The sequence below is a fragment of the Mangifera indica genome, chromosome 7, assembly GCF_011075055.1.
Source record: "Mangifera indica cultivar Alphonso chromosome 7, CATAS_Mindica_2.1, whole genome shotgun sequence".
In the NCBI taxonomy this organism is placed as follows: Eukaryota; Viridiplantae; Streptophyta; class Magnoliopsida; order Sapindales; family Anacardiaceae; genus Mangifera; species Mangifera indica.
Genome location: NC_058143.1, coordinates 5,427,826 through 5,499,914, shown reverse-complemented (window position 1 = coordinate 5,499,914; position 72,089 = coordinate 5,427,826). Strand labels below are relative to the sequence as shown.

At 31.5% G+C, this 72,089-nt stretch overlaps 5 protein-coding genes across 11 annotated transcripts; 2 read left to right on the top strand and 3 right to left on the bottom strand.

Annotated features, from left to right (window-relative positions):
• The first annotated feature begins 16,242 nt into the window (after positions 1-16,242).
• LOC123220404 (probable methyltransferase PMT19) lies at positions 16,243-20,215 on the top strand. Its single transcript, XM_044642620.1, has 6 exons — positions 16,243-17,077; positions 17,454-17,664; positions 17,951-18,248; positions 18,518-18,907; positions 19,355-19,432; positions 19,839-20,215. Exons 1-6 carry the CDS (start codon positions 16,442-16,444, stop codon positions 20,035-20,037), a joined length of 1,812 nt encoding a protein of 603 aa, XP_044498555.1. The 5' UTR covers positions 16,243-16,441; the 3' UTR covers positions 20,038-20,215.
• Positions 20,216-25,818: 5,603 nt separating this feature from the next.
• On the bottom strand, positions 25,819-28,515 carry LOC123220314 (thioredoxin-like fold domain-containing protein MRL7L, chloroplastic). 3 transcript variants are annotated; one of them, XM_044642447.1, is made up of 6 exons: positions 28,394-28,515; positions 27,616-27,822; positions 26,959-27,497; positions 26,477-26,558; positions 26,290-26,401; positions 25,819-26,192 (listed from the first exon to the last, which is right to left on the bottom strand). In XM_044642447.1, exons 2-6 carry the CDS (start codon positions 27,787-27,789, stop codon positions 26,047-26,049), a joined length of 1,053 nt encoding a protein of 350 aa, XP_044498382.1. In that variant the 5' UTR covers positions 27,790-27,822; positions 28,394-28,515; the 3' UTR covers positions 25,819-26,046. The 3 variants fall into 3 exon arrangements, with proteins under 3 accessions (XP_044498382.1, XP_044498381.1, XP_044498383.1); XM_044642446.1 differs by having other exon boundaries at positions 27,616-27,802; XM_044642448.1 differs by lacking the exon at positions 28,394-28,515 and having other exon boundaries at positions 26,959-27,502; positions 27,616-27,756.
• Positions 28,516-29,674: 1,159 nt separating this feature from the next.
• On the bottom strand, positions 29,675-35,119 carry LOC123220508 (putative disease resistance protein At3g14460). Of its 3 annotated transcripts, XM_044642750.1 has the most exons (4): positions 30,793-35,119; positions 30,634-30,696; positions 30,281-30,561; positions 29,675-30,157 (listed from the first exon to the last, which is right to left on the bottom strand). In XM_044642750.1, exon 1 carries the CDS (start codon positions 35,057-35,059, stop codon positions 30,812-30,814), a length of 4,248 nt encoding a protein of 1,415 aa, XP_044498685.1. In that variant the 5' UTR covers positions 35,060-35,119; the 3' UTR covers positions 29,675-30,157; positions 30,281-30,561; positions 30,634-30,696; positions 30,793-30,811. The 3 variants fall into 3 exon arrangements, with proteins under 3 accessions (XP_044498685.1, XP_044498684.1, XP_044498686.1); XM_044642749.1 differs by having other exon boundaries at positions 30,281-30,696; XM_044642751.1 differs by having other exon boundaries at positions 29,675-30,117; positions 30,281-30,696.
• An 11,076-nt stretch (positions 35,120-46,195) lies between these two features.
• LOC123221405 (zinc finger BED domain-containing protein RICESLEEPER 2-like) lies at positions 46,196-53,059 on the bottom strand. The gene is made up of 6 exons (XM_044644260.1): positions 53,055-53,059; positions 48,238-48,577; positions 47,517-47,915; positions 46,772-47,433; positions 46,527-46,705; positions 46,196-46,425 (listed from the first exon to the last, which is right to left on the bottom strand). The coding sequence occupies exons 1-6, from the start codon at positions 53,057-53,059 to the stop codon at positions 46,196-46,198; spliced, it is 1,815 nt and encodes a 604-aa protein (XP_044500195.1).
• Positions 53,060-53,889: 830 nt separating this feature from the next.
• Positions 53,890-60,075, top strand: LOC123220162 (pentatricopeptide repeat-containing protein At1g06710, mitochondrial-like). Of its 3 annotated transcripts, XM_044642194.1 has the most exons (6): positions 53,890-56,732; positions 56,823-56,884; positions 57,195-57,653; positions 58,142-58,257; positions 58,762-58,981; positions 59,574-60,075. In XM_044642194.1, exons 1-3 carry the CDS (start codon positions 53,921-53,923, stop codon positions 57,234-57,236), a joined length of 2,916 nt encoding a protein of 971 aa, XP_044498129.1. In that variant the 5' UTR covers positions 53,890-53,920; the 3' UTR covers positions 57,237-57,653; positions 58,142-58,257; positions 58,762-58,981; positions 59,574-60,075. The 3 variants fall into 3 exon arrangements, with proteins under 3 accessions (XP_044498129.1, XP_044498128.1, XP_044498126.1); XM_044642193.1 differs by having other exon boundaries at positions 53,890-56,884; positions 58,881-58,981; XM_044642191.1 differs by having other exon boundaries at positions 53,890-56,884.
• Positions 60,076-72,089: the final 12,014 nt, after the last annotated feature.

Here is a 72,089-nt window from a genome sequence, read left to right as displayed (position 1 = left end):
TATATATAAAGAATAATGCTATGTACGTATTTTTTAGTACATAATAGAGTATACAGATAATGTGTTATTATGTGATCGGATATTATTTTATTTTTAATTCAGAATCACTCAATCACATAATAACAAATAATCTATATATTTAATTTTATACTTCAAAATATATACATATAGGTTTATTGATCTGTAAATCATGATTCAATATATGTATAATATATGTAGAGGTGTTCAAAATCAAGTAACTGAATCAATTCAAAGGATTTGTAAATATTCGAAATAAATTTTTGAACCAAAACTGAATGGATAACCAAACTAAATTTTTTGCTATCCAATTTCTAAATTCTATATAAAATTTTGTTCTGAAAATTTTTAATAAATTAAATTATTTCCTCAAATTTGTTTTCAAATTAAAACTTCTAATAAATTTAAATTGTTTCACAGAATTGCATTATTTAATAAATTAAAATTTTGTTTTAAAATTTGTATTATGGACACTTCAAGAACTTACCACGATACAATAATAAATTGATAGTTGATAGTGTGTAATAGTTATGTCTAGATACATCAATTGGGTCGGGCCAAATGGAGGCCCGATCTGAAGCACGAAAAAAAGCCCCAAACACGATAAAGTCTGACCCGGCACTACAGAGTGTCGGGCCAAGTCCATAGGCCTATTAAGCCAGGCTTTAATATTAAACTTATAAACTAGCCTGGCCCGACCTAACACTGTGCAGAAATTTGCCTCTGCCAAATGGTAGAAGCTACTTTTGCCACTTGGCAGAAGATTCTTCTGCCAAATGGTAGATTGGCCTCTGCTTAATTTTTTTATTTTTTAATTAATTTATTTTTTAAAATAAATTTATTCTATTTTCCATCATTTTTACTTTTATTTACAAATATTTTAATCTCTCAATCTTAATTATTTCATTATATTTTCAATCTCATTTTCTCTCATTAACTCCCTTTCAAAAAATATCTAAATTCGTAAATAATAATTTTTTATATTTATAATTTCATTTTTATTTTAATTTTGTCATTACAAAATATTATAAGATATCTAAATTCACAAATAATAATTCTTTATCTTTGAAGAATTCAAAGATTTAGATATAGAAGATGAGTAGATAAATGTTATATAGTAGATATATTTTATTTATGTTTTGTAATTTATATCGTATGTAAATTAATTTATTTGTATTATGTTATCAATTTATAATATTTTTCATCATATAACCACGGTATTCTTCCGCCACAAGTGAAGGATTATAAATAAACTATTCGGGTACTGTCCTCGGTTTTAATAATTGAAAAATAATTTGTATTTAAAAATTTTAATTAAAATTTTTTTAAAAATATTGATTAAATGGGTTGGGTCTGCCCGAACCCAATTAAGGCACGTTATTATATGGGTCGGGCCTTGGGCTTTTATATTTTAATGGGTCAACCCGACCCGAAGGCCCATTACTATTTGGACCTCAAACTCGGCCCGACCCATTGACATCTTTAGTTATGTCATACTTCTCATGTTGTAAAATTTGTAGTACTTCTCAAATTCTTACTATAATACAATAATTTAAAATTTATTTTAAAAAATTAGTTCTAATAAATCATGAATACTTTTTAGATTGATTAAAAAGAAAAACTAACTACAAATTGCAAGGGAATAAAGCCAATTTTTAGATTTTAATAAATAAAAAACCAAATCAAAATTCCAGTTTTCATAATATTCTAACCAAGTAACCAAATCAGCATTGTGATTGCCCAATTTTTTAAATCGGTTTATGGTTCGGATACTAGTTTAGTTCGATTTTTGAATAATTGTGAACATCTCTATATATATGCTTTTGAAATGGTAGATTGTGACAAAAGTATTAAATGTGTATCATTGATTGTGAAGACTTTATAAGCACATATAGTGATCATTATAAAAAAGTCCATAGCCCTAATATTTTTTTGACTAAGGGTACAAATAATACATTAAGTCTATCATCATATTGAACAACTTTGTTAAAACACTGACAAATATCGCATATTAAGATTGTTAAGTGATAACTTAGTACAACACATGAGTTTTTGTTGATTGCAAGCTTATTAGACAAACTCATTAGAAGATTTCATACAAATAATAACTTTCGGCCAAAAGACTTATTCCCACCCAAGGTATAGTGAATTCCCAAATTACCACCCACTAACTTTCAAAAACTCAAACACACACACACACCCATAGTTTGGAAAACTAACACCCACCCTCCAAAATTAAGATAAGATTAAGGGTAAAATCGTCATTTAACAATAATATTTAACATTTATATCATTTTACGCCCTTAATTTGAAAAAATAACAATTTCGTCTAAAATTAAGTTTTAAAAAGTGACACTTTCCCCCTACCTAGGGTTTCCAATTTCCTTTACAAAATTTCGGCTAACGATGGCCGATCTCTCTCCCTTCCGGTGTCGTCACTCCCTCTGATGTTCAATATTGGACTGATGACATCTGGATTCGATGAAATCTAGATAAAAAGTTTTGAAGAGTCGAAACTTTTCATCTGGATCTTTGTTGTCCGATGAAGTTGGTTTCGTCTGGACGATGATGATGGTCCAGATGAGGAGATCAATCTCTTCTGGACCGTTGTCATCGTCCAGATGAAGCCAACTTCGTCTAGACGATGAAGATCCAGACTGAGAGTTTTGACTTTTTGTTTGAATTTCATCTGGATTCCGTTGAATCTAGACATATTCAGTTCTATGTTTAATTTGATATGTGTCGAATCCAGACACATATCAAAAAATCATCTTACTTTATTTTTTTTGTTTAATTTGTTTGAAAATAGGTTATGTGTTTTATTAGTTTCTTATTTAATTTAAAAAAAAAAAACATATTCAATTCAAATCATCAGTTTTAAAAAATAGATGAACCCATGGTTTTAAAAATCAAATTAGACTGGTTAATTTAATTGGTTGAATTGAGACCCGTCAACTAAAACAGTTTCGATTTGCTTAAAAACTGTTTTTAGACTAAAACTACCTTGGACTAGACTGAATCATTTGAACTGACCAGTTAGATTGAGGTAACTACCAGATTTGATTTGGCTAACATAAAAAATTAATTTTTTTTTAAATTCATGATTGAAACTTGAATCGAAGACCTCATAAAATCAATTTTAAATATATGTATCATCAAATTAAATTTATTTCAATATTAAAATATTTAAATAATATATTTAATAATGAATTATACTAAATTAAAAAACAAAAACTACTCTTTATCCAATTCTTTTTATACATTTATCTTATACTATATATCAAAGTTTAATAATAAATCTTTAATATTGTTATTGTAATTATAAGATTCTAAATTGTATACGTAAGTTAACGATGAGAAATTTTAACATCAAACACTTTAATGTTTTTCGTGATTGTTTTTTTTTTTAATATTAAGATTTTATAATATGGTTAAAAGGCTGTCATATAAACAGTATTGAAACAATGAGAATAATACAAGGAATAAAAATAACCTTTTTTATTTTTTTAAAATATAAAAGATGGTGCACTCGAAATGGAAATATTCTCACCCTTCTAAATATATCCTTAAATTATTGATACTGACGTGGCAATTTTTTATTGGGCTGCATTCAAGTCATAACTACAATGCAAAAGTTATTCGCAGAAAATAATAAAAATATTTTATAAAATAATTAGTAGGTCCCAACGAGAAGGGATTGAGCTTTCTGATGAAAAATGCCCACTTTACAAAAGAAACAATTAAAATTATTTTAGCAAAAAGAAAAGAAAGGACAGTGACAGAAAACTCCTGCAGAAGGGTGAACCGTGAGCTGGGTCTTATTCAGTGCAGCGCTATGAGTTTGAAATGAAGCGAAAATTATTCATTGCGATGGTGGTGGTGTTGGTGGTGGAGCAGCCAGCAAGGCATGGTTGGCTGAAAGTGGTGGCCAATAGATCAGCAGCGCTATGAGTTTTATCGTTTATGTCATGGGATCCATCCACATATGACCATGTTGCCTCTAGTGCTCTATCACCTAACAAACAAAACAAAACAAACCACCATTGACGCTGCCATAATTTATTTTACATATAGTTTATTATGGTAATGATGTAAAAAACTAACTGCCCAGAAACCCAGTTGAAAAAACAGAAAAAGGTTCAAAACCCGGTTTGCAAAGCAAAAATTTGCGAGCTATGGAGGGAATAAATAGCAAAAATACGCTTAACCCAGATAAAGTTTTGAACTGCAATAAGTAATGAATTGACTAAAAAAGAATAAAGGAAAGGGTTGGTGGACGTGAAGGGACACTGTACAGAGAGTTTTTTTTTTTTTTTTGGTTGGACTTCTAAGATTCAAGTGAATGTGAACCGTTGAAATTCAGAGAAGTCGATGCCAAAGTTCTGCTTTTGTATTTGCCTTTTTTAACTTCATCTGGAGGGCTGGCTTACCGATCAGTGATTACTACAACAAATATTTAAATGTTGATTATTATTTTTTAAGTTACAAAGGTTTCAATCATGTGCGGTCAAGCTCATTATTTAGTGTAAAAATAAAAAAAGAAAATTTTAATTTTGTGTTTCTCTACATTTAAAAAAAATAAATAATATTTAAAAACAATAAAAATTTGTTATATTTATTTCTTAATATACTATATTATATTATATAGTATAATAGAGAATAAAAATATAGACAATATCTTCTTTTTATTTTATATATATATATATATATATATATATATATATATATATATATTTATATATTTATATATTTATATATTTATATATATTAATGTTAATGACAAATGAATTAATATTAAAATAATAAAGTTATACGTATATATTTTTTATACATAATTTATATGCATAAATGATATATAATTATATGATTGGATGATTTTGAATTAAAAATGAAGTAATATCTAATCATATAATAATACATCATCTGTGTATCAAAATTGTATATATAAAACATTACTTTTATTAAAAAAAAATTAAGTAATATTATAGTTCTAATAAATCATGAATACTTTACAGATTTAAAGAAAAACTAAGTACAAATTGCAAGGGAATAGAGCAACCCACAAGACAATAATTGAGATTTTTTTAAAGGTACGTTTGATTTGAGTAATATTTTATTATCAAAATTAAAAAATTATATTATCTATAAGATTATTATATATAAATTATTATTATACATGATAAATTTTGATAAATTTTGATAGGTTAAAGGTAATAAAAAGAATATTAATATATTATTTTATTTAAATGTTCTTAATATAATTATTCTAAAATATTTTTATTTTATTTGTTATATTAATTAAAATTAAGGTTATTTTTTAAAAAATAGATATAATTATAATTATAATAAAATTAAGATTATTTTAATAATATTATAATACTTGAAGTAAAAGTGGGGATAATATTATCACTTATATTATTTATAATATCATCATTAGTAATATGACATTACCAAAAATTTTTATTAACTATAAACCAAATATAATAATATAAATAATAAAAAATAAATTATCAAAAACTTTTTATCTAACCCCTACCAAATGCCCCATAAATTTCACGCCCAAAAAACCAAGCTTTTCCTTAAAACAAGCTTTTCCTTCTATGTTAATTGACTTTTGTGTGGTGATTTAGTAAATGTTTAACAAAAAATAATTTTTTATTATTTATATAATTAAAAAAAATAGTATAATTCGAGTAACCCATTTTTAGATTTTAATAAACCAAAACCAAATCAAAATTCCAATTTTTATAATATTTTAACTAGATAACCAGACTAACATTGCGATTATCCAATTTTTTAGATCAATTTATGGTTCACATACTAATTCATTCCGATTTTTGAATAATTGTGAACATTTCTAGATGTATACTTTTAAAATGGTAGATTGTAACAAAAGTTTCAAATGTGTATCATCGATTGTGAAGACGTTATAAGCACATATGGTGATCATTATAAAAAGGTCTATAGCCCTATTTTTTTTTTTTTTGACCAAGAGCACAAATAATACATTAAATTTATCATCATATAAAACAACATTATCAAAAGACTATAACAAATATCATCTCTTAAGATTGTTTAGTGATAACTTGAAGGAACACATGAATTTTTATTGATTGCAAGTTTGTTAGACAAACTTATTAGAAGATTTCATACAGATGGTAACTTTAATGTCTATAAAATATATAATTTAAATAAATGATAATGATGTGATCCCTAAACTTGAGATACTAGAGCACGTTGTGCGTCAATTGACTTAATTTGATACTAATTTAACGTAATCTCTTTTAGGGTTCTTAGTGTGGTAGTAATAAGTTATATCAAGAAGCATAACAGGGTTATGGCAGATCAACATAGAATTCACCACTTTCAGGTATAACATAATTATTTTACATATAGTTTATTATGACAGTGTATTACAAGTTTGTGACCATAACATGAATGAATTCTAACTCAATTTTATTTGCATTTAGTCGTTGCTTGATTAACCAAACGACAATATCAAGGGTTAATCTAAGAGAGACATTATCTGTGTGTCTTATCCTTAAAGAGATACAGATAGTAAAAAGATTTGAATTGCATAGTAAACATAATGGGTGTTTAAAATTAGTTAAGTGAACCGGTTTGATAATATTCCGAACTAAACCAAATTTTTTATTAAAAGAAAATCATAAGAAAGGAAAACAAACTGATTTAAAGACTAATCGTTTTTTAACCACATATCAAAATATCATCTTACTTTATTATTTTTTTTGTTTAATTTGTTTGAAAAGAGGTTTGGCGTTTTATTAGTTTCTTATTTAATTGAACCACATATCATATTCAGTTTAGGTAATCAATTTAAAAAAATAGACAAACCGTGGTTTTGAAAATCGAATTGGATTGGTCGGTCTGATTGGTTGAATTGAGACTCGTCAACTAAAACAATTTCGATTTGCTTAAAAACTCTTTTTGGACTAAAACTACTTTGGACCAAATTGAATCAACCGTTGGATCAAATGAAAAACTGAATTTGAGTCGATCAATATAAAAAATTAATTTCTTTTTAAATTCATGATTGAAACTTGAATCCAAGACCTTATAAAATTAATTTTGAATATATATACCATCAAATTAAATTTATTTTAATATCGAAATATTTCAAATGATATATTTAATAATAAATTGTACAAAAAGAATACTCTTTCTCCAATTCTTTTTATACATTTATCTTATATTATATTAGATATCAAAGTTCAATAGTAAATCTTCAATATTGTTAATGTAGCTATAAATCTAAATTGTATACATAAGTTAATAAAGATAGATCTTACCACCAAACAATTTAATGTTAATAGTGACTTTTTTTCTTTTTAATTTTAAGATTTTATAATATAGTTAAAAGTACGATTGTATTTGAGTCGAATCGAGCTCGAGTTTAGCTCAACTTATTAATAATAGAGCTCGAGCTTGAGCTCTAGCTCATTGAACTCGTTATGCTTAAGCTTGAATTAGATTCGAGTTCAATTCGATTTGTTTTGAATTAGAATTTTTAATTAATTTATTATTAAAACGACGTTGTTTTAATACACATTGATTAAAACGATGTCGTTTTGTATCAAAATTTTTAATTTATAAATTTTGACAAATAAGCTTGAGTTCAGTTTGAGCTCAAAAATATTGACTCAAATTAGTTTAGGACTAACTCATTTTAAACTTATTCGAATTAAACTCAAATTCAAAATTAAATAGATTTGACTCGAATCTTACTCTAATTAAAATGTAGTCATATAAACGTTGTTGAAACAATGAGAATATAACGAATAAAAATAATTTTTTTTTTTTAAATATAAAAGATGGTGCACTCAAAATGGAAATGGAAATATTCTCACCCTTTTAAATGTATCCTTAAATTATTTATGCTGATGTGGCAGTTTATTATTGGGTTGTATTCTAATCATATTACACTGCAAAAATTATTCCCAGAAAATAATATAAATATTTTATAAAATAATTAGTAGGTCCCAACGAGACGGGATTGAGCTTTCCGATGCAAGAATCCTTTGATTAGTATTTATTCGGTGAGAAAATAAAATTAAAATTAAAAAAAAAAACCCACTTTAGATTGGGAAGCAAAATCATAAATTGTAGATAGTATTTTGTTTAGAATAAAATTATATGTATAAATATTTAATACATAATAGTCTAATTGGATTGTTCTAACAAATAAATTATAATCCGATATAATTTACCCATTTCATCTTGGATAATTCAATCTTGAAAATCTCATTATTTCTCTTCCTATTCTCGCATCCCCGCTCTTCCAAAATTCTTTCAAGTTTAAAAAATAATAATTTTTAAATTTTTTTTTTTTTACAATGATTTACTATTTTTGACTATTAACTAACCTCTCTTTTATTTTATCTCTTTTTTTAATTATTAATTGATAAAAATTGTTTAAAAATTTAGATGATTTTTATCTAAAAATTCAAACCAATTTTATTTGGGCACGTTATCAACAAGATAAAAGTCATCTTACAATGATTTGACTATTAAGCAATAATATAAGGAAAGGATATTAAGTTTTGCGCTTTTTAAGTCAAATTTCTTTTTAACACTAAAAGTTTGAGGGAGAAAAATAGATGAAAGTGGGCCGGTGTGAGTGGAGACTCTAAATTATTAGACCATTAAAGCAAAAAGCTGAGTGGAAAAAAAAGTCCTTCTCCAATGTCTGACTTCCCATTTACGTTTTCTTTTTGGATCAACATTTGATGGCTTTGGTTTCAATTGATTAAGATTTTGAAAGGTTCCCTTTTATAACTTTTGCTAATGCTGTCATTCTTAGTTGACCATTATTTTATCATTTTGTTTCTTTCTTACCAAGGAAAATACGATGATATTTTAACTTTACCATAAAATCATAAGTATATATATTTAATACATAAATTAGATATACAGATAAAATATTATCATATAATCATATAATTTAAAATTATTTAATTACATGATAATATATCATCTATCTATTTAATTGAATATTTAAAATTAAATATATATATTTTTGTTGTCATATAATTAAGATAACTATGTATGACATAATTTAAAATACAATATCTTGAACTATGAGAGTTCTTTATAATTTTATCAAAAAAAAAAATTATGTTAGAAATTTATATATATTTTTCTTGTTTGTACTTTAAATGTGTGTTAATAAAAATAAAAACTATAAGTATTTAGATTTTTTACAAGAAATAGTAAGTACAATATTTTTTGAAATGAATCAGACGTTAATATAAAAAATGATAGTTTGGTTCAATCAGTGATTGGACTGTTTGATTGGAGGTCAAACAAGTTAAATGTTTAAGAATAATATTGAAAATAATTTTGTGTAATTTATGATTAAATATATAATAAAAAATATCTTAATATTATCATTGTCATAGCTTGATGTTACAATTGTTTAAAATTAATAGATATTGAGCTTCAATAATGAAGTTTAAAAATATATATTTTTATACTAATAAGATCAATCCCAACTTTTACCTACTCCAACCGTTTGAATTATCCATTATAATTTGATCTATCTTCAGAAAAAAAAAACAATTTTTTATATTAATTAGATCAACCTCAATTTTTATCTAATTTAAGCATTCAACTTACTTAATATAATTCGATCTAACTTTAAAAACAGTTTTCGAGTGAAGTGAAAGTTTTCGCCAGACAAGTGATGACCCATTCCAGTTTTTAAAATTATAAATAAAAACATTTAAATCCATAAATAAAATCACTATCTTGCACTAAGTGACGCCATATAAGGTGTTAAGAACTTTGGGCTTATATTTCCTTCGTTTTGGGCTATAAAATATAAATTCCATTTTCGATATACATTACAGACATAGATTGATACACTTTTTAGAAAAATAATAATAATATAGTAAGGGTAAATGTGAAAAAATTTAAATTTTTAAAGGTATTTATGATATTTTTTAAAATGATAATGTGTTAATTATATTTTTTATTATTTTATTTCTTTAAAATTATATCATACGATATGATAAGATACTCGATATATGATACATAAAAATTAAGTTTCCAAAAATGTTTGTGTTATATTTTTTTATTATTTTATTATCTAATTCATACCTATACTTAGGTATAAATATACCTAGTCATATATATATATATATAATTATCTAATTAAATGTGATTAAATTATTTTAAATTAAAAATAAAAAATAATATTATTTATTTAATTTTAAATATATATTATAATTTTATAATTCATACCTATACTTATGGGTAATGAGGTTTTGTAGGCACGTCGAGACAACACACCTAACATAAATTTCACATATTTTTCTTTCTCTTAACATGAAAGAACTTAAATCCACCTTAAAATTAAAGAATTTATTGTATTGAAAACTAACTTAAAAAATATGAATACTAAATATTTTGTTATAGATATGTATTTCATGTTCAATGCTAAAATTCTTTAAATTTATAGAAAATATTTTTATAATTTGAGGTAATTTTTTGTTTTTCCATGAAATATTTATGTATTTAAAGAGAAAATATTGAAAATTATAAAATAAATACATTAAAATAATAAAATTAAAAAAAAACTGTAAAAAATTAATATTAACAGATAACCATACCAGTAGATAGAAATAATTACTTGTATAACATAATCATCACCTATTTTATCCACACTCATATCGATCCAATTTGCACCTGGCCAAACCCGGTCATTTACCCGGGTTAACCGCAACTTCTTTTTCCACCACCCGCTCAAACCCTTAGCTTTTATCTTTTTTGGGTAAGTGACCCTTGGTCATTGTTATTTCTTTGCTTCAATTCTTTTTATTTGCCATTACTTTGGCTGCTCTCCTGTTCTATTACTAATTGCTTCTAGTGGAGGATGATAGGCAAGCCTCTTCTTCTGGTGCGATTCTTATGATATTTTTGTGGTGTGATCCAACGACAATCGCATTAAAACAAATTTTTCAACTGGTTTGTTGTTTTAATTGAGTGTTGGAATGAATTTTCTTCAAGTTTTTTGTTTTCAACTTGTGCAGTTCCTATCATTGGCATCAGTTTGTTTTAATTAACATAGATTTTTTTTTGTTTTAATTGTTTGGTTGACTGAATGTTCAATCTGGGTTGTAATGGGTTGGAGTGGGGTTCTGGAGTTGTTAATAGTGGTAAGGTGTGGTGGTGATAAAATCACGAGATTGACGACAAGTTTATATTGTTATCGACAACGATAGATATAAATCAAAACGAATAAAGGAATCTCTATCATATATGTTTATAATATCTTTTTAGTGTCTATTTTCATCTTTTTCTTAATAAGTATATTTTTGTCCTTTCATTGATTAAAAAAGTATTTTCATCTTTTTTTTTTAATTTTGTTGTACAATGTAATTGAATTTACTAACAGAACCTTATGAAATGTGATATTTTATCATTTTTCAACTTTAATAACGTTAATTGATAATTTCATAAAGTTTGGATGGGAACTTGTCACTCTTCTTTCAAAAACTTCTTAAAAAAACGTAAAAACACTGTTATAAAATTGTCAATAACTCCCCGTACCAAGCACATGAATTTCATTCAAGGCAATTTTATAAACAATTATATGTTTTTGACAACCCTATTTATATTTGTATTAGTAATTTTTTAATTATTTTTAATTGAATTTAGTATAAATCAGGATTAAAAATTATTTAAGAAAATTTTAAGAACAAATTATTATTTAGTTTGATTGCATTTTTTGTCTTTCCAATAAATTTATGAAAATGTCAACATATTTTATTAAAAATTTTAACAGATAGGTGGGAAATTGGCTTTTCAATTTAAAAGGTGGAAATATGTAATTTCATCAAACCTTGCGTGGGAAATAATACTTGTCCTTTTAAATTTAATAATTTCTTAATTTTCCTGCTTTAACTTTTGAATCAGGGTTTGAGGAAAATATTCTATGATAATATATTGGCCAAATGACTATTTCCCACTCATGTTTTGATAAAGTGCTGATTCAAACTTTTCAGTTTTGAAAACTATTTTTCAACCCTATTAGTTTTAATACTTAAAAAGATATTTATATTATTTTATCAAAATAATATAATAAAGGTGTAATAATTACATTTTGTTGATGAAGTTTAAAATATTACAATAATAACCCTGTTCAACTGAATTGTGAATAGTATTATAGGGGTGCAAATAACATTTTCTAAAACTTACTAGGGGTAAATATATATTTTCTCCTATCTTGCTTCAATCATAGCCCCAATGGTTTGTAATTTGACATTTACTTTGTTGTGTTTTATTCAGTTTTTTTGGGATGTATATATCATTTTTGAAACAACTAAAGGGTATATTAAAATTTTAAAAATTTCAATAACGTCCTCAAAGTTTGTTGAATTTTTAAAACCTCCTAAAACTCATAACACTGTTAACATTTTAAAAAATTACAGTTTGCCCAAAACATATGATTATACAACACTTTTATCTAGATATGATAGTGGGTTGTGCTAGGCCAGCTCCTACACAACCCATCATGCCTAAGGGTCGAGCCATGCCTTGGCGAGCTTAGCGGGTTGGCTGACCCACTAACATGTTAAGGTCTATGGCATGATTTAGGGCTTTTGAGAGTTGACCCGCAAAATTATTAATATATTTTATATTTTTTAATTATTTTTATATTATTTTTTAACGGGTCGTGTTAGGCTGGTCTTGCCATAAAGTGTAACACTCACAGATAAGCCCAAGGGCAAGTCAATCTTTTATCTTTGCATTAAATTTTAATTAATGATTAGTTGTCAGTGGGGTGTAGAATATACAATTGTGCATTGACAACAAATTTGAAAATTGAGATAAGATAAGGTTCATGGCAAAACCAAAAATTGTCTTAGTTGGATGACACCATACACGCTCATGTATAGTAAATGCATGCCCATGCATTGTGTTTGACAAATAAAATTAAAAAAAGCATTTAACCTAATGTTTGGGATTTTTTTCACTCATAGCCGCACAAATACAAGAGAGAGAGGAGAGAAAGTGAGACTCTTTGGACATTCGAGGAAAGCTGTTGATCACTAAAAGGCCACATCCACTAAAGAGTAGCTTGTTCATTGAAAGACAAGTAAATGGTGTTCTTTTAGCTATGTAACATTCGCTTAGGGATGAGTTTATGCACTTTGAATGTGAATTGCTATGTCTGGATATGCTAAGGGAATTTTGATGTTAAGTTGATGTTGGTATGTGTATGAAAATGGCTAAAATTGATATGTGAATTTAGTGTTAGTTAGGCTGAGAGCATATTTGATGATGATGATGGCTATGATTTGATATGTTGAGTATATTTATGCGTTTGCAATTATGAAAAAGTTGGTTTAAGATGTATAGAAACATGTTTTGAAACCTATGTACGTGTTTGGATTACCAAAAGTTGGCTAAAATTCATAGAAACCATTAGGGTGTGATTTTTAGATCGCAATACACGACTGTGTAGGTCAACCCACATAACCATGTATCCCTTGTGTGAAAAAGGAAATTAAGTCGACAACACATTTGTCTTGAGGAGAAACACACACGTTTATGTGTGGCTTCCCCTAAAGTGGACGCTAAGTTAGAAATCAAACACACCCATGTAAGGATGTTATTAGGACCACAGAGGTGCAACTAGCATGACACACTAGTGTATGTGTAATTAGAGGAACATAAAGGTGCAAGATAGAGACACACTTGTGTATAGCCTAAGAAGAGGAAAATACCATTTTACCCCTAGGATAAGTGCAAGAAAAGGAAGAAAAAAGATAGAGAATAGAAAGACGTTAGCAAGACAAAATAAGATAGTTAATTATAGAAAATATGTCTGACTGGGTGAAAGATCACACAAACCTTGATCGAATCAAATTCAGGTAAAAAATCACTTGAGTTAAGGAAAGTGATATATACATAGATAATCAATTGTTATGTGCATAAGTGGTGATATGTGAAAGCAATAAAGTTATATAAGAGATAAATACCCATGAGATGTATCATGCATTCACTGCCAAAGTGTAATAGCCATATAGTATAATTCAGGTGTGCATGGTAAGAGATAGTGACACTTTAGTTAGTTTTTCACGTAATCAGTGGGATGCATCATATATGTGTACGTGGTAGAGGTCATCTGAGAATAGTTTTTGACCGTATCGAGATTCACTAATAGAGCGTCAACTTTAATTTTATGCTTTGTGTAGGGTGTCAAGAAGTCATTTACTTATTGAATATTTTTCACTCATGCATTCATTTTTGGTTGTTTTACAAGTAGATGTGAGTAGCAAGACATGTAGGGGGAGCTAGTAATCCAACCAAGCAGTTGCATGATGACGAGGGGCACAATCATCATTTTTAGATTTTTTGTTATTATAGCATTTATGTTTTTAGTTTTTACACTTTATGAATGTTCAATTTATTTCAAGCACCTAGTTTGTAATAATGAAGGATTTTTTTTTTGCATTTAAAGTATTTATTTCAATTCCATCTTTCTACATGCATTTAAGTTACATATTTATTATCATGCTTTTGAAAAAGTCAAGTTGTCTGGTTAAAAAGTCAAGTTGTGCACATTTATTTGAGTCATATTTTGTAAAAAAATATGTATTTAGAAAGGAATGTTATACAAGACTCTCGACATAGCTTGCGCAATAAAATTTTGAAGGCAAAGTGTTATTTAGGTGGAGAGTTTTTTTAATGTTATACAAAATTTAACAGATTTTTTAACAAATTTGATTGACGGGTGGGAAAATGGTTTTTTTTTTTTTAACCTATAGAGTGAAAACAAACATTTTATCAAACCTTGGGTGGAAAGACGTTATTTGACCTAATATATTTTGAGGGTTAGTTTGATCCGGATAAATTGTTAAATTGTTGTTAGTCATTCGATCAAGTCCCATAATTGATGTTGACATGATTTTTATAAATTATTTTTAGTCTAAGCAATTCTAAGAGTGAGGAAGCATATATATTTTTTTTTAAATGAGAAAATTGGAATTTTCTTTTGAATTTAATTAATCATACTAAATTAATAAAATTTTAAATTGAATAATTAGTCTTATAATTATTTTATCATATAAATTAAAAATTTGATATTAATATATCGCCTATGCTCATATTTCTGCAACCCAATATTTATCGGTAAATCACAATTCAAGATTCTGCTTGGTGATTTTTTTTATTTTTATTTAATAAAATATTATATTTTAATCTTGTATTATATTAAGGCCAAAGGTTTTATTCCCTCTCAAATTTTGATGCGTTTTTTAAGTTATATTTATGGTCTAAAAAATTTAAAGTTTCACTCATGAGTTAATTACTATTAAAATTTTCTAGATAAAATTGTTATTTTATTAATAATATTAAAAAATATATAATTTATTATGTTTTCTTTCAAAAGCTTTAAAAACTAACAATTTTATTTTTATCAAAAGTTTTCTAATTTTAAAAAATAATATTTTTTTCCCTTAAAATCTAGAATTTATTTTCCAGGTGCTTTCTGGGTCATTGACGATGAGGCTTCAACCTATCATCTTTGACCACCAAATTTTCACTCTTTGGTGCAAGAAGACCAGACGAAGACACATCTTTGTTGATTTTAGACAAATCGACAAAGACTTATCGATTCGTTTGAATCGATGAAGTTTTATCAATTCTAGACAAATTCATTGATTCTAGATAAATTGATGAAGATGTTTCAAGAGAATCGACGGAGTTGACAAAGAGTCATCTTCGTCGCATCTCCTAGAAGCGTTAGAGAGGTGAAAGGTGATTGAAAATTCATAGGTTGAAGCATTATCTTTGATAACTAGAAAACATTTGAAAAATAATTCATAAGTTTTAGAGAGAATAAATATTACTTTCAAAATTTAGATTACTTTAATTAGAAATATAATTATTAATTTTAAATTTTAAAAAATATAATAAATTTTATATATTTTTATATTATTAATAAAATAATAATTTTATTTTTACTTTTAATAAAATATTTTAATACTAATTTATTTATAAATAAGATTTGAGATTTTTTAAACTTCCAAATATTAACTTTGGCATCACATCACAAACCAGGTGAAAATAAGTCATTTGGCCTTGCATTAATTGTGCTGATATCTCAGTCTATCATTGCCCCCCGACAGGTCCGTTAGAAGGAGGAAATCTTTGAGTCAACTCGATATTTTGATTTAACCGAGTCTGAAAGAGATAGAGAGAGAGAGAGAGAGAGAGAGAGAGAGACCCTCATCACCAAAGATATTTTTTCAGATCTAATCCTCATACTTTTAGCTTCCCTGGATCATCCTCGGAACTAAACTGAACGGCTCTTTAATATGGTGCTGACTTCATTCACAGTTTCAACATCACTGGACCTCCAAAATTTTACATAACCACAAGACGCAAACACCAAATGGCAACACTTCTTGTTAAGCTCTTTCTCACCACCATTCTTGTCTCTCTTTCCTACTTTCTTGGCTCTTACTTACACGGCTTCTCTCTCTCTGCACCTGTGCTTCCCCTTCAAGTTCAACCCCTTCTCTCACACTGTTTGCAGCTTAACTCCACAACCCACTTCCCTATTTCTCCTCCTCTTCACTTTGAGCCACTCCACACTCTCCCTCTTCCTCCACAATCCTCACAAAAGCTTCCATTTTTATTCAAGTTTTGTCCCAGCAACTTTACCAATTACCTGCCTTGCCATGACCCTTCACTTGAAAAGAACTTCACTGTTGAAAGGTTCTTTCACAGAGAGAGGCATTGCCCTGTGGGGAGAGTCAAGTGTTTGGTTCCAAAGCCTGTCGGTTATAGGAGGCCTTTTGGGTGGCCAAAGAGCAAAGACTATGCTTGGCACAAGAATGTGCCTTTCAAGAAGCTGACCGTGTCTAAGAAATCTCAGAATTGGGTTCGATTGGAAGGTGAGCGTTTTGTTTTTCCTGGTGGTGGGACTTCTTTTCCAATGGGAGCAAAGGGTTATGTTGATTTGATCAAGAAGTTTGTGCCTTTGAAATCTGGAAAGATAAGAACTGTTCTTGATGTTGGATGTGGGGTAAGCTTGATAGATATTCAAAATTTGTTTTTGCTGATTTGATCGGTAAAAAATTTCGATTATTTACTTGATTATCACTTTATTTGTAGGGTAAATTTAGTAATAATGGTGCAAGTTTGGATAATGAATTAGAATTACTCTGCTTGTTTTAAAATTTTCTTTACTAAAGAATTAGACAGAAAGGTTTTAAGACTGCAGAAAAAAGGTAGAAGAGTCTGTTGCTATTTAAATTGTTTTCCCAGTATAGAATTGGGGCTTTTGGTGCAGTGAAACTAATTCTGGGTTTAGTTCAATGTCTCTTACTAAAATCATTTTCTGTTAATTTGCAATCTACAAAGCATCAGTATCAGTGAATGCTGCAAACATTTCTCCTCAGGTTGCAAGCTTTGGAGCTGCTTTAATGAATTATGACATCTTGACAATGTCAATTGCTCCTAGGGATATACACGAAGCTCAAGTACAGTTTGCACTGGAAAGAGGACTTCCAGCGATGCTTGGTATATTAGGCACATATCGGCTTCCATATCCATCAAGATCTTTCGATATGGCACATTGCTCTCGGTGCCTTGTGCCGTGGGCCAATTATGGTACTCTTGCTTGAATCTTCAGATAAGGATGCCTGATTTCTCCATGTTTTCCTCAATGGTTTATGAAGTCTAATGGTGCTTCTAAAATTTAGCTATCAGTAAGATCAGATAATTTCATTGCAAAGTGATCTTGGGAATCCAAAATTGTTTGTATAATTAGCAGACTAGAACCAAAATCAAGTGTGAAATAAAATTATTTTCATGCATGTAGTGTAAGAAGCTATTATCTCTCTTTTCATTCGTTTTCTGTTCTTATCTTTTGTTAATTCCAAGTTCATGTGTTTAGATGGGCTTTACCTGATGGAGATAGACCGAGTTTTACGTCCGGGAGGCTATTGGGTGTTATCTGGGCCACCTATCAGTTGGAAGACTAACTATAAAGGTTGGGAGAGAGATGCTAAGGACTTGGAGAATGAGCAGATCAATTTGGAAGATCTCGCAAAAAAACTGTGCTGGAAAAAAATTGGCGAGAGAGGACCGATTGCTGTGTGGCAAAAGCCTACTAATCATGTGCACTGCATCCGGAAGTCAAAGGCTCAGAAATCAGCACAATTTTGTGTTACAACTGATCCTGATTATGTTTGGTTAGTACCTTCATTCCATTTATTCTGGTTAACAAGGAAAGTGATAAGGTTAATTATGTTGAAATTCGCTATTAGGTTGAACCAATCATTGCACATTCCTAATTATTATCTCTGACAGTGTAATATTACATTTTCTTTAAGAGAGATGATAGCAGAAAAGTTATGCAGATGCAATATGACCGTATAATTTTCATATGCAATTGTAACTTTCTAACTCTTCCTAATAACTATGCTCTGTCTATCTGTGTTGTTTATGAATTCTTCAAAAGGTACAAGAAGATGGTTCCCTGCATTACTCCTCTTCCAGATGTGAAAGATATCCACAATATATCTGGAGGCGTTCTTGAAAGTTGGCCTAAAAGGTTGAACAGGGCTCCGCCTCGAATTAGAAGTGGGATTATTAGAGGCCTAACAGTTAAGGATTTTGATAAAGATAACCAGTTATGGAAAAAGAGAATTTCCTACTATGAGATCATACTTAAGTCTCTCAGTTCCGGTAAAACTAGAAACATAATGGACATGAATGCTGGTTCAGGGGGCTTTGCAGCTGCACTGGTCAGGTATCCGGTTTGGGTAATGAATGTGGTTCCCTATGATGCAAAACAAAATACGCTTGGAGTTTTGTATGAGCGTGGCCTCATCGGAACTTACATGGATTGGTAAGACTAACATACCGTCTTCTGCTTCCTATTTTTCTTCCCAAACCTACTTTGGGTAATGATGTTCTTGAGTCAGTTACTAAAGTTTAGCTAGAAGCCTGGTAACATTATTATTTGGCTACTCGTAACTAATAGCTGCAGAACTTGTTTGGATACTCTATTATCAATTATCTTTTGAGATAGGAGTGTCGCTTGTATGGTTTCTAATCAAATACGTTTCTTCAACTAAAACATAGTTATCCATTCCATAACTCTAACCTGAAATCCACATATTGTTTGTTTCTCTGGTTTTCATGGTTCCTATGCCACCATATGTCCTCATTGCTTTATATTTTTGAAGACTGAGTGTTGCCATCACCGAGAATTGAAGTGCATTTTACATTGTCTGCTACTTGTAAATTAATTTGAAGAGAATTTAACAGATGATTCGACTTTGCTTGGTCACAGGTGCGAGGCCTTTTCAACATATCCTAGAACATATGATTTGATACATGCCTATGGTATATTTAGCTTGTATATGCACAAGTAAGTATTCCAAATTATCTCTGATATTGATTTGAGGAAAAGCTAAGAGCAAACGAAAGCAGTTGTCCTACAAAGTAACAATTTCTAAAGTTTTTTTGGTGCATCTAGCCATTTTAGCAGAAAATATTTATTATTGCTTTCTCTGTGATACATGCTGCAGGATATTTTGATGATTTTTTTTTTTCTATCGGCAAACTATTTAACTTTGATATCTTTCAATCATACTTTCGAGGTTGTGGTCAAAGAAATTTTCCCTAAGCCTTGAGCTAGAATGACACAACTGAGTAAACCCTTTTACTATGTCTGAAGTCAGAATGTGTTCAAAGCCTGCTGCATTGCATGTATGACATGGATGGATGCAAGCAAACTTTCATGCATATTTCTTAGCTGAGCTAATTTTGTGCAGGTGTGACATTGTTGATATTCTTCTTGAGATTTATCGAATTCTTCGCCCGGAAGGAGCTGTAATAATAAGAGATCATGTGGATGTCATTGTGAAAGTGAAAGACATCACAGACAGAATGAGATTAAATAGCAAGATTTTACACAGTGAAAATGGACCCTTCAATCCTGAGAAGATATTGTTGGTTGACAATTCCGAATAAGGTAATACACTTGCTGCTAACCCTTTTTCACCATGTAAAAGTATCATTGCACCAGGAAAATAATAATATTTGATGAGCAAATGTACTATATATGATTTATGTATTATTGAAGAAGGGATTATAGTAATATATGATGAGAAAATGTATGATTAATTATATTTAAACCAATGTTTTTAAACGTGGATCAAGTGTTGACCTAATCAAAAGGTTAGTTCATAAGTCGATCAGTTTGACCGAATCGATCAGTTAAGAGGTCGGTTTGATCGATGATGAGATCGTGACATAATTAAATTTTAAAATAAGTTTTAGTCATATGATGTCAGTATAATGTTATCATGATGGTTGTATCGGGTCGATTTAGTGGTTGAATCACAATTCAATGCTATTTACCTGGATCAACTCTAGAGCAATTTGGTTCAATGACAGAAATAGGTTTTACACTAACTCGTACCATATTTGACACTAACTCTCAATCAAATTTGATAGTCTGATCTAGATTTTAAATTAACGATTTATATTTAATAATAGCTCATGTTGAAGTGGTTTTGTACTGTTGAGTTTGTATAATTTTGATTTTTTTTATTTGCTTAAACAAAGTTAATTTAAAATATTTAAAACATATATTATATATTAAATATTATTTAGTAAATGCTAATTTCTTTTTAAAATATTTGAATATCATTTATTAGTAATTTTACAACTTGCCTATGCTCAAAGTTTGGACATTGTTGGGTGAGGCCTCTTTTCTAAGAAAAGCTGGGTCGAGGCCCATAAAACAGAGGAATACTAAGTAAACCCACATGGCCTTTCAAATGGCCCACTATCAGCTAGTAAGGCTTATAAAACATTAAATGAACATTTTTAAAAGTGATAGATTTATTGTTGCTTTAAAAGCTTATTTGGGCTAAACTAGATAGTTCGTATTATCAAATCGTATTAGTATTATATTAGTTTATGTTTTGTGTTAGAGATTTTTAATTTTATCTGACCGAAATTAGAATCGTGTCGAAATTTTTTAATCATAGTTCAACCCGTTAATATTCGAGCTAACTCAACCTAATTCAAATTAACCTAAAATTATTCATCGTTTTTACTCTCCAAAATGTTTTTATCGTTTTAATTTTTTCACAAAATCAAATTTTTACTACTTAATAATAAAATAAAATATTTAAATAAAAAAATAATATGAGTAATTATAATTATACAAAGATACAATTATATACAATTTGTAAATATTTTAAAGTTTTACTATAAAGATATAACATATACTTATAATATCAGTAAGACTTTTAAAACACGACTATAATTTCATTAATCAAATCAAATTTTTACTATTTAATAATAAAATAAAATATTGAAATAAACAATAATATGAGTAATTATATTATTGTAAAGATACAACTATATATAATTTATAATTTATAATTTATAAAGAATTATAAATTATAAAGTATAAATTATATATAGTTGTATCTTTATAATTATATAAAGATACAACTATATAATTTATAAATATTTCAACTGTTGTTGATATTATTTTTTAGCATTTTTATAATTTATCCATAATAAATTCTATTAAAACAATATTTCTCTAATACATTCAAGTTAATTCAAGTTGTATTGAGTTACTTTTGTATGAATTCTAATACTATTTGATTTAATTTTGAGTCATGTTAATTAATCTGAAATAAATTTCGTATAAAAAAAACTCAACTCTAACTTGATATTTTTTGTGTCAGGTTAATAGGTTGTGTTAAAAATTGACAGCTCTAATTGGGTTGCAAATAGAGTTTGTTTTGAGATTTTATTGAGAAGGTTTGGTCTCAAACAAGCAAGTTGGGCGACACTTAGTTATTACAAATATTAATACTATTGGAGTAATTCTATATGCATCCAGTTTTAAATATTTAATTATATATCTATATAATATATCATTATGTGGTTGAATATAATTTTATTCTTAATTCGAAAATCATCTAATGCTATAGAAAAATTTCATCTTAAAAAGTCAAAAATCTGTCTTTAAAAATAAAAAATTCGTCCTTAAAAACCAAATATTTCATCCATAAATTGAATATTTCTTATAGTATAACCACATAATAATAAATTATATAATATCTAGTTAGATAGTTAAAATTGGGTACATATAATATTATTGAATACTATTATTATCTCGTAGACCCTAATTTTTTTGAAGTTGTTTAAGTCATTTTTTTGTTATTTGGTAATATGTTACTTTTATGTAAAAATATTTTCATTAGTGTGGTTCATGTATAATTAATATAAAGTATAAGTTTGATAATAAGTTATGAGCCTATGTACTTCAACAATATTCAAGCCTCTGTACTTCAACAATCAAACCAAAAGCTTTTATCAAATAATCGATTAAGTTAGGTATGTTTTAATTTAATTAACATGTGATAATTGTGAATTCAAAATTCTTTGGAATAGAATTAGGGCAAGTTTAAAGTCAGTTAAATTCAAGAACATGTTTATACAAATTTAGAGATTTACAATGATTTGATGCATATTAAGAAATAGATAATGTTTTGCATCTTTATATGAATTTGTATATGAATGGTTCTTGAATTACATTATTTGATATTATTGTGATTGATTGCTTACCCTAATTTTGATAATACAAACTTTTAAGTTTGACAAATCAATTGTAGATGCGTTCATCTAGTCGTATCCCTCTTGGTAGAAGCTGAATATAGAGCCTATGACAAGTGCATGTTGCGAATTATCTTGGCTACCCTCATTGTTAAAGGAACAACTATAGTATCTAAAATCGACATTGTTATATTGCGATTATCAAAACAGTTTTACACATAACAACTAATCTCGTTTTTCATGAAACAACCTGATATATAAAGATGAATTGTCATTTTATTCGCAACAAAATACAAGACGGTTCAATTGTAACTAGATATGTTACTTTTGCAAATCAACTTATAGATGTGTTTATCAAGTTGTTGAGAGAAAGAGCTTTCTCAACTATTATATGCAAGTGGGGAGTTTCTAACATTTATTAACTTGAGGTGGAGTGTTGAGACAGACAACAATATGATCATATTCATGGGATATATATGTCTTGTATTAGCGGTAGATTATTAAATTTAAGATTTAAATTACTAGCTATTATACTTATATTACTTAAAATGGATTAGCATGACTATAGGATATTTCTTGTATAAAGTTGTATCTTCAAGTTCAATAAAATTCATCAAGTAGGACAATATTTTTTCCTTTTTCTTCATCCATTACGAAAGAAATTTCGAAGATCATAGTCTAACAAATATAGCTTAATATGTTAACTTAGCAATAACAATGGCAACCATATTGTTTTATTACGTTGTTTGCTTTTGCCTCCCTTGCATTGATCTTGACAGAATGTGTTGCACGTTTCATTAGTACGTTCTACTATCAAGTAAATGCTCCGTGCAACATATTGACGCATCAACTTCGTTGCAACCTATTAGACCCGCAATAAACTATGTTAGAAAATGTCTATTGTTAAAGACATCCGATAAAATATGAGTAATGTAATGTATACCCTATTTTAAATATTTAATTAGATACTCAAATGATGTGCAGTGGTGGATTCAAAAATAATATTGAGGGGGTTAAGCTTGAATAAAATTAAAATATGGGAGAGTTAATGAAAAAATAGTAAAATTTTCACTTGTTAACGATTGAAAATTCAAATACCCACTTGTTTGTTAAATTTCACTATTACTATTAGAGGTAAAATTGTCATTTACTAAAATATTTAAAAAAACAAAAAATTTATCATATTTTCTCCTTAAGTTTAAAAATCTAACAAATTTACCCGCGCCCAGGTTTGAAAAATCAACATTTCCCTCCTAGGGTTTCCTAGTACACTCTGACAGTTGGAGACGACAACGCTGTCCCTCCCTCTCAGCTTCTCTCTCAGTCGCTCTCTATTTTTGACTATCATCGATAGTCCTCTTCCTCACCAACAAGCGCACAAAGAGATCTTAGTCTCTTTGTCACACAACAAAACAACAAAGAGACTGAGATTTCTTCATCGCATGACGACATGATAAAGAGACTAAGATCTTTTCATCCTCTCCCTCACCGGCTAGTGCACGAAGAGATCTCAATCTCTTTGTTACACAACAAAGAGACAAAGATTTATTCGTTGCACAATAACACAACAAAGAGACCGAGGTCTCTTCATCGTATGCGAAGAGATCTCGATCTCTTCATCATGCATCGACTAGTGAGAGAGAGGATGACCGACGGTTGATGACGACCAATCATTGCCAGAGAGGAGAGGAAAAAACCCTTGAGGTGAAATATTGATTTTTCAAACCTTGGGTGGGGGAAGAGGGGGAAAATTATTATTTTTTAAACTAAGGGGGAGAATGTGATAAATTTATAGTTTTTTAAATATTTTCATTTTATTTCCCACCCATGGTTTGATACAAACTCAACTTCCCACCTAAGATTTCTTCATCGCATGAAAACATGATGAAGAGATCGAGATCTCTTGGTCGTGCGACAAAGAGATCTCAGTCTCTTCATTGTGTGTTGGCTGGTGAGGGAGAGGACAAGCTATAATGAGGGAGAGGATGACCGACGATTGGTGACAATCAATTATTGTCAGAGAGGAGAGGAAAAAACTCTAGGGGTAAAATGTTGATTTTTCAAACGTTGGGTGGGGGAAGAAAAAGAAAATTGTTAGTTTTTAAACTTTGAGAGAAAATGTGATAAATTTATAGTTTTTTAAATATTTTAATTAAATAATAATTTTATCCCTAACAATAATAATAAAATTTAACAGAATGGTGGATATTTGAATTTTCAATAGTTAACAAATGGAAAGTTGAGTTTGCTTCAAACCTTGGGTGGAAAATAGTCATTTGGCCTAAAATTTAAAAGAAGTCAAATATAATTTTACGGGTTATATCTAAAAAATTTTCAAAATCAATGGAAGTGAACTAAAAATTAGGGAGGGTCACATAAAAGGTTGAAGGATCTATTGGAAAGTTTTTCAAAGTCAAGGGGGGTTAGCTGACCTCTCTTGACCTTAGTTGGGTCCGCCATTGATAATGTGTCATATGATAGATTATTATTTATGTATTTAACATAATACTTAAAATTGGATGTAGATAATTTTATTAAAAATAAAAAATAAAAATTTAGAAAAAGTGTTACATGAAAGTTGGCATGTATTTGATATAAATTAAGATGAGCCTTTTCATTTTATTTACCAATTGTGAGCAAGAGGGATACAAGGAGAACAAATGGGAGAACTATGATTGAGTGAGAATAAAATTAATTTTACATATTGTTTATATAGTGAGACATAATTTAGGCTGAGGCCCCAAGACTGACTCAGCCTAACCAGACATGTGAACTCAGTGGGCTGCGCCCAGGTCGACCCAGCCGACTGCCACCTCTACAAAGGAGAGAATCTGAAAAAGGTTCAAGGCCAGACCACTGGATTATTGTTTCACAAACTTGGGGTTTCATCTGCCGCCATGGTAAAAATTGGAATGGCAGGACTTGTATTAATGAGATAAAGATACCAAGGTCAGCTCGGCCACTCTTACCTAAAAGGCCAAAATTGATGCCGACAAACCAGTTTCGTAATGTTTGATGTTGAAAATGATATGATAATCACTAGAGGAAGTAAGATATGGGTCAATAGAGAAAGAGAGAAACATAGGGGGAGCTTTAATGTCATGCATTTGAGACAATTTCATTTAGTTCTTTGTAAGAACTGTTATAATCAAGAAGAGAAACCCCAAATTTTCAAGCAAAGCATCAAAAACATACATTGCTAATTTCATTTGTTTCCAGTGTGCAAAAATATAGGATGCGAAGACAAGGCTGTCGACATAGTTGCTTCTGAAACCAGTGATAAAGAAATAACTAAACGTTCCAAGAGCACCTACACTAGCTTATGTATAAGCTATAAATCAGAATTAGTTATCATACAAGGTATTTCCATATGAGACTTATTCTAAAGAACAACTCCTATAGCTTCAGCTCTGTTGGACGGTTGATGATGACAGATGGGATCATTTCTTGGCTACTTCCCATGTCTTTCAAACAGTCAGGCTTGGCAGCTCCATAATAAAAGAAAGCCATCATTTTTGACAACTCATCTGCAGTTCGAATTGCTGAAAAACCAGTAAAAAGGAAGTTTAGATTGTAAGTATTATTTATGACTACCTAGAGAAAATTATAGGCTTTTTTTAATTTAAAAAGAGAAAAAACCTTTTTCTCGGTACAAGATCTTTCCAGCTTTAGTGAATATAACCTCCGGGAAGATGGACACTTGTAAAGCAGAAACCAACTCCTGCTCGGCATTACCATCAACTGCTACACACTGTTTGATATAATAATGTTACGGCAGAGAACGCCAACAAATGAAGATAAATAAAGTAGTTTTGCTATTGCTCACTCTTGGTGAAGGTAGGTGACAATTCCAGATGATGTGCACAGCTTTCTCTATTTCATCCCGAATTTTTTCGTTATCCTTTGGTCTGAAGAGAATCAAATCAATTTCCGAATGACAACATAACATACCATCAACACAGTAGAGATGCAAAAAATTAAACAGATTTGTACAACTATTTCCATCAAAAAACCATGAGCATAGTAGAGCCGAAAAGGTATTCAAATTTGAACAACTAGACCATCAAATTACCTCATGGTCTTTTTTTTTTTAAATTTTTTATTGAAATGATAGGGGATGAGTCATAACCCAAATCTATTTTTTGTTCCCCTACTCTATCCCCAAGGATCTAACTTGGGTGGCCAGCCAAAAGAAATGGGCTCGTAAACCAGTGGAGCGATCCCCTGGGGGAAATTAAATCACGGTCTAATGTTTAAGTAACTTAAATGAGTTTAAAAAGTAAAGCTAAAAAATAAGCAAAAACTAACCTTTTATACCGATTATGTACAAGAACAATTAAAGGACTAATGTCTTTGAACACAGCCTCTTCCCACTCTGCAGTCTTGATATCTTTGATTGGGCGGATATAATTATCATCTTGCCATACTATTTCATTCTCGCTATCATAATTCTCATCATCATTATCCTTCTTTACATTCTTGATGGTAATCTTGTCAAAAAATTGACCAAAATTGAAACCCCACCCATCAGCATCTTCTGGCCAATCAGGATCATCCTCTTCCACAACAAGGGGGTAATCAGCCAGCAGCTTCTGCATCTTCTTCTTCCGTTCAATAGGGTCTATCTCCTCCTTAACATCAGGACACCGATCAATGACTTCTCTGATTTTTCTCCTCCATTCAAGTCTCTCTTCAAGATCCATAAATGGACCATCATCCACATTATTTTTCATGAAGGAATCATCATCATCATCATCTGCATCACTTGATTCTTCTCCTCCTCCTCCTTTCTTTCCAAGCTTTTCCATCAAAGATCTCACTGCTATACTTCTTCTTAAACTAGCTGCCTGCCCTTTTAAAAAATTAAATTCCACCATAATTTACATAAATATCAACATATATTCACACAGATAAAGACAAAATATATAAGGGATGCTCAACATGAATTGGTGAAAATCAACATACCCTTAAAGGCAATTTAAGAGAGTTTGATATAAGATCAGTACACTCCATCTTTGGTGAAGAAACCTCAGCGCCGCTTCGGGATTGAATTTTAACAACAAATGAAGAAGTTCTGAATGTATTTTCCTTTAGAGGTGGATATGAACACTTGAAACTTAATGTTTGCTGTAGCGCCATGCTCTAAACTGTCCTGTTGATTCCAAAATAACACTACAAAACATCAAATAAACACACAGAGAATATATATATGCAACAAAATACTTTTAAAAAGATAATAAATCAAAGAAAAATAAAAATATACGATCTATTTTTCAACAGAAACCTGTCATCCGAAAAAACGGGGTTAATTTAAGGTTCAATTATAGTTTCCACTAAAGTGAAAACAAGAAACCTATCTAGAAAATAGAACCCAATTATAATTTATTCCATATCTAAAACTCAATAATGAAACAGAGAATCCCAAACATTTTCATGCATGACAAATGGAAATCCAAATCATCTGAGAAATTGGGATTACTTTCAAGTGAAAAGACTTCAACTTTCCCACAAACACACCTCAAGAAACAATTTTGAGCAAGTTAAAATAACCGTACATTCAGAAAAATTCATTATCGCAAAAGGGTATTGAAATAACCAAGAACAAATGAACTTTGTTATAATACTCAACTGCAAAAAAGTCCAATGCTCTGTTGAGTGGTTTCAAGCAATTACAAGCAATAAGCAACTGAGAAACACTAAAAAAAACAATTTAAATGAAACGATAAGAAGAGAAATGACTCACCGAGCTCCTCTTCTTCCTCTTGAGTCGCTGAAAACCCTGACTAAACCCAGAACTCAGCTGCTCCTTTCATGGATAAGGCAAATGTATCCATTCATTTATACCAAATAATCATTTAACGCAACCCGCACTATGTACTCCCTAAGGTTTAATATAAATACTCTTGTAGTTTCCAAAATAACAGAAAACCCCCCGCGAAGCACTAGAATTTTACAATTTTATAAATCTTTTATCGTAGATTTTGACACCTAAAGCATAGAAATAAAGAAGTTTTTTTTTTTTTTTTTTTCAAATTTTAGAAACATTAAGGGGATCAATGTACAACATGAAATGTCAATTATGAAAACACTGGGTGGAACATAGTGGTTGTACCTGCTAATATTTATAGTTTGGGCAAATCATTATTTCTCACACAAGTTTTAGCTCAATCTTAATAATACACCCATAACAAATGAAAAACTTAAACACTCACCTATATTGAAATTATCATTAAATTTTTTGTTAAATATAAAGATAAAATCGTTATTTAATAATATTAAAAATTATAATTTTATTTTTTTTCTTCTCAAGTTTTAAAAATTTATATTTAACCCCATGTCTGAACTTTGAAAAATGTATTTTTTCTCCAAATCCCTAAATTTTTTCTTCATCCTTCTCTCTGGCGATCAGCGATTGACGGGAGCATTATTATATGACGAGCGTCGTCCAGATCTAGACCATTGTAGTCATCCTTGGACGACGGTCATCGTTCAGAGGTTATCTTTTGGACGGCTTTATCCTGTTTCTCTGCCGTTGGTCCACCGTTCTCCAAAGAAAATGACCAGATTTCAGGTTTGGAATTAGGGGAAAAAATAAATTTTTTAAAACTTAATAGGGAGAAATGTTAATTTTTTAAACCAAGAGGGGAATGAGATATAATTTTAATTATTTTAATACTATTGATAAAATAACGATTTTATCTCTTAACTCTAACAGAAAATTTGTAGGTATATCTTAACAGATTAAAACTTGGATAGGTATTTGAGTTTTTCATTTGCTATAGGTATATATTTACCATTTTACCAAAACTTAGGTGGGAAATTCTCCTTTCCCCTTATAGTTTTCTTTTGTGTCTAATTTTGTCGTAATTCAAAGTATATATATTTGATTAGGTAATTTTAAAATAAAAGAAAAATAAAAAAATACATCACCTAATAATAAACTATAGCCTTAGTTTGTGCTGATAAATTTAAACAATTTATTTGTATACCTAATTTTTTTCCATGATTTTTGCTGACAAGTCACTTATGTTATCAAATAATAACACTATGTGTAATATCCAAAATATCTAAAATACAGTTTAAATAGAAAAATCCCAAGCCATACAATGACCATTGCAAAAACAAACAAAATATTTATTTTACTTGTGGACTGAACTGGCTACTGGCAATCCATTAGAACCAACCGGTCGATCTGATTGTTAAAACTATGATCAAAAGTTTAATCAATCAACACTGAGAAAAAGACTGTCATCAAAGTCTTGCGATAGATACACCATGTAGAAGCAAAATTAGCAGAGCTGGGTCCTTGAAGATCTACTGACAAGGAATCATGTTGCTTGTTAAATTTTATGATTCTGAAGCAGGATTAATGGAGCTTCCGGAAGACAAACTGAATCATTTCTTGCTGTGAGGGTAGCAATAACTAGGAGATATCAAGCAACAGCTCTCCATCTGAAATGATACTTCCTGGAAAAGATAAAGCTTCTTTGTTCATGGTTTGGAGCAACTGAAAAAGAAAGAAAAAATATATTTAAATGGCAGCTGAAATTTATGTAGAACAGTTGGTACATGATTTACAGTTGCATCTCACGTAAAGACTTGAAGTGGGCAGGCAGGTCATGTAATTTACCTCATCTAGTTTCCTCAGGAGATTTTGTGAAATCTATTGATATGAATATTGGAGAACTACATCTTGAAAGCCAGCTGTTGATTGGAGAGCAAAAAGCCATATAAATCCCATGGTAGAAGCCTATACTTTCTAATATATGATCGAAGTCTCAAATCTTATATTTAGGATCCTAACATCTATCCTCAAAGGTTGCACCAATTTGTTGTCACTCAAGCAAGCCTTCTCTGGGAAAGAATTGATCCAGGGACACATCCTGATCTATTGAATTTCAAGGTCAGATTCTGCAGAAATGAAGTGATCTTGTGATGTTTACATGAAGTGTTAAATTCAACTAGAATTGAGTTGACAGGTACCCTAATGAACCTCCACTGTGAGAATTATCTTGAGAGCTCAGAATTTCATACCAGGCAAAAGATCTGCTAAGTGAAAGTAAAAATAAGTTGGTAAAATTTGAAGCAGAGGATCAGAAAATGCTGTATTAGATAAAAATTTGGATTAAAAAAATTACAAACCTCGAATGAAATGAGATGATTAAGCACTTTCTGCCTCCTTTGAATTGAAGATGAATTTGTAATCTATTTTAACCTTCGGAACATGAGCAATTTTTGACCAATATTTTCTCTGACTCCTTTTCCACTGCTTTTTAAGCAATGGACAATCTCCAATACGTAAGGACACAAGTGAGGATGGCAACCTTTTCAGGGACTTGAGATTTGGGCATTTTGAGATTGCCAAATCTTCAACACTGCATAGGGCTGGAATGGATTGGATCTTTGGGCATTCTGAAATGAACAAGCATCTAAGAGAGGTGAGGCTACTGAGATTGTGAATAGATTCTAGCCTTGGGCATCTCTCAAAGGTGAATTTTGTAAGAGAGGTGAGGCTGCACAAATCTGGAAGAGATTTCAGCTCTGGGACATTATAGATTGTGAAATCTTCAAGAGAGATGAGGCTTTGAAAGATCAGGGAAGATAGATGTTCCAATTTGAGGCAATCCCCAATGGATAGAGAAATTAGAGAGGAAAGCATCAACATCCCCTTGTCCTCTTGTAAAATTGACACAGCATCTTCACATTGATAAATATAAACTCTTCTAAGGTTCTGCAAATCCCACTCTATCATTGGCTTCTCAAATTTCATATCTCCAACAAGGCTGAGTTCTATTAGGCTTGTGGGAACTTCTTCTCCAACCAACAATTTTGGACATCCATGCAGCCAAATATTCTCCAGACAGGGAATATAGTGTAGACCTGAAGGTAAGGATTCAAGGTTTTCACAGTACCTTAAATTAATTTTTCGGAGACTCTTGCTATTATCGAAAGATTCAACGATGGATTTTAGCCCTGAACAGAATTGAATAGAGAGTGAAGAAAGTGCCTTAGGCAAGTACAAACTCCTAGATGACAATGTTTTGAGCTTATGGCAGCCAGAAATTTCAAGTTCCTTGAGTGTCTCAGGTAATTGACTTTCTGAAGATGTGCATATGAGAAAATTGCATGAATGAATGGACAAGTACTCAACAAAGGAACTGCCTAAATCCTTCAAAAATTCCAATTTCTTACAAAATCTTACCTCAAGCCTTCTTAAAGAAGAAGGTAGAGTACCACTTTCAATGAATGTTAGAGAGTCACATTCTGTAATTACCAATCTTTCCAAATTCTTCTGCTTCAACCCTTCTGCTAATGATTTTAGAGCCTGGCATTTTCTAATCTCAAGAGAACTTAGATTTGGAAGAAAATTGGTGTTTTCAAGAAAAACAAGATCTCTTGTACAATTTTCTATAGATAGCTTACTGAGGAAGGTGAGTCCATGCAAACCTTGTAGCGGCTTCTCAACATAAGCCAAACTTTGCCATGAATCTATGATCTCTGGGCATTCAACAATATCCAAATACTCTACTCTCTGGGATCCTTGTTTTAATTTAACTTCAATCTCATGAATATTTGAAAGACTCCAAGAATTCAGCGACTTAAAATCAATCATATTGTTATTGCGCACTTGTCCATGGCAGCCATCAAACTCTAATTTGCAAAACATTGGCAAACTTGATAATGAAACCACCAACTTTGCACACTCCCTAATAACCAATTTCATCAATGAAGGAAGATGGTTAGGAAAGTTTCTCCTAAGTTGGGGACATTTTATAATGGAAAGCTTGAGAAGCTGAGCGAGTCCTTTAACATCTTCATTTCCCTTCCAAGTGTCCCAGTTCTCCCATTCTTGCAAATTCTCAAAACGAAGAACCTTTAATGACTTCAAAGGCATTGTGAAACAAATTCTTCTCAAACTTTTCATGTCTTTGATGGTCAAGTCTTCAAGTGTGCTCAACATTTCAAGGGAAGGCAAGGATGTGCATTTGTTACAGTTTTCTAATCGTAGGACTACCACATTAGAGAGTGATTGAGAATCTCCAAACCAGGATGGGAAATTTTCACCACCGTAGCCTTTGATTGTGAGTTCTTCTAAATTGCTTGGAGGCCTTAACTTCTCAAGTGTATGCATTTCTACATCATGTTTCCTTGAGTCATTAAGTACTTGATCTCCCCATTCTAGCAACAACACTTTTAAATGGTTCTTATTGCTTAGTATTTGCCCTCTTATTTGTTTTGGATCAGTCACATTTTCTAATACTGTAATGTGAAGCTCTCGAAGAATACTTAAATACATCAAATCATTCAAATTGGAATCCATGCCCTTGCCCACAATAAAATTAGTCAATATTTGAAGATTTTTCAACTCTTTCATTCCATACGACATCTCCTTCAATAAATTTTGACCACTTATATCAAAATGACATAGATTGGTCAAATATCTCAAATTAGAAGGTAACTCCATGAGACAATAACAATCTTTTAATAACAAAGTCTGCAAGTTGTATAATGAACTTGTTGACTCGGGCAAACTTCTAATCATCGTGTAAGAAAAGTTAAGATACCTTAGATGTATTAAACCTCCAATTGAATCATGTAAATGAGTAATATAGTATCTTTCTAAAGATAATACTCTCAATTTTTTGAACTTGGGCAACAAGTCAAAAACAACCATTGCAGTTATGTAGCAGTCACTAGACCGTGCATAATTAGGCCTCATGAATACCGGCAAAAATGTTCGTAGCCCTTTTACTTTTTCTAATTCTATAAATTTATTTCTACTATCATATTCATAAGGAATATAAGCAAAATGTCGAAGCCTTTCAAATTTTTCTGGTAGCTTCACAATGGCCTGCTCAGATCTGAAACCGATTTCTTTGAAAACGGATTGAGCTAGATCATGGATAAGGTCATGCATCACATATTTACGACAATTGTCACTTGATTTCTCAAAAAATGAGCTTGAACATAAATCATCAAAGTACCGACCTGCCAGTGCCATGTCCAGCTGCTTATAAGATGGTTGAGCAATGCATTCTGCCATCCATAAAAATGCAAGTTCCTTCTTCTCGAATTCATAGTCTTTAGGAAAAAGTCCGCAATACCCAAAACATCTTTTCAGATGGCAAGGAAGATGGTGATAACTTAGCCTTAATGCTGGGAGAACATCACTTTCAGTAGAGGTATTCCATACTTTGCTGTTTAATATATTTTGCCAGGCATCAATCCGTTGAGATCTTAGAAGACTACCAAGAGTCTTTGCTGCCAAAGGTAAGCCTCTGCACCTTTCAATAACTCTTTTACGAATCGAATCTGTAATTCTTTGAGCATCACCTGCTGTTCCATTTTCAAATGCATGCTCTTGAAACAACTGCCAACAGTGGTCATTAGATACAGGCTTTAAACGATGAGTAAAATGGGATCTTATTGCAGATGCAACATTTTCAAGGCGTGTGGTGACAATTGCTGTGCTTCCTGCTGCACCATTCATGAAGGGAGACATGAGGATTTCCCATTCAGCGTATATATCATTCCATACATCGTCTAAGACCAGTAAGAACCTTTTCTGAGTAACTGTCTCACGCAGTTTAATTTGCACTTCATTTAAATTATTGGGAATAAAAGACGTGGAGTCTATGGACTGAAGAAGTGCCTTTGAGATTGTGAGAACATCAAAGTTATCAGAAACGCAGACCCAAGCTTTTTTCTCAAACTTCAAATCTTCCATCTCTTGTAAGTGATTGTATATTTTCCGGGCAATGGTTGTTTTGCCGATCCCTCCCATTCCCACAATGGATATCACTCGAAAGTTGGCACCAGTTTGTTGATGGGTTTTCACCATATCAACTAGTTTGGCTTCATCTTCATCTCTGCCATACACAAATTTTTCAGGTTGCACACTTGAACTTAGATCTGGTCTTTTGTGTGCAGTAGGAGTACTTGATGTCCCTCCCAAAGTTACTTGCAATCCAAGTTGAATTCTTTGGTTTCTGAGTTTTTCTAAGCTGCTGCTGATGTCTTTGATTTGTGATCCCATGCGGACACCGAACAAGGGACTAGTGAGAGAAGCAGGGAGGTAGCTGGATACGTTGCTAGATCTCGCCTGGTGTTTTGGCTTCAGTTTGCGTCGCAGAGCTTCGTAGGCAAACTGATCCAGTATGTCTACTGCATCATAAGCCCAGTCTTGAAGATCGTCAAGCCACCTTTTCACAGCCCTTTCTGACAGTTGCTTTGCTTCTGCATCATATAGCACTTGTTGAATCATCTCCAACTTAGTTTTCAGATTTTCTAGCTCTGAATCTACTCCTCCAACGAGTTGCCGTGCAAAGTCTCGCACATCCTTCAACCCCAATATCTCAAACAATCCATTAAAGAGTTCGGAGACAACAGGCTCAACCAAAAATGACATGTTTTTGGTCGTTCAGAATGAAGAAAGAAAGGAATTATCCCAAAAATATCACTGAGTACAAGGCAAGCAAAGAGAAACTGGCTGCTTTTATCCAAAAGTACGACTGAAATTTGACCTTATATTAATATTGGACCATGTTTGTTTAAATTTGAAGCCACATGCAAACTTCGGAACGAAAAAACAGAACTTATTTAAAATTTAGTGAGTGTGTATTCATATTAATTTAGTAAGTGCGCATTCAAAATGTTACAATGCTTGTTTGGGTTTATCAACTTCCATTGACTTTAATATGTGGTACTCAAATTGTTCATTATCTTGTGTATTACAAAATTATAATTTTTATTATATTATACTAATCTTTTATTCATTCTAAAATATATATATATATATATATATATATATATATATATATATATATATATATATATATTTTTTTTACGATATATTATATGCATCATATGATACTAAAACTAAGAAGTTTGAATGCATGGAGGTCACTCAAATGACATTTAAAATTTTGCAATAAAGAATTAATATTTTTTTGGATGGTAGAAATGATAGAATTGGTATGGAAATTAAAGGCAGGAAACAAATTTGCAAACCAGAAATGTGGATGAAATAATTAAATGGTTGGATAATTAATTTGAGGATGACAATATGGAAAATTTAAGCCTGTCACTTACGACCTGCAAGAAATTTCTTTTATGTGTGTACCAAAATTCATAAACTCTCTGGTTGACGCAAACATCCATGTGACATTTTGTATGTATGTAGATATTTGCCGGGGTAAGATAATGCCTAACAAATGATAAGTATGAGAAACCTTATCTTCATGGATAATACGCATAATTTTATATATAAATAATTATATATTTTTGTATAATTAAATAATTTAAAATAAAATAATATTTAATTATATGATAATATATGTATATATATATATATTTATTTATACATATTAATTATGAATATAGTTTTATTAGATAAGTATATTATTATATGAGAAATATTATATGTATAAATAATATATATAATTTTATGCATAAATAATAATATATTATTATGTGATTTGATAGTTTTAAATTTAAAATAAAATAATACTCAATTATTTAATGATATGTCATTATTTATGTATAAAATTATATATATTAATTATACACATAGTTTAATTAGATAAGCATATTGCCTCATGCTGGTCGCTTGCTAGTGTTTTTGTGTGGCTCCTTACTAATACCTATAATTAATCAGTATTTCTTTTCTTGGTACACAAAAAAATGAGAGGAAAGCAACGTGCGTGCGCGTGCGCGCGCGCACACACACACACACACGAGAGAGAGTGAATCACTGGAATTTTCATAATGATAGAGAGTGTTTGAATATTTTCTAAAATGATAATACGATAATTAAAATTTTTTATTAATATTTTTAAAAAGATATATTTTATAATATGATATAATATACGATATATGATATAGAAAATTATGTTTTTTTATATATATGATAAGATACATAATTCAACTATCATACTCTCATTGTCTATCTTAACATTTAAGTAAAGTTTTTATAATTTTATAAACATTAAAGGACTCCATCTATAGTATTTATTTTTCCATTTTTAGTTTAATAAAAAAAATTAAAAAATTATTTGAAGATTATGATAAATGAAATTCCTAAAATCAAGTGCATCTTCTTCAATTAAGCTTTTAATTCCTAAAATCAAGTTTTGTCATTATCTTTAATTAAGATTACTCATCACCTTTTTATTTTTGTATTATCCTAATATGTAGTGAATTAGTTTCCTAATTTTCAGATTTCTATTATTAAGAATTGTCTAGGATCAAAGTTGTATAATATCTAATTTTTTTTGTTATGCCTAATGTAAAATGAGTCATAATTATTATGTTCTACAATTCTTCTTCTCTTTTAATTTCATTATGGTATTAGAGCTTGTAATCTCACAACTGTAAAACCTTATTCTCCTCTTTTTTTTTTTCTTTATTATCTCCTTTACACCTGCATCACCAATCATGGCTAATAAAAAGAACCAACTTACAATCCTTAATACACATGAACCCACCAGACCTCTTACTGATATCAACATCAATAACTCTATCAAACTCACCTCCACCAATTATCTCTCCTGGAAAATTCAGATGAAAGCACTTCTAATTGGTTATGACCTTTTCAAATTCATTGATGGCTCTCACCTTGCTCCTTCGGCCATAATCACTATGAATGATGTGACCACTCCAAATCTAGAATTCCAAACATGGCTATGTCAAGATAAATTGATTTTTAGAGCTTTTGTTGGCTCCCTCACCTTATCTCTCATACCACTTATTTGTCAATCACAAGCCTCATGTGATACTTGGTAATTTCTTGCCAACTATGTTAGGCCTTCTAGTAGGCCCATTAAGCAAATAAAAAAACAACTAAAACAAGTCATTAAAGGCATTTAAACAATTTTTGCAATTCATTAAAATTCGCACCGATGAACTTATGACCCTAGGCAAACCTATGGATCATAAGGATCTCATTGAGAAAATTCTCCATGGTCTTGATGACGATTACAAGCCTATCATCTAGTTGGAATAGGATGTGAGAACTTGTTCCATTAAATCCAACACATAATCTAGTTGGTTGCAAGTGGATTTTTTTTGCACTAAGTATTTATCTAATAGTTCTGTTGACAGGTATAAGACTTGTCTAGTTGCAAAGGGGTTTCATCAGCGCCTTGGAATTGATTATCATGACATTTTCAGTCTAGTAGTCAAGCCCACCGCTGTTTGACTCGTTCTTAGCCTTACTATAAGGTGTGGGTAGTCTTTTCAACAACTTGATGTCAACAATGTCTTTCTCTAGGTTACTTTCTATGAGGATGTATATATGACTCAATCACTAGGTTTTATTGATCATGATCATCGTTATTATATTTGCAAACTTTGTAAAGTTATTTATGGTCTTAAACAAGCTTTTTGAGCTTGGTATCATGAGTTGCATCAATTTCTTGTCACCTCTGGCCTTACTAACTTTCATGCAAAAACCCCTCTGTTCATTTTCAATAATGATGGGATTATGATTTATCTTTTGGTTTATATCAATGTCATTATTATTATAGGTGACAATGATGAGACTATGCAAAATTTCATCAAACTCCTTGCCCATCGATTCTTTATCAAAGATCTCGGACCATTAACTTACTTTCTCATAGTTGAAGTGGTTCCTTATTCTTAAGACCTGTTTTTGTCTCAATGTGTATACATAAATGACCTCTTTGCTTAAACATGCATGAATAATGTCGAGTCTGTTGTTACACTCCTTGTCACTGCTCCTACACTTAAACTTCACTCTGGCATAATGCTCTTTGATCCTTCTGAGTATTACACCATTATTGGTAGCCTCCATTATTTGTCCCTTACACGCCCTAATATTGCTTATATGGTAAACAAGCTCTCTCAATGTATGCATCAACCTACCAGTGACCACTAGACAACTATTAAGCGCCTATTATGTTATCTTTGTAGAACCTTGGATCATGAGGTTGTTCTCTATTGCCACTCATCCTTGTCTCTCCATGCATTCTCAAATGCATGGAGCTCTAAAAAACGGCAAACCATGGCCCGTTCCTCTACTTAGGTTGAATATTGATTAGTTGCAACCATTACAATTGAGTTTAATTGGATTTGTTATCTTTTAAATAAACTTGGTGTTTCTCTTCCAAAACATTTAGTGATTTATTGTGATAATAGCAATGTTATGAATCTATGTGCTAATCCAGTCTTTCATTCTTTTATGAAACATGTGGTTTTGAATTATTATTTCATTCATGAATAAGTTCAAAGTGGTGCTCTTCGAGTAACTCATGTTTCTTTTGTAAATCAATTAGTGGATGTTCTCACCAAATCGCTTCTGCATACATAATTTTAGTTTATTACGAACAAGATTGGACTCTCCTTTCGGAGCTCCATCTTGCAGGTGCATGATAAAGAAAATTCCTAAAATCATGGTCATTTTATTCAATAAAGCTTTCAATTCTTAAAATCAAACTTTGTCATTACTTATAATTAATATTACTGATTACCTTTTATTCTTGTATTATCCTAATATATGGTCAATTAGGGTTCTAATTTTCATATTTCTATTATTAAAATTTGACTAGGATCAAAGTTGTACAATAGATATGCATATTTTTTGTTATACCTAATGTAAACTGAATCATAATTCTTATCTTCTGCAATCCTTCTTCTATTTTAATTTCATTAGATTATCAATTATTTATTTTCTAGGGAACATTTTTCAAAATAAAAATGTATTTCTTAAGAAATTCATAGTTTCTTTTTAGGAAAAGATTGTGCGACTTCTTAAAAATAAATTTACATAATTCTTTTGAATTGCATATACATTATATAGACCAGGCATATGGAATTGTGCATAGATTGAATATTGTTGATGAAAAGTTGTATAATATATATTATTATAATATACTATAAAATAAAATTCTAATCTTAGAAAAATGTAATGAATGAAGTACAACATTACATTTAATATAAGGAAAAAATAAGATAAAATGAATTAGAATCGAATTAGGATCATACCAACATAATATATTCCATATAATAAAAAGCAAAGGCAAAATATAATTTTTTTTAAATATTTTTATTTATAATTATAAATATAATAGAGATTAAACAACCCAGTAATAATTCAATTATTGGAAAGGCCTAAGGGGTCGTTTGATTCACAGTATTAAAAATTATTTTGATAATATATTTTTTTTATTATTAATATTATTTTGTTTAGTTTAACAATAATAAATTATTCTAATAATGTGTGATTACCAATGACAATGTGGTAATTTGATTATCACCTCCATATTAAGTATTAAAATATTATCCAAGTAATTCTAATTTTATTAATATTCTATCTTTGCTTATTTTTTTTTAGGATAAAAATACTTTTATTTTTAATTAATATAATAAATAATATAAAAAATAATTAAGAATAATTCTACCTAAGAATATTTAAAAAAAATTATATTTTAATATTCTTTTAGTTTATTATATATACTAATTTTTGTCAAACATATATAATTTATACTTAGTAACCTTTTTTTTTTTTTATTGTAATGAAAGATGGTCTAAACTAAATGTACTATAATTATGTGTATTTGTAATCTTTGGGGTTTGGCTTGGTCATATATATATATATATATATATATATATATATATATATATATATATATATAACAATACGTAAATTTGATTTAACTCTCCCTCAAACTTCAATCATATATGAGAAGAAAACAATGGCTCAAATCAAAGTTCTCGCGTCTGTTCTTGTATCCCTTATGCTGACAATAGGTAAATCAATGAAAAGGCTTATCTTATATTATATCAATTTCATGTCAACTTTCAGTTAACACGTTTCGAAGTTTTTTTTTTTTTTTCAATAAAATTATCTATACTCAATTTTAAATATTCAATTGGATACTTAAATATTATAATGATGATAAAATACCCAATTAGGTATTCTAAACTAGATGCTCATAATATTACTAATATTCCATCGGATCTTTTAGCCAGAGACATTTTTAACAAAGTTTATTGTTTGGTTTTATAGGTTGCAACAAAGTTGATGCGTCAAAATGTTGCAAGGAGCAATTGCTTATGGTAGATATACTAACGAAAAATGCAACACATTCTGTCGAGATCAATACAGCGGAGGCCAATGCAAACATCGCACTGGAAATTACGGTTGTCATTGTTAGTGCTAATTTAACACATTAGTCTATATCTCATTATCATTATCCATCTTCAAAGTGTTATCGTTGTAATTTGTCAAGAAATTGAAACTAAGATCTTTGAACTTTATTTGGGAAAAAAAATTATTTTATCAAATAAGAAGATAAAGCTTTATACAAGAATTATTCTATAGTCTAGCTAATCCATTTTAAGTAATCTAAGTATAATAATAATTTAAATCTCAAATTTAAAAACCTATAATAAATATGGAGATATGGAGATATTGTTTTCCTTTTCAACACTCCATTTAAAGTTAAACAGTGAATGTCAAAAATTCTTAATTTATTTATCATAGTTGAGAAAACTTCCTTTCCCAACGGCTTGGTGAACATATCCATGAACTATTCTGCCAAAGTAACATGTTTGGTTATAACTGAAGCATCTTGTATTTTGTCGTGAATAACATGACAATCTATCTTTATAAGTTTGGTTCTTTCATGAAAAAGGGGATTAAAGTGCTATGTGTAAGGTTGTTTTGTTATTGCAATATAACAATGTCAGATTTTTTATATGTGATAGTTGTAAATCCTTTAACAATGGGTGTAACCAAGATAATTTATAACGTGCATCTATCATGAATGTATATTCAACTTCTGTCGAGGAAAGGGATATGGCTTGGTCTACACATCCACAAAGACTCATAAAACATTCTAAACATTCTAAGAAGGTAAAAACAAATCGTGACCTGGATTATTTTTCAGATAACGCAACACATGCAAGGCAACTGCTATGTGTGGTATAAGTGTTGCATGCATGAATCTACTTAACATATGCATGGAGTAAGTGATATCCGAATGGGTGATGGGTTAAGTAAATTAGACGTCCAACAAGCCACCTATCTTGAGATGGATCTCGAAGCAACTCACCTTCATCCGAGAGTTTTATGTCTTTCTCCATAGGAAAGTTTACAAGTTTAGAACTGACAAATCTACCATACTTAAGACTTTCCAGGGTGTTTTTCGTAGTGAGACGGAAATACCTTTATTTGACCGAAAGACTTCAATGCCCAGAAAGTATTTCTAATTACCAATTTGCTTAAGATCAAATATGACTGTAAGATCATTACTCGTAATGAGAATGTCATCACCATGTATCAATGAAGTTGTAAAGGGTTTGCCTTTCCGGCATATGAACAATAAGTAATCTGCTTTAGATTGGACAAAGCCAGCACCTTGGATATAGTTGTAGAGAATTTGGCAAAACATTGACGAAAGTTTTTACTTAAGCCACATAACAAGCTGTTGAAGCGACATACTAGGTTTTCCCCCTATCACTGAACAATAAAAGGTAGTAGACATATAAATTTCTACACTGAGATCACCACGAAGGAAAGCATTATGAACATCAAGTTGGTGAAGAGACCAATTCTAGGCAGCTGCCAGGGCAAATAAACAACAAACACTATCCATTTTAGCAGTGGAAGAAAAGTGTCATGATAGTCAATACCTTCCAGTTATGTGTAACCTTTCGCAAACAAATGAACTTCATAGCCAGCACTCAAGAGTACCATACAAGTTGTGTATGATTTTATAAACCCAACGACAATCAATTGGCTTCTTGCCACATGAAAGGGAAGTGAGAGTCCAAGTGTGATTGGCTTCTAAAACTAATAATTCGATTACATTGCCTCTCACCAAAGGGAATGAGAAGTTGCTTCGACATAAGGTGTAGGCTCGATATTTTGACTGATCAAAGCACTAATAAAGTGGTGTCGTGGTAATTAATGGTAAGAGAGAAATTACAAAGGGGATATCGAGTGCTGGTTGGTGAGCCAGAAAAGGCTTAGGAGACATTACTTGGTTGCATAAGTGGTCTTGAAAGGAAATTTTAATAAATTTTTTTTGCTATAAAATCAAATTTACAAAAAGATAAATGCCCTAAGCTGTGTGATGCCTCCACTTTTGCATGCACAGTTATTAGATGTGCGAATGATTATGATGGATTTTTCATTTAATAATTAATGATTAAAGTATTTTATTCCTGCTGTTTAAAGCACATTATGCGGGCTTCTTAGTTAAGTGTAAACAGTGACATTTCCCTCTAAATGTCAACCAGCAAAAATCTTCACCAAGCCTTTACCTCCTAGAAGATTTGTTTTCGACTTGGCTTTAAACTAATTCGATAGTTTTAGTTATGTCATCTTGACTTCGGGGGGATGTTAAGATAATTGAAAGATTTGGATTAATCCCCATAATAGTTCTCACTCTATATTTATCGATCCCTGAACGCTTCTTTTATTTATCGATGTCTTCTATTGGTGGAAATTGCAAGTCATGCTCAACTTGACTAATATTGAGCCAAGTTTGAGCTTAAACCGCTCAAATTTGCTCTTAAATTGAGTATAGGTGTGAGATAATCAATTTAGTGAATTTGTTAGTTTATGAATTAATTCGAATAAAATATCAATAAATCTCTAAAAATTTTAAAATCTATATTTACACCTCTTTAAATTTTTTTTTTTTTACTTTAATAATTAGAAATCAATTGATAAATTTATCACTTATGATGTTTAATTGTAATAATTTAAAATTCTAAGTATTTAAAATAATCTATTGAGTTGAGCCAAGTCAGTCAATTATGTCTTGAGCTAGAACTCAAACTAAGATCTCACTAGTTTGACGAGATCAAACTCAAACTCTACCTTAAAATAATTAAATTGAACTCAAATCAAATACTATTTATTTGACTCGATTACATCTCTAATTATCACACAAACTCTACATTTAAATACTCTATTATTGTACTGTCATAAGACATAATGAGAGAGTAATTATACATAAATTATATGTTTAAAAAATAAAAATAAATAAATAATAGGTAAAAAAATGTTTGTATTTCATCAAATAATAATTTACTAAATCAATGTCCAATTACATTATTATATATATTTATGTAGGAAAATTAATTAATTTAACCATTTTTTTTAATCATGTTAAACAATTTTAACCAACTTTTTATATATTATACGAAAGTAGCCAAGATTACAACTTAATATCCATTTTACCCTCATCTCTAACTTTAAGAATCTTAACCTCTCAAACTCATGTTCAGCCATATTCTAATCACTAAATATCAGTTCAAAATCAAAGAAATCTAGTATGAAAATTATTTAAATTCAAGTTAGTAGTTTTTCATCATATTGTTTGTTATTTTGTTTGAAGATTTTAAATCGAAATTTTGCGATGTCATTATGCAACAATTAATCCTATTGTGTTATTCATAGGTTGTTGTTTTGTAGTTATAAGAATGGTTTGATTAGGGTCTTGTTAACCTAATCAATGTGCACAAATATGAAGTCCATGGTTTTGGGCAGAAGATTGGCATTGTTGATCTAACAAAAAGTACTTGCAATTGTAGAAAATTTCAATACACATGTTGCAACTATCGCTCGATACATAAATCTATCAAACTACTACCTATAGATGAATTGATATGTAACACCCCTCCCTAGGGGTGGATACGAGCCGAGCCGAGCCCGAACACTGTTTAGCTCGTTTTCGGCTCGCTTCGGGCTCGCCGAGCTCGTCAAAACTTATGTTCGTGTTCGGCTCGCTTTATAATTTAAGTGTTCGTGCTCGGCTCGCACCTAACTCGGGCTCGTCTCTAATAGCTCGGGTTCGCTCGGCTCGGGTTTGGGCTCGTATTCTAAGCTCGTTAGCAGTTAAAATACATATAAATTTATAATAGGAGCAAAAATTTTTAGTGAAACAAAAAAATAGAATGAGTGTAATATATTTACTGTCAAGTGACCACCAATATCCAGACTTCCAATCCATTTCCTCCTTCAATCAACAAAATTTTGATAATCTGAGTACACTTTATAAACATCCGCAAAAAAAAATAATAATAATAATAACACTATTTGCAGTATTTTAATAATTGCCGTTTTATTTCTAAAAGCATAATTTTATTTTCAAACTTAGCAACTCAAAGCAATAATAAATAAAATAAGAACTACTCAGATATAAACAAAATATACCAAGGAAAGTAAGGAGATTCAAATAAATTCTCACCTGAGCTATATACTCAGCAAGGGCATGAGTCTGCAATACAAATTAAAAAAAATAATGTCAAACTTAGCCGCCAACATCATAACATAAATTGGAAAATTCAGAAATTAATTGTCTTAGCTACCACGGGATAGAGCAAACATAAAATCATAAGTGAACATAAACTATAAAAATTCCAAGCCATAAATCCAAATTTTTGTTGCAGACAGCCTTAAACACTCAGGCTCTTTACATTTTGCAGCTTATTATTACATTTTATAGAGTTTTCACCAAGAACACACTGACACACTTTATGCTCTATTAAAGAATTCTTTCAAGTTAATTATTATGTGGTTACAAAAAATTAAATTGGAAGATGTGACAGCAGAGAGTCAGAGCCAAGTTCACAAGAGCTTGACCATTTATTAAAACAAAATATCATACTTCTGGCCAAAAAAAATATATAAAGGTGGGGAGAAAAGAAATCTCTATATATATATATATATATATAAGTTGCTGCTCTCCAACTACAATACATATATCTCCATTTATATATGGCAGCAAAAGAGATTGGAATGTCAATTTGAACACAAAAGCTTGAAAAAATAAAATTTAATATTAAAATGAGTGTAATATTAACCCATATAGAGGAAGATATAACAAACATAAATGTTCAAATCATTATTGATGTTACACAACATGCTTGGAAGCAAATGACAACAATAAAAAATAAGAAAATGAAAGACATATATATATCTGCTAAGTACACATATATGTGAGTCAAATGGGAATTTTCCAAAACAACCTGGATTCTTGAAAAAAAAACAATATATTGCTTCAGTAAGCCTAAAAGAAAATCGCTTCTTATTTGTATATGGGAAATACTATCAGAGCACATCACGGTCCAGTAACATTACTTGAGTTCTCATACAAATAGCATCTAAAAGCAATCACATATTTTTAATCATGAGACATATATGAACATAATTTGCTCTTATTTGTATGAGAACATTGCATTACCTCCGATACGTGACTGTTTAAATGTCTAGCAATATGTCAATCTCAGTCTCTTCGTCCTCAATCTTCAAGAAAGCACATCACATCGTTTATTAAATCAATTGTAAAAGTCATAAATAAATAAGTATATGAAGTTAAAGTTATACCTGTATTGATTTTTTCACTCGATGTTTGGCTCGAATCCAATCACCTCCACACATAAGCATACTTACAGTTTTTGGTGCTAGAGATGCCCTATATGAGTCAATCACTCTACCCCCAGCACTAAAAGCACTTTCTAAAGCAACAGTAGAGATCGGAACTGCAAGAATCTCAGCCGCCATACGTGACTAGATTGGAAACTTGGTTTGATTAACAGACCACCAATGAAGTACATTAAATTTTTTTGTCTTTGCACCCTCTGATGTCTCAAACTCAAAGACATCGGATTCGAGGTACATTGTCAACTCTGACTTTCCGGCGGCTTCAGCTTGACTTTTCTTACGGTGTGCTTGCCATTGCAACACAATATCAGAATCATCTATCATTCCATGTGAAGATATGAAACTGGAATGTATTCCTACAATATTTTTTTATTAAAAACATGTGATTATAAATTAATCTAAAACTTTAAGAATTATGATATGACAATTAATATTAATATATAATGAAATTATATACCTGAGGTAGATGATTTCATCTGTGATATAGGGGTGAGGGATGGGTTGTCTGTTGATAAAAGTTCCACATACTCATGATATAACTCTTCCAATGTATGGCGTAGGTTGTCAAGCTCAATCTCCGCATCATATTCCCTATATAAAATGGGATAAGCAAACTTTATAAACTCTAATTTATACCTACAATAACAAAAAATTTACTTAGATCATTAATAATAACAATATATTAATAATCAAGATAATTACCTTGGATCCATAACGATTGCGACTGCCATGAGTAGGTTAACCTCTCCCCAATATTTGTCAAACTTTACTATCATCGATCTAACCATTGAGGCCACAACAGGATCAAATTCTTTATCCTTTAACAACTTTTTTACTTTGAAAACCTCCATAAAATACAAGTTAGCTGTTGGATAGTCAGTTCCTGATACAATCTTACTTACATTATTAAAAACTCTCAAAAAGTCACAAACTCTAGCCAATTTTTTCCATTCAATCTCATTTGGTAAATACTGCAAATAGTTTCCATCTTTACCTCCGTATCCCGGCCATACTTCTCGAAATATCAATGCCACATTCAACATATTATATGTGCTATTCCATCTAGTGGGACAATCCAAGACCAATTTTCTTTCTTTAATCCCACAAATTTTAGCAGTGCTTGCAAAGTCTCGTTGTCTAACCTCACTTGCACGCACATATTTCACACTGTCCCTTACTTTATCAATAATATCCTTAATTTCATTAATATCATCTTGAACAAGAAGATTGATGATATAAGCCGTGCATTTAATGTGAAATAAATTTCCTCCAGAAACTAGAGATCTATCCATCTTAAAATCTTTCTTCAATGATTTGATACACTTGTCATTCATTGATGCATTGTCTACAGTGATAGTGAACACCTGTTAACATAGCATTAAGACACATATAAATTTAAGTGTTGTCATTTTTCATTGATAAGCAAAATAAACAAATTTCACCTTACCTTATTCTGAATACCCCAATCTTCGAAGCAATTGTACAAAGCCTGCGCAATAGTTTCCCCATTTCTTGGAGGAGGCACATGGACAAAGCTGATTATGCGTTTATTTAATGTCCATTCTTGATCCACCCAATGTGCAGTTATAACCATATATTCAATGTTTTGTGCATCTGACTTCCATAAATCAGTTGTCACACTTATCTTTCTTAACTCTTTAAAAAATTTCTTCAATTGTTTGGCTTCAGCTTGTACAACTCGATCACAGTCAGATTTTACTTGTTTTCTGCCTATTCTCTCATATAATGGTTGTAGAATACTACAAAAATAATTGAAGCCAATATGTTCAACAAAAGAGAATGGCAATTCATCAATCAGAATCATGTGAGCTAATGCCTCACGGATCTGCATATTGAATCACGATAATAGTTAATTATTTTAACAAAAATTAGTATGAAATCAATAGAAAATAACCAAACAAGTTACTTAAATATTTAAAACATACCATATCGTGATTATACTTTGCATTCGATCTCACAATGGGTGGAGTGAGGAGGCCTGGGCAATTTTCTTCTATTGGTTGAAAGTTCAACAACATTTGTCCCTTCGAAGAACTCTGTTTCCCCATTGCCTTTTTTCGCTCGACATATTGTCCCATATGACGACAAAGGTGTGTTGTTGAATGTGTTTTTTGTAGTTTTAACCTTTTATTACAAAACTTACATACAACAAATCGTACATCCCCTACCATTATAATCATGTCTTCAGGAAAACACTCCCAAACAACAGAGGTCTTTTTTTTCTTGCTAGGCAGGATAACTGGAGGACTAGGTGAGCTAGATTTTCCTTTAGACATTATATCTTCCCGCTCACCAACATCTTCTTCAGACTTTTCATAATCTTCTATAAATGTAGTTTCTACTTCTTGATTCTCAACAGAATCACGCAAATGAGATCCCTGAATTGCTATTCCCTTCCCTTTTACCGACCTTGATGAACGGGAACGTTTCTTTCCAGTTGCAGTTGATAAATAAGAGGAACCTCGACTAATATTTTTTTTGGTGCATCTACATTCAAGACATAGATAATTTAATAGCAAAAACAATTATATCACAATGAATAATATAATGAGTACCATAAGAAGTTCAATTGAGCTAAGATAAATTAAATTTGCAAGGAATTTGGCATGTTGAACAATAAACTTCATTTAATCCTTGCTGTATAGTGAATATAGAAGTGTAAAGTGAATAAGATCAATTACATTTTGTTTTTGATGTGTGTGTGTGTGTGTGTATATATATATTTGATTTTGTTGTATTACTAACAACCAAATGTAAAAAAAAGAAACAATCAAATTCCCAAGGTTTGTATGTGCTTCTGTAAATTACTCTCCAGTTAATTTGCCTTTCATAAATTCATCTCCAATTAATTCCTAAGCCATTAATTTATATAAATAAAAAAAAAAACTCAAATGTTAGAAAAAGAAAAAAGCAAATTCCCAAGGTTTATATGTGCTTCTGTAAATTACTCTCTAGTTAATCTGCCTTTCATAAATTCATCTCCAATTAATTCCTAAGCCATTAATTTATATAAATAAAAAAAGAAAAAAAACCCAAATGTTAAAAAAAGAAAAAAGCAAATTCCCAAGGTTTATATGTGCTTCTGTAAATTACTCTCTAGTTAATTTGTCTTTCATAAATTCATCTCCAATTAATTCCTAAGCCATTAATTTATATAAATAAAAAAAGAAAAAAGCAAATTCCCAAGGTTTATATGTGCTTCTGTAAATTACTCTCTAGTTAATTTGTCTTTCATAAATTCATCTCCAATTAATTCCTAAGTCATTAATTTATATAAATAAAACTTTAAAAAATCAATAAAAAATAAAACTTATTATCGTCATGCATTTTTAAGGAATAATAAAATAATTATATGACTTAAAGTCGGTTCGAAATCTAGCAAGCCTAACCTGTTTTCTAGGACACATCAGAATGTAAATTACTCTTGTTTGATAAATAATTAAATAGAGCAGCAGAGAAGAAAGGTGGAAAACCTTGTCGGCGGCTGAACAACAAAGAAGAAAGGTGGAAAACCTTGTCGGCGGCTGAACAACAAAGAAGAAAGGTGGAAAACCTTGTCGGCGGATGAACAGCAGAGAAAAACAGCAGAGAAGAAAGGTAGAATGGAAAACCTTGTTGTCGGCGTATTTTAGTTTTGGCTAAATATTCTCGGCAGAGAAGAATGAAGAGCAGCAGAAAAAATATTAGGTTTGCTGCTTTAATTTCTTTAATTGTTTCCAACAGCCAATACGACAACGTTTTTTTCTTTTAATAGAAGCCAGCCAGCAAAGCAAAACAAAGTCAACATAGAATAAGCCAAATATAATAAATACCGCCAGGCTCCAGGTCTCCAGCCAACAATATTAATGACGAGCTTAACTTGGCTCGCCGAGCCAGCCGAGCCGAGCATTCCCCTGTTCGGATTCGGGCTCGGGTTCGTTTTTTGGTTTTTGCTTCGGCTCGTGTTCGTGTTCGCATTCGCTTATAACAGGCTCGTTTCGGGCTCGTTCGAGCTAAGCTCGTTTCGAGCCCGAAAAAGCTCGCCTCGAATCCAGCCCTACCCCTCCCTATTAGTACTACCCATCGAAGGAGATATATTACGAATTAATATCAGAAGCATTTATTTCTTTTTCTTTTAAAGTACTTTAACATGAACGCATCACTAAAAGTGTTTAAAAATTATTCTAAAAAAACTGAAAATCTAGAAGCGAATAAAAGATGTATATACTCATATGAAAACTTATCTGAAACAATCTGACTAGAGGAGTAATTGTATACAACTGTACCATCATCTCAAAAAGGTCAAAAGTCGACAAAAACATGTCACTGTATGCATGTAATATAAACCAGAAATAACCTACTCTAGTCGGATCTACCTAAGTTAACCTGACCCTGCCTCGCAGCTACCTCGATCACCTGTACCTATAATCATGAAAGACAACGAAGTGAGAGATAAAAACACTTAGTAAGGGGAACGAATTAAGTAAACTATCTCCTTTCATGTTCTAACTTACTCTTAGGACTCAATCTTATATCATAACCTCTATAATCAAGCGAGGAGATAATCTAGTTCATTTTTACTATTTGGGTCATACTTTGTCCCATCTAGTGTTTATTTGATACTTTCTGGAAGCTAACTATAGGAATTTGGTACTTTTCTAAGCTCGAGCTCTCTTCGTTTCTTTTACTACACCATTTCTGAATCTGAATTAAGTTCTACTACGAGTATGCTCTACTGTGAGTGGACCCTACTATAGGTCTATGTCCTACTACGGACGTGCCCTACTACGGGCGGTGTAGTGTAAAGTGCCCCCTCATAGTTCATAGCATACATGTGTGTCTTATATCTTACTAATTTTACTTCTATCTAAATCTATTCATAACTCATCAGACCATACTTTTGGGATGACCCCTGAATCTTGAGCCCCAAATTTCTTTTCTTGCTTTTCTTTCTTTTCTTCTTCTTTTATTTTTCTCTCCTTTCTTTCATTTCCTTTCCTTTCTTTTCTTTCTTTTCCTTTCCAAAACTATGAAAATACTGTTCATAACCATGTTCATTTGACAGGGAAACCTTCTTTTTCATACAATTTCATAGTCTAAATGGTTTTTAATTCATACAAGATATATATCATTGAAAAGAGGATTCAAAGAGCTTTCCAACAAGCTATAATAACACTCATAATTCATTAGATAAGATAGTCAAAATGTGAGATGAAATCAATGGCAAAAACTGTCTCTTCTATTTATTTGAAAGCAGTTCTTGTAGTTCATACAATATTTAACAGTCCAAATGATTTTCAATTCATACAAGCTATATATCCCTGAAAAGAGTATTCAAAGAGTTTTTCAACAAGATATAATAGAACTCATAACTCATTAGATAAGATAGTCAAAATGTAAGATGACAGTAGTTGTAAAATCTATCTCCTCTGTTTATTTGGTAAAGTAGTCCTTATGGCTCATATAATATTTAACAGTCTAAATGATTTCTAATTCATACAAGCTATATATCCCTGAAAAAAGTATTCAAAAAGCTTTCCAACAAGATATAATAGCACTCATAACTCATTAGATAAGACAGTCAAAACGTGAGATGAAATCAGTGGCAAAAACTGTCTCTTCTGTTTATTTGATAAAACAGTCCTTGTGGTTCATACAATATTTAATAGTTCAAATAATCCCCAATTCATACAAGTTATATATCCCTGAAAATAGTATTCAAAAAGCTTTCCAACAAGATATAATAATGCTCATAACTCATTAGATAAGACAATCAAAACCTGAGATGAAATCAATGGCAAAAATTGTCTCCTCTGTTTATTTGGTAAAACAATCCTTGTGGTTCATACAATATTTATTAGTCCAAATGATTTCTAATTCATATAAGATATATATCATTGGAAAGAGGATTCAAATATCTTTCCAACAAACTATAATAGCACTCATAATTCATCAGATAAGACAACCAAATATGGGACGAAATTAGTGGTAAAACTGTAAATATTATACAACTTTCTGTCATGAACAAAATTACACACATAGATACACAAAATGGCAAAACAACATTTTTCAACTTCAAAATCATCATTTATAACATAGATCCAAATAACCAAAAGCCTAAAACATGCAACATATCAAGGATGATACCCCTTACCTTTTTCCAAGCCAAATCTTTACAAGTTAGCTCCCTTCTCTTTGTTTTGCTTCTTTTATCACCAAAATCACCTTAAATCAACACCAAAACATACTAACATATTCATATAACATGCATCCAATATATATATACATAGGTAAAGGGAAAAGGAAGAGATATTTTGGTTACCAAGACTCCCAAAGTGTTTCTTCTTATTTTCCTTCCTTATTTATCTTCTAAAACACTTCCAAATCACCAACTTTTCTTCAAAAACACAGCAAAAGCAAGAAAAAATCTGCCTTCTTCTGGAAGTGACGGGAAAAGATGGAAAAAGAGACTTAAAATGCTTCTTTTTGTCTTTTCTCTTTTGAGATATGGATATATACCCATTTATATGTATATACAACTTATTTTTATTTTATTTTTTTGTCCATATTTTATATATATATATATATATATATATATATATATATATATATATATAATATTGAAAATATCTCAAAACATGGTCAAAAGACATAAATACCCTTGAAACATACCTAAAGGTATTATATGATACTACTCAACGAATTACTTGCAAATTGTTTACAGGGAAAGTGTTAAACTGTTGGGGGACCAATCAGATTGGGTTCATTAAAATAATCTTCCTATGATACATCTACTTGTAATAGAACATTGATGCTCAAGAGAACTATCTAGCCACAACAAACGACCATCAAAAGGAAAGAAAGTTTAGACATGTTTTTGCAAATAATGCCAACAACTTGGACATACTAGACTTAACTATCAAAGCCCAACCCTTGTGCCTAACACATCTTCTTGACACATATCTAACAAAGGCAGTGGACGTACCTCATCATGTAGTGGTTGTGTTTCATCATCAAATGGATGAGGACATCCAAAAATATAGTGTAGTTAAATATTGTAATTTTTGTATTTATTTCAATAATTTTGAAATGTCTCAACAATATATTTAGGACATTTTTTTTTATACTCAAGTATTATTTGATAAACTTCAATGATTATGTTCATTATTTATTTCGTTGAAATTGCATTTTGAACGTGGTCATGAACTCTGTATACATACATTTTGAAAGGACCAAATGTATTAACACAACATTAAACATGCGTTCCTTTGAATCAGAGAACTGCTTGAAACACATCCTCCTAAATAAGTGTTGTTGTGTAATAGATGACTTTGTCCAAATGTTTTCTGTCACCTCTTAGTGTCCCTGCGCTATTAACTTACTATGAATTGGTTTGCATCATATTGAATTTAAATTCTCTTTCATAATCACTTACGAAAACTCTCTGAAAAATAAAATTTATGTTAGTCAATCAAACTAACATCTAAAAATAATAGGTCGAACATAAAATAAATTAAAGTCAAACAAAATGAAAGAAAAATTAAAAAATTAATTACTGTGAACACTAACTTTGAACACTACTAGGCAGGGTCTACCAAATATATAAAGACAATTTCGGTAAAATGCTTTAAGCATACAAAAATGGAATAAAATTGTTTATGATAATTAAAAATAATTAAATTAATTAAGTTTTATTTCTTAATCACATATGATTATTGAAAACAGTACCCGATACGGTAGCATTACCGGTCATGTACCATCACATCAAACGGCCCTTTTAGTTTAGCTTTTTCTACTTCCCCAAAACCCGCCCTAAACCCTAACCCGTTACCTTTTGATTCATTCGAAAGAATGAACAGACGAAGCCTAAAGACTCTTCTTAATCACTCAATTTCATCTCTCATGAACCCGTCAAAATCCTCTTTTTTCATTTCTCATTCATTCAATTTTTCCCGCCAAAATCTGCTCTCTGTTTTCGCCCGGTTCATCTCCGACTCTTCTCCCTACAATCTTCCCGGATTGATCGACCCAGACGACGCCGTTTTGGCCGAGGCTTCACGGGTGGAGTCCGTTTCCGCGGAAGAATTTGGATTTCTGCGGGACTCTTTGATGAATTCAGATGCTAAGTCAGTGCCAATATATGATGCTGGTAAGTGCTCCAACGATGCCGTTTTAATTGCTAATACGATATTGGGTGATAAAGATGGGTTTAATGATAGAACTCTGAAGTCTCTTAGGCAATTTAGAGGAAAATTAAGTGAATCAGTAGTGGTTCATGTGTTGAATTTGCTTAAAAACCCTGAATTGGTTGTTAAGTTTTTTATTTGGGCGGGTAGACAGATTGGGTATTCACATTCGATGCCTGTGTATAATGCATTGTTGGAGCTAATAGAATGTGATAAAAGTGAGAGAGTTCCAGAAGAATTTTTGCGTGAAATAAGAAATGATGATAGGGAAGTGCTTGGGAAGTTGCTTAATGTGTTGATTCGTAAATGTTGTCGAAATGGGTTGTGGAATGTGGCTTTAGAGGAGTTAGGGAGGTTGAAAGACTTTGGGTATAAGTGCACACAAGCAACTTATAATGCATTAATTCAAGTGTTTTTAAGAGCAGAGAGATTAGATACAGCTAATCTGGTTTATAGAGAGATGTCGGATGCAGGGTTTAGTATGGATGCTTTTACTTTAGGTTGTTTTACGCATTCCCTTTGCAAAGCAGGGAGGTTGAGGGAAGCAATGACATTGATTGAGAAGGAAGAATTTGTGCCGGATACAGTCCTTTATACGAAAATGATATCTGGGTTGTGCGAAGCTTCACTTTTTGAAGAAGCTATGGATATTCTGAACAGAATGCGAGCTAGTTCTTGCATTCCTAATGTTGTGACATTTAGGATTCTCCTTTGTGGGTGTTTGAGGAAAAAAAAACTTGGCAGATGTAAAAGGATTCTCAGTATGATGATTTCAGAAGGTTGTTATCCAAGTCCTAGGATATTTAATTCTCTTGTTCATGCTTTTTGTAGGTCAGGGGATTACTCTTATGCCTATAAGTTACTTAAGAAGATGGCCCAATGTGGGTGCCAGCCAGGTTATGTGGTTTATAATATATTGATTGGAGGCATATGTTCCAATGAGGTGTTGCCTGGTCCTGATGTGTTGGATCTGGCTGAGAAAGCTTATAGTGAAATGCTTGATGCAGGGGTTGTCCTAAATAAAATCAATGTAACTAATTTCTCGCAGTGTCTTTGTGGTGCTGGAAAATTTGAGAAAGCTTATAGTGTTATTCGTGAAATGATGAGTAAGGGATTTATACCTGATACTAGTACATATTCTAAAGTAATTAGCTATCTATGTGATGCTTCTGAAATAGAAAAGGCTTTTTCATTGTTTCAAGAAATGAAAAGAAATAATTTACTTCCTGATGTCTATACATATACAATATTAATTGACAATTTTTGTAAAGCTGGCCTTATTGAACAGGCTCGAAATTGGTTTGATGAAATGGTAAAAGAGGGTTGTGCTCCAAATGTGGTTACTTATACTGCTCTTATACATGCATACTTAAAGGCAAGAAAGTTGTCCTGTGCCAATGAACTCTTTGAAGCTATGCTATCTGATGGTTGCATTCCTAATATTGTCACGTTTACAGCTTTGATTGATGGTCATTGTAAAGCTGGGCAGATTGATAAGGCTTGCCAGATTTATGCTAGAATAAGGGGTGATGTGGAAATTTCAGATGTAGATATGTATTTCAAGGTTGTTGACAGCAACATCAAAGAACCAAATGTTTTCACATATGGAGCTTTGATAGATGGTCTGTGCAAAGCTTACAAAGTCAAAGAGGCCCATAACGTATTGGATGCAATGTTCGCGGATGGTTGTGAGCCAAACCATATTGTGTATGATGCTCTAATTGATGGGTTTTGCAAGGTTGGGAAGCTTGAGGAAGCACAAGTGGTATTTTCCAAGATGTTGGAGCATGGATACAGTCCAAATGTATATACTTACAGCTCTTTGATTGACAGAATGTTTAAGGATAAGAGATTGGATCTTGCTTTAAAAGTCTTGTCCAAAATGCTTGAAAATTCCTGTCCTCCTAATGTTGTCATATACACAGAGATGATTGATGGTCTCTGCAAAGTTGGAAAGACAGATGAAGCCTATAAGCTTATGTTGATGATGGAAGAAAAGGGTTGCTATCCAAATGTTGTGACTTATACGGCCATGATAGATGGCTTTGGGAAACTGGGTAAAATTGACAAATGCCGTCAGCTGTTTAGTGAAATGAGTTCAAAAGGTTGTGCACCAAATTTTGTCACGTATCGAGTTTTAATAAACCATTTTTGTTCTTCTGGTCTTCTAGATGAGGCTCACCAACTTTTGGAAGAGATGAAGCAGACATACTGGCCTAGGCAATTAGCAAGCTATCGTAAGGTTGTTGAAGGCTTAAGCAGAGAGTTCATAGTCTCACTGGGGCTTTTAGAGGAGATGGAGAAAAATGATTCAGTACCAATCACTCCAGTTTATAGAATTCTGATTGATAACTTTATAAAAGTTGGAAGACTGGAAGTGGCTTTAGAGCTGCATGAGGAGATGGCATTGTATTCATCAATTTCAGCTGTGAACAAAAGTACATATGTTTCATTAATTGAGAGTCTCTCCCTTGCAGGTAAGATTGATAAAGCTTTTCAGTTGTATGTAGACATGATAAGAAAGGGAGCTGTTCCAGAGCTGAGCACATTTGTTCATCTGATTAAAGGGCTAATCAGAGTTAACAGGTGGGAAGATGCCCTGCAACTGTCCGATGGCATATGCCAAACGGTTGGTATCTCTTTAACTTTTTTTTTTTTTTCCTTCTTTCCACTATTTTATTTTGAAATCATAAAACAAGCAAACATAAGTAATCTTTTTATAGTGAAAGTTCTGAGCTAACAGGTGATGACATTCTAATTGCAGACACTGGCTTGAAAGAAGCCTTCATTAATATAGTTTTTATTGCTTCCTGTCAAAAATATGGTTGTTTTTGCTGAAAGTTTTGTTTTCAGCTATTAAAAATCCAGAATATACATTTCTTTAAATTAGGCACTTGATACTTTTGTCTATTTATGTTATAAAATTTCCACTTGAGCAGAATATTAATTGGCTTCAAGAAGACGGATCTAGCTCAACCTAGGCTTTTTGTACATTAATTGGTTCACTTTCAACTAAGGAGGCGGATCTAGCTTTAACTGTACATGTGCACTTCTCAGAGCCTAACTTTATTGGAGCAGAATTTTCAGTCCATTCATATGAAAACATGAAGACAAATGTAGCAGTTTGATCCTTTATAACTGAGTGTATATTCTTGGTGGCTTTGGTTCACCATGAGAAGCAACATTGATCAAGAGGAAGCTATATAATGGATTGCTGAGCTACAACAAAAATTTGTTGTTTGGCTATCCAAGTTGACAAAGTCAGTAATAGTATGCGCTGTTTGTTTTATATCACCTGGCTTTGCATGAAGCTGCTGCTGCTTACTGCTTATTGCTTGCTAGGCAAGACATTTTTCTTTAAACTAATTTGCCGCCAGCTATCCATCAACAATCGCAAGGTTAGTATATCTACAATCATTCTAAAGTGAACTGACTAATCTATTCTAGTTTTTATTTGTTTGAGTTTAGTAGATACAAAACAATACTACACATATCTATTTTAAGTACACAAATACACATTTTTATGTGTCATCACGTGATTAAGTGTTTCTTTATCTTGAATTCAAAATCACTCAATCACATGATGACATACACATCAAGTGTATACTTATTTGTGTATTTAAAGTGGGTATGCAAATAATTTTATTGTTGGATACATCATTGTTGTATTCTCTTTCACATGTGTTCAGCACCCAATCTTTCCTGAAGTTGTTTTCCCTTTACTTTTTTTTTTTCTTTTATAAATAATAAGAAATTTACTCCTGACAATATTATAGACTATAAACATAAAATCCTTGATGTTTAAGAAAAATATGCCTGTTGATTTCTTTTTAATCGTTTCCTCTGATACTTTATTTTTCATATGTCATTTGCTTTACCGTTCCAGCCAAAGGCCTTCATATTGATTGTCATGATGAGCTCATTTCCTTCTTTCACTGGTAATCCGGAGTTCTTTTTCAGTTGCAGTGCTCTTTGCTGATCACTTGATCATCACCTGGTCAGGTCAGTGTAGCTAACTTGTATATGCATCTTTGACATTTGTGAAAATTTATTCAAACTGATGCAAATATACATTCTAATATTCTCCTCTGATAACTATATTAGATAACACAAATTAATGATGAATAATTTCTTATAAAAAGTTGTCAATGTCTTAGGGTGGTGGTTTTTAATTTTGCTTGACTTTTTATTTTTCTCTTCTTTATCTGCTAGTAATATGTGATTTAGTTTTTTAATTGTCATTGAAAGTTAAAACTCTCTCTGCAAGATCAATTGTGTCCTTTTTCTTAAATATTCCATTCCATTTATCATCTCATGCACTATTGCCATATTATGGCCTTTAAGCCATATTGCTTGGTTTCCTATTTCTTGGACAAACTTTACTCTTACTATTTTCAGCAGTGCTTATCGATTGTGATGTGCTTCTTCATCTATAATTGCTTCTATAAATTTACCATTTGTTATAGTCCTCTTATATTTGTTGCATTATTGACATTTTTCAATCAGATTTGGTGGGTGCGGAATATTGCACCATGCTTTATGATGAGCTATCTTGCTAAGTGCTCATAAGTCCTAATAGACAAGGCCCTTTTCCAGCCCTGATCAAACTTCATGTTTCGGTGCAGTAATTTTTGCTCTTTAAGCTTTCCAAAGCAGCTCATCTTCAATCTTTGATGCTGCGAAATATGAGAAAGCTCCTGCAATTGCTTACATCCTGCCATTTACAGTGAGTTCTTCATCCCTTTATACACTTCAATAAAGCTTAACACAAATCAACTGGATTTGGAACAAATATTGATTAATTTTCTTAAGTTCCTTATTATTTGGGAGGTTAAAAAGGGCTGTGCTCATGCATTATGCAATTTTATACTGGAGTTCAGAGTTGAGAAGTGCTAACACCTTTGTTTAAGTCATGGATGGAGTTATGTGCAATGTAATATGCACCGAACTTTGAGTACCCAATTGGGTATCCAAATGATGGGTCATCATGTGATTAGGTGATTTTAAATTAGTAATAAAATAACACTAACTATATAATGACACATTATTTGAATATCCAATTGGATATTTAAAATTGGGTGCACATAATTTTATTGTGGTGTTATATGAACTCAAAGAGATACTTCTCGTTCCCATTTTCATATTTTGTTGAAATTTAGCCACACCTTTAACTAAATCAGTGATCGATACATTGATAATTTTGAATTATGCATGTGGAAGTGGATTGGGGTAAATCATATTGAAAAATCCGTTAACTTTCTGAAAATATGTTAGAAGTTTGAGAGCATGCATGTCTAAATCTGACATTTGAATTTCAGATCATGGTGTGCTTAGACAAAGCCTATCAATGTTTATAATCTGTGGGGCATTCCAGCGATTCACAGGATCAAATTGCTCGGTTAGATTATTGACATTGATGAAGCAGATATTCTCGATGAAACTATGTAGGGAAACCGTCTGTCAAATTTGGTGGCAAATGAATTGACTTAAATTTATAGGTTCAATTCCAACTTCAGTTGACAAGGAAAAATCTTCTCACAGTTGAGAAGTGTTACAGAGAGCGAAGAGCCCTTGTTTCAGAGAACTGAGCATGGAATGAGGCACTACTTTGAATGCATCGTTTCACTCTCTGTTAGAATGCTTGTTCCTGTTTTAAGGGAGGAATTATTCTTTTTCTATAGTTTATAGATTGCTTTATATTTATAATAAATAAATTATATTAAACTAAAATTCTTAGAGATTATTAAAAATTATTAATGTTTCATTTCTTGATCTCCAATTGCAGAGTTCTTAAGATCTTCAATAGAGTTTCCTCTTCTACTTTTTTGGTATGATTCAATGCTTTTAAATCTAGATCGGGAGATTGATATGGTCAAAGGTCCAATTTAGATTGTGATAGAGCTAACTAGTCAAACTTATAATAGATTAAATAAATATTATAATAATATTTAATCAAATAAAATTATAGTTTGGCGGTATGCGATGAATCATGGTCAAACATGAAAGGGTTTTGTAATGTATGTGTCGTTGGGTTGCTATATTAACCATGATAATGGACGTAAAAGGTTTCACAATACGTGCGTAAACATATTGACATAGTTGTAAATAGATCTTTCTTATTGTGTGGTCATATCAACAAGTTTGTATAGAAATTAAGAATTCTTAAAACCTTTCGATCTAATTTTCGGTAACCTCAAATCCTATTGGTAAATATTTTCATTTTTTGAAACAAAAACACTAAAAAAAAGAAAAAACATGTGACATCTTAGTTCAAATAGTTTGGTTTATTGTTATAACATTGTCTACTTTTGATACATAATCTATCATAATTTTTTTTTTTTGATTTTGTAACTTAAAACATGTTTTAATAGCTTAAGAAACTCACAAGTTATATTATCATACAAGTCTAATATCTTTCTCTTGATTTGTCGATGTAGAATCTTAATATCTATCCTATGTTTTGAGAATATAGGATTTCCCTAGAGGTGTCACATTTAACCTCTCCCCCCTTACGAGACTTAATGTCTTCGTTGAAATTTGTTTCACTATTGCTCAAGAGGACAAACAGAGTGGCTTTAATAACATTTGTAACATTTTAATCCAAATAACTTATTCACTGTCAAGATATTGTCTACTTTGGATACATAGTTTATTATGATTTTATTTTTAGGTTTTAGAACCCAAAACACATCTTGAAATAAATTCATATACTATTTAACTAGTATTATGTTAGCATTTTCAAGTGATGTAGGATTCACATACAAATTTAACATCTCTCTCATGTTTTGACGATGTGAGATTTGTCTAGAAGTGTCATTAACACCATTCTATTCTCTCAATAGGAGTGGATCTCTCAATAGCAAATCGATAATAATCCATTATTGCATGAAAAAGGAGATTGTAAAGGGATTCGTAGGGGGTGTTTGGTTTGCAAAATGTTTTATGGTCAAATAACTATTTCCCACCAAGGTTTGATGCAAACCCAAATTTTCATCTATTAATTATTAAAAATTCAAATATCTATTTGTATATTAAATTTTGTTGTAACTGTTATGAGTAAAATTGTTATTTATCAAAATATTTTTAAAAAATTAAAAATTTATCACATTTCCCCCTTAAGTTTAAAAATTTTTCCCTTACCCAAAATTTGAAAATTTAACATTTTTCTCTAAGGTTTTTCCAACCACTATTGTTAGTTGTTAAAGACAGTGACAACCATGTTCTCTCTTCCTCTCGACTTCTCTCTAAATCTCGCTCCATTTTCAGTTATCTTCGTTGACTAGTTTCATTGATCAGTGACGATCGAAAATGGAGTGAGACTAAGATAGAAATTGGGAGAGAGGGAGAATGTCGTCATCATTGGTGGCGAATGGTGATGGCTGAAAAATCCCTAGAGGGAAATATTGATTTTTCAAACTGTAGTTGAAGGAGAAATTTGTTAGATTTTTAAACTTAGGGGGAGAAATATTCTAAATTTTTAGTTTTAGACTGGGCTAAACTAGGGTTGGGCTCGAGCTTGAGCTCATCAAGCTCGCTTAATCACATGTTCATGTTCGACTCACTCGATTATTTTACTATTTGTGATCAATTCGCACTCGCTTTAAGCTTGCATTTCAGGTTCACTTCAAAATATATAAATGACTAAGATGAGTAGTAAATTCATAAAATAGATTGCAGAAATATCCATACACAAGTCTTTCTGGTGAACAGTTAAATGAGTGACATAGCAAAAGTGGAAATGTCTTTAGAGCTAGAAAGAAAGAAAGGAGAGCACGAGAATGCGTTTAGGGCTGGAAACGACGTCGTTTGTTAAGGGTTTAAGGCTTCAAGTAAGTCGTGCTCAGCTCTTGAGTCAGCACAACTCTAGTTTGAGTTCAGGCTCAAGTTCGTTTCTGGTTCTACTTTCTATCTCATACTCAATTCGCATTTGTTATTTCAGGCCCGTGTTTGGACTCATTCAAGCTAAACTCGTTTCGAGCTTGAATAAGTTTACTTCGAATCTAGTCTTATATGTATATATGTATGATACTTTTGATGAGTTTTGCTCATACTTTTTACCTATAAACAATGATAATTTTTTTGGTAATGCATGATACTTTTGATAAGTTTTGCTTATAGCTTTTACTTTTAAACAATGAGAAATTTGTCTTTTTCAATTGGAACTCTCAATTAGATGGTAACCAATTTCTATAACTAGAAGATTTCCTCTACTTTTTCATAATGAACATCAAGGATATTAGAAACGGGAATAAAAGCTTAGAAAGGTGGACTAGGTTTCCATTGCAAGAGAGTTAGATTTTTATAAAAATTCTTAAAAGCCTTGTGTAGTTTGTGCCTTATGAACACAATGAAAAAGCTAGCAATTTTGCTTGTTTTGATTTCATAAGTGAAAATAAGAATTATCTTGTTTAATAAGGAATTATTATTTCATTTGTTTGTTGAACAATTAATAGTGCAATTGTTTCTAGTTCACCATATTATTTGTTAATGATCTCCTCATTGTCAAGCATCATTTACTTTCCAATCCCAAAATCTTCTTGGAAAAAATGAGAAGGAAGAACAATTTTCTCTCTCAAAAATATAACAATTCAAACGTAAGATAGATAGCGCATGACTAATTTGATTATTCTAATTTGATTGTAAATTTTTATAAGGATACATGTTTTTCCCCTTAATATGTGAGGAATTTATTAGTTTATACTCACATCACTTTTTATAGATCCACAACAATTTGATTTCCATTAGGGCTTATTGTTGATGAGAACCTTGCACTGGTAGAATTTAAACAATATAAGAGTCATATATCTTTGTATTAATATCTGAGTTTGAATCTTGAATTATGAAGTCAAGATTAGAGTGTTCTGAATCAGTTTTTGAAAACAAAGATTTGATAATATGGGATTTGAGACTAACCACCTGAGAAATCTAGTTGATCATCTTCTTACTCTTCCTTTGAGGACAAATCTTAAAGAAGTGTCCCTTCTTGTTACATATGAAACATTGATCATGTTTTCTTGAAGTTTTTTTTCTCCTAAAAAATTTGCAACGAGGTTTGGTTCTTTTGAGGAAGTTAGACTTCTTTTTGAATATGAGATTATATCTTTTATGATGTTTCTTTCTACGAGTTTTGCATTCACAATGGCTATCCTTATGAGAACATTTGATTTGTAGGTTTGGCCTGTCATAAGTCTTGCCAAGTGTTTTTCCCAATTTATCAACATTAGATAAAAATTTTGACTTGTTATATAACAACTTAATATTGCGTTCACGTAAAATAAACTAATCCAAAAACAAAGGTTGAGAATAAAGATCTAACTCTCAAATAGTAACATGGGTCTAATACCAAATAATACAAAGATAACCAAGGTATGTCTAGAAGTTAGCGAAACAAAATGAGTGTTTCTAAGGTATGACCGAGGTGCCTATTCTTAACAAAGGATTCACACTATAGACATCTTTTAATAGAAACAAGGTATTCAGTCAATTTAAACTCAACTTACTTGTTATGGTTTAAACCTAACTAAGGCAAGTCATAAGGGTATTATGTTATAGGCTAAATAGTCCTTCATCGACCTGTGCAACACTTAACAGCTCTCCAATGGCTAAGTCAACCTAAACCCCAATACGCTACCCTAAACTTGGCAGAAATAAGTTGTAACAATAGAATAGCGGAAACTAGTAGTCAAGAACACACACAAACACTTCACACAATGTTATAAGACAAGATAATGAGCTAGGAAATATTAGTTGTATTAACTTGAACTAATGCTTCTAAAGAAATTTTGTACAATGGTTACCCTTTTGTATAAACATACAATGATATTTTAAATTCAACTATACATGAAATATAACTCAGTTACACAAAGGCCATGCAATCACTGCATGGACGCCTCACTGCATATGCATCCCTGTATATGTTCTCTTTTCTGGACAGTAACCCATGCACCCCAGCATAGCTGCCTTTTTCTAAACACTACTACCCTCTAACTGCATGCTTAGCTTTCCCTACACAAGGCTCTGCATGGATTGGCTTTTCTGAACCGTTACTACCCCTTAGTTATATGGCTTCTATTTCTTGCAATTGTTGCCCACCTGGTTGTTTGGCTCTACATTGTTATCATGGTGTCTTGCAAGTTGGCTCTTTGACACTTGGACTGTCTTATACTTGCTAACACACTTGGCTACTAGACTAGGTCATTTGGTCTGGCTCTCCACCTAACTTGGACTCTTTTTTAGCTATTGGATGGTTAGGTTAGACTCCTCATCACTCTATTGTAAGCTTGTTGCCCATTTTATGTAAACTGGGCCTGTGTTCACATTGTAGGGTAGACATGTGTTCTTATTGTCTATTGGGCCTTTGTCTGTACTGTTGTGCACCTAACTATAGTGCTACAACAGCCTTATGTCATGCCCATCAAAATTAGTTCGTGACATTCTCGCTTGCCTATTTCGTGATGCCCTTATCACAATGGCATGATCTTGGTCCCAATCTTTATTAGCCCTTTTTGGCATGTTACGTTCCCTCGAGCGACTTGCACTACTATGTTGCTTCCCCGAGCTGTTTTTGCCTATACACATCTTGAGTGACCTGCGGTGTTTCCCTTTTGATGGCCTTGACTGTCCTTACACTGTTTGTGAATTATGGATGCATCCTCACACATCTATTAGATCTTATGGCTTGCTCGATTGTCCCTACAACATTGCCCCCGCAACTATTGAATCTGTTGGTATTTCACCTTCAACAACACTATGGTTATGTTCCTATCCCCCATAAAAAACATAGTCTTAGTAAATGGAATGGGAACTACCTAGTGTTTGCTAATGAACTCTATGCCAAACACCATTAGATATTCATCAAGCTCCACCATAGAAAAATCTAGTCTGTTCGACTACTGTCCAAGGTAAACTTACACCCTGAGTGTGATCCCAAATATTGCTTTCGACTTAGAATTAACTGATTTCAACCACCCTGTGTGACTTTCATATTTTATCCTAAATCGATTGGCTACTTTAACCTCCCAAAAAATTGTGGGTTGCACCCATGTCCATTAGTGCATAAACTATTTGTTCACAAGTTTTGGACCTCCCTATCGACCTTTGATGGCACCTAAGAGTTGAAGAGAACCCACTTTTACTTAAGATGTTTGTCCGCGATCATCCTACTCTTGTCGCTTTTATTGTTGACCTAACTTCTTAATGAATGCAGATAACCTGTTGCGTATTAGACACTCTCTGACCAAATGTTGTCTATCACAAAGAAAACCTTTCAAAGGTGCTCTCCCTCAACCCCCGCCTCTATTTTGATGATTTTGCCTTCGGTTTGGACTTCCCCTATGCTTGTTGTACTCTCACACACTTTCTCCATGATGGACACAATCATGTTACTCTTGTTAATATGAGTTGTCTTGGTTTCTATAGTTTTCCCGAGCACTATCACTGTCTCAGATGCAGTCTCTCCCACATTTTCCATAATCACCCTTAAGCTCCCTACTCCTCTTGGCTTCCTATATTTGACAAGTGATTTAGTTATTGCAATTGTTGTGTTGAGGTTTTGCAATCCCCTCTACTGCACCTCTTATTTTGCCCATGGTTACAACCCGTCCATGAAAGCAAACAATACCTCATGCAATAGAAAATTAGTAATTTAAAGCAACAGTTCAAAAAATTTATTTATATATTCTCAAATACTGCCTTGTTGAGTGAGGCACCGCAACTTGCTTTTAGCCTCATACTTCGCATTCTATGGGTAGAATTGTGCTTTAGTTCTGCCTTAAACTGACCTTATGTTTGAATGTTGCTATTGCCTCATTCGATTTCTTCATGTCGTTTGTACCACCAAACCATAATGGTGTCCTTAAATACAAGTTGGCATGATCAATCATATTGGAATCACCCTCAGTCACTATATTGCAAGCTTATTGCCCATCTTTGTAAATTGGGCTTGTGTTCACACTGTGGGGTGGACCTATGTTCTCATTATTTGCTAGGCATGCATTCGTATTATTATGCACCCGACTATAGTGCTATAATGGCCCCATGTCGTGCCCATGAAAATTAGGCCATGACAATTAATCTTAACTTTCTCCACCAAGCTGAAAAAGAACTTAAACAACTTTAACAAGAAAGATTAATTAAAGTAACTTAATCTCAATGGGCTTGGGCAACTTTCTATACCAATAAGAGAGCTAAACAAATTAGGGGTAAAATGTGCTTAGTAATAAACTACAAGCCATTAAACTCCTTCTTGCAGGATGATATGTTTCCCATTCCAAACAAGCTATTATTCTTTGTCAACCTAGCAACATCAAAAATACTGTCAAAGTTTGACTTAAAAGCGAGGTTTCGGTAACTTAGTGTTCATCCCGATGACATGCATAAAACTGTTTTCAACCTTTTTAAATATTATTTCCAATGGATTGTCATGCCATTTGGTCTTAAAACAACTCCTTTGTTATTTGAAAAGGCGATAACCAGAATCTTTGCTCTACTCAAGAGAAATACACTAATTTATATTAATAACATATTGTTTTTTTCTAAAACAGAAAAAGAGCATGTTAAGCTTCTTATGGAATTTCACAAGATAGTCAAGGATCATGGAATTATGCTTCTAAAAAAGAAGATGATACTTAATGTTGATTCTATTGACTTTCTTGGGATGAAAATCTCAAAAGGAACTTATGCTCCTTAGCCTCATATTGTAATACATCTTTTTGAATTTCTTGATTTCAACCTGACAACTAAACAAATTTAGCAATTTTTGGCATTGTTAATTATGTATCTGAATTTTCTTTTTATGTTTAGTGAAATTACTACACCTCTTTACCAAATATTGAAAAAAGAATCTCCGGTTTGGTCTAAAACCAGACCCAAGCTATTCATATGCTAAAGCAAATAATTCATAAACTACCCTTGCTATGTATTCCTTCCTCTAACACTAGAATTCTATAGATAGATGTTAGTCAATAATTTTGGTCAGTCGTACTTATTGTGGAAACTACAGGAAGTAGAAAAGAGTGGCCAATTTAAGCCATCTGAATAGACTTATCACTTTACATTTAAAGAAATCTTACGATCAAAGAGGAATCGAAAGTTTTGAATTTTATCTTAGTGGGTACCATTTCATCATCGAGATGGACATGCCAACATTCTAAAAAATACTCGAACCTATGGCAAAAGGACTTCTTAACCCTTAACAGGTTAGATAAAGTCAGTGGTTCTGACAGTACTTATTTAAGGTCAAACATATAGAAGGTAAAGATAATGTCATTTTACATTTCTTTACCAGACCACCTCACAAACATCCTCCTGTTATTTACCTCACCCCTTTCACTATTAGACCATCTCCTCCAATATTTGTCATAGAAAAAACAGATCATACTCTGTCTTCTTAACCATTTCCTCTAAGAGTCCTAGACCTTTTCCCCAAATTCCCAAAAATATACAAACACCTTTCTTATAATGAGATTGAAATATTCCACTAGCTAATGATCAACTACCAGCTTAAAGCCATTGAAGACATAGGCCTTTACACCTTAGGAGAACTCAGTATACACTTGAGTTTTCCCTACTTAACTTTGTTCTCTGTCTCTGATGTGTCTAAAGACTTTACATGGAATACCTTTTGGTTTCTTTGGTACCTCTTTTCAAAGTACACAATCACTATAAAATTCCTTCTCTCTTATGTTGTCATGGTTGAAACTTGTTGAAAAATGATCATAAAATTTAGAGTTCACTCATTTTCAAGTATTTTTACAATGGCTCTATTAATTACCATGATAGACATGCACTTTTTACCAATGCCACCTTGAATATCAATCTTTCTAGAGAAATCCAGATTCATAATTTTCTATCATGTTTTTTACTAGGAAAGCTTAAGTTCTCAAATATCATAAGAAAGTATTGTTTGATATAGGTGTTCAAAAAAATGTTTATTTCCTATACAGTCTTCAAAAACTTAGAGTAGTCTATTCTTAAGAATACTATGACTTTGAAAGAAGGATATTCAAAGCAAATGCGATTATTCTTGCTCAGATTTAGCCCACTCTAGTTGAAGATGCTTCATGGGAACAATATCTGAATCCCTACATTTAACAAATCATCTAAGCTAAAAACAAGTTTTTTGAAAAGATCAATACTCAACAGTCTCATTCATGGCCCAAGATTTTTCATACCAACGAAGATAAAGATGTGACTTAAAGCACATCTCTGAATACATGGCAACCTCACAACCAAGGAAGCCAACTAACTCAAGACCTAGGACAGACAACTTATCATGCTACATCGTCAGATTCTTATTCTTTCGATTGCATCGAAGATATCACCTTATCTCACAATCTAGTTCTCTATGATTTCTTTTCCTAATATCTTAATTCCCAAGAAACTTTTGAAATAAAAAAGGTCTTTAAATTGACTGATCAATAAAAAATCAATGTTATCAATGAAGAGTTAGAACCTATGCATAATGGTGACTCCAATGCATTATCTCCAATATCTCTCTAACAAGATAATAGAGAATCTTTATTGTTTGCTTTATGTAAACCAAATGCTTATGTTTATGTTTTATGTATTATTTGTTTGCTTTTGTTGTATGAGCCATTTATTCTTTGTTTTACTGTCTGTACGAGCTGCCAGCTCAATCCTCTTATGGAAGTCTTTTCTTTCAAGAGAAGACATCTTATCTTATCTTATCTTATCCTTAATTTGTTTCTCTTATATATTTTGAGTAAATTCTATTATTGAACTCATGGCAGAATCGACTTCTCTTTATACTAAAAACACTAAAACTAACTCTTAAATAAGAATATGCACTATACTTGCCTCTGATGAGGATCTTAGACATCAGAAACTATTCGAGAGGGCACTTTCCCAATCGATAATTATAACAGGTTAGGTTGAGTTTAAGTTGAGCGAATACCCTGTTTTCATTAAAAAACCTCTATAACTTGAATCCCTTGTTATGAATAAGAACCTTAGTCATACCTTAGAAACATTCCTTTTGTTTCACTAACTCCCAGATATACCTTGTTTACCTCTTTATCATTTGGTATTAGAGTCATATTACTATTTGAGAGTTAGATCTTCATTCTTAACCTTACTTTTTGGATTAGTTTGTTCTATTTGAACTTAATATTAAGCAAATATGTCTTATTCTACTTCATATCCACAAATTGAAACTCATGTAGTGCCTACTGCATTTACTTCTTCTCTTACCTACCATTTCTCTTATAAAATGGATTGTTTACAAGAGATAAAATAGGGAGAAGGACTATTTCCCACCCATCTTTTGATGCGTTCTCATATTGCCACCCACGGTAGATGAAAATCCAATTTTCCCACCCATGAGCTGTTAAAATGGATGATATATGTTTGCATAAGGGTAAAATATCTATTTTACCCTTGTTAGATGAAATGACAAAAATACCCCTTAATTTAATTTCTCAAAATTGATGTGAGGGTTTTACCATTCACCCCCCTTAGGTTTTAGAAACTAACATTTTCACCTTACCAAAAGTTTTTAAATTTTAAAAACTAACATTTTTACCCTCAAACCTAAGGTTTCCATATTTTTCAAAATACAGCCGCCCCCCATAACTTTCAAAACTAGCATTTCACCCCCATTCTTCAACTTCATCTCCTGACGTCTTCTCCGGCGTCGTCACCAGCCTCCTCCTTCTCCTGGTGCGATGGCGGTGGTACGACAAAGAGATCTTCATCTTCTCGTCGCACGATGCGACGAAAAAACCTCTCTTCGTCGCTCGTCGTCCAGATATGGGAGATCGGTTTCAAACTTCGCTCGTCATCCAGATCTGAGAGATCGTTCGATGAAGGTCTCTCTTCTTCTCTCTTCGTGGCTCGTCGCATCTGAAAGACGCGACGACGAAGGATGACGAAGCGTCGTCCTTCGTCTGTTCTTCTAGATCTGGACGATGCTTCGTCGTCCAGATCTGGGTGATGAAAGGTCGTCCTTCGTCGTTCTTTGTAGTCGAAAATGGGAGATCGGTCGAATGCGTCGACCGTCGATGGTGGCCGGAGAAGGAGCAAACCCTAGGGGTGAAATCTAAACTTTTCAAACTTTGAGGATGGGTTAGTTATTAGTTTTTAAAACCTGGAGGGGGGAAACGGTAAAATTTAAAAGTTTTAAGGTTTTAAATAGCAAATGACAATTTTGCCCCTGTCCTTAACTGAAAAATTGGACGATAATTTGGTCACGGGTGGAAAAACTGGATTTTCATCTGCCGTGGGTGGCAATGTAAGGTTGGATGGGAAATAGTCCTTCTCCCGATAAAATACCTGGATAATGAATCCAGACTACCTACAACCAACCTCACTTTTTTAAACCCATATCATAATTACTGGAAACCTTTAACCTCTTTTAAAAGAGTCATAAACACCATAATTTACCCATCAACTGTAAAAGTTAAGGAATACATCCAAAGAACCTTCTTTAGTAGTTACTAGCTTCTAGCTAGAACTTTACAACAATATATCACTTTGGCATTTCCTGTTCAGTTCACTCAGGAATGGATCACCAAGGAATACACTTATCTTCACTTTGGTGCTCTCCAATTTGCTTTCACTTTTCATGGAAGAAAAAGGTTACCTACTATATCAAGGATCACCCTCCTTGACACCTGTTTTTCAAATTTTGAATATGTTAATCTTGGTATTGTTTAAACTACACTCAATGTTGGAACAATAATAATGACTCTATTTCCAAACTTCTGCATGTCATTACAAGGTCCACAACTTTGTAGTGCAATGAAAATTTAGATACAAATTACAAGTGTCATTCCCCAATGTCAGACACTTATGGCCATTATTCACTACCAAAAAGCTTACTGAGTCTAGAATCACTATCTGGATATAGCCACCCTTGAAGGAACCCATGATGCAATATTTTTTAATGTGGAGACAAATTGAAAGCCTTATTGTACATTAGTTCCAAAATAGATGCCAAAAAAAAAGTTTAAGGAACTAATTCTAAAGAAATGGTATATTACCTATGAACAAATATAACAGGTATCTGTATTAGCTCAACTGATCCAATCTATAGATCCACAATATAACAAATCTTCTAGTGAAAGGTTATCGATATCCTTCCAATCACTTAAAGAAATTACTTTTCCATCATTTGCTCTCTCACACAATTCACATGTGAAGAAATTTCAGAAGAGCTAAAATAAGAAATTTATGGTTTCACCTCAAAAGACCAAACCATCTATCTATTTTATCCTTATGATCTAGATGATCTAAATTATAGATGTGTGTCATGTACAAAAAGATCACACCCATTTTACCTTTTGAATCAATATCACTTGGAGAGATCCAAACAACACCTCACCCAAAGAAATAAAAATGCCAATCAACAAGAACTATTTTATCAAATATACAAAGCAAGAGTACCTGGATACGATTTTTTTGGAGATCCATCAGGAAAATATGATTTGTTGTTTATTGTGAAAAAAAAGATCCACAGACTGATCACCCATTTATGCCACAATCAAAATGGCCAAATAATTGCTTGAATTCAAATTCAGAAGAACTAGATGATCCTCTTCCACCTCTAAGGTAATAAATAACTATTGTTAAGGTATCAAACCAGAAACGACAAACAAAAAAATGTTTGATGCAATAGAAACCTAAACAATAAGTTTTTCCTCTCCCCAATTACCTTATATTATAATGTTCCAACCAATGGATTTTCCTCTTTTTTAACAAACAGTAAATCCCATTTACAAAACTACACAAGTTTGAAAGGTCAAAAATCCACAAGCAATCAAAGCTGATGGAGCTTGAGAGCAAATTAGTCCAGTAGAATCAGTTCTAAACTAGCA

Coding starts and splice junctions, on each gene's coding strand:
- LOC123220404 (XM_044642620.1), top strand. CDS start 16,442: ATGGCAACACTTCTTGTTAAGCTCTTTCTCACCACCATTCTTGTCTCT. Junction 17,665..17,950: donor TGTGCCGTGGGCCAATTATG/GTACTCTTGCTT, acceptor TCATGTGTTTAG/ATGGGCTTTACCTGATGGAG. Junction 19,433..19,838: donor TTTAGCTTGTATATGCACAA/GTAAGTATTCCA, acceptor AATTTTGTGCAG/GTGTGACATTGTTGATATTC.
- LOC123220314 (XM_044642447.1), bottom strand. CDS start 27,789: ATGGCGCTACAGCAAACATTAAGTTTCAAGTGTTCATATCCACCTCTA. Junction 27,498..27,615: donor CTCTTAAATTGCCTTTAAGG/GTATGTTGATTT, acceptor TTAAAAGGGCAG/GCAGCTAGTTTAAGAAGAAG. Junction 26,193..26,289: donor GATCTTGTACCGAGAAAAAG/GTTTTTTCTCTT, acceptor CTGGTTTTTCAG/CAATTCGAACTGCAGATGAG.
- LOC123220508 (XM_044642749.1), bottom strand. CDS start 35,059: ATGTCATTTTTGGTTGAGCCTGTTGTCTCCGAACTCTTTAATGGATTG.
- LOC123221405 (XM_044644260.1), bottom strand. Junction 46,706..46,771: donor GCAATCGTTATGGATCCAAG/GTAATTATCTTG, acceptor TTGTTATTGTAG/GTATAAATTAGAGTTTATAA. Junction 46,426..46,526: donor GATGAAATCATCTACCTCAG/GTATATAATTTC, acceptor AAAATATTGTAG/GAATACATTCCAGTTTCATA.
- LOC123220162 (XM_044642193.1), top strand. CDS start 53,921: ATGAACAGACGAAGCCTAAAGACTCTTCTTAATCACTCAATTTCATCT. Junction 56,885..57,194: donor CCGATGGCATATGCCAAACG/GTTGGTATCTCT, acceptor CCACTTGAGCAG/AATATTAATTGGCTTCAAGA.